The following is a 72,089-nucleotide window of genomic DNA, read 5'->3' on the forward strand; positions in this document are numbered from 1 at the left end:
CGGAAAAATGACTAAGTCCCAAAAACATTTTTTTTCAATTTTTTTCAATTTTACCCCCGTAGAATATATATTCTACCCACACACATTTGGAACTCTCCTGGGGTACCCTCACACATATTATTCCCTCATTTAGTGGATATTTTCACAAAAAAGTGAAATTTTCAAAAATCCAGAAAATTGGCTGAAAACGACGAAATATCAAGGACTCATTGGGCGAATTGCTCTGGAACTGAAATCGGAATGCTCACTAACATTTCCTCTATCTGAAAGTCTGATAAACTCCGGAAAAATGACTTAGTGCAAAAAAAAAAAATTTTTCAACTCTTTTCAATTTTAACCCCCGTGGGACATATATTCTACCCACACACATTTGGAACTCTCCTTGGGTACCCTCACACATATTATTATAGTAGATATCCATTATTATATTATTATTATATTATATTATTATATTATTATTATTATAGTTGATATCCATTTAGTGGATTTTTTCACAAAAAAGTGAAATTGTCAAAAATCCAGAAAATTGGCTGAAAATGACGAAATATCAAGGACTCATTGGGCGAATCGCTCTGGAACTAAAATCGGAATGCTCACTGAGATTTCCCCTATCTGAAAGTCTGATAAACGCCGAAAAAATGACTAAATCCCCAAAAAAATTTTTTTAACTTTTTTCAATTTTACCCCCGTGGGATATATATTCTACCCACACCCATTTGGAACTCTCCTGGGGTACCCTCACACATATTATTCCCTCATTTAGTGGATATTTTCACAAATAAGTGAAATTGTCAAAAATCCAGAAAATTGGCTGAAAACGACGAAATATCAAGGACTCATTGGGCGAATTGCTCTGGAACTGAAATCGGAATGCTCACTAACATTTCCTCTATCTGAAAGTCTGATAAACTCCGGAAAAATGACTTAGTGCAAAAAAAAAAAATTTTTCAACTCTTTTCAATTTTAACCCCCGTGGGACATATATTCTACCCACACACATTTGGAGCTCTCCTTGGGTACCCTCACACATATTATTATAGTAGATGTCCATTATTATATTATTATTATATTATATTATTATATTATTATTATAGTAGATATCCATTTAGTGGATATTTTCACAAAAAAGTGAAATTATCAAAAATCCAGAAAATTGACTGAAAACGACGAAATATCAAGGACTCATTGGACGAATCGCTCTGGATCTAAAATCAGAATGCTCACTGAGATTTTCCCTATCTGAAAGTCTGATAAACGCCGGAAAAATGACTAAATCCAAAAAAAAATTTTTTCAACTTTTTTCAATTTTACCCCCGTGGGATCTATATTCTACCCACACCCATTTGGAACTCTCCTGGGGTACCCTCACACATATTATTCCCTCATTTAGTGGATATTTCCACAAAAAAGTGAAATTTTCAAAAATCCAAAATATTGGCTGAAAACTACTAAATATCAAAGACTGATTGAGCGAATCGCTCTGGAACTGAAATCGGACTGCTCACTGACATTTCCCCTATCTGAAAGTCTGATAAACGCCGGAAAAATGACTAAGTCGAAAAAAAAAAAATTTTCAACTTTTTTCAATTTTACCCCTGTGGGATATATATTCTGCGCACACACATTTGGAACTCTCCTGGGGTACCATCACACATATTATTCCCTCATTTAGTGGATATTTTCACAAAAAAGTGAAATTGTCAAAAATCCAGAAAATTGGCTGAAAACGACGAAATATCAAGGAATCATTGGGCGAATCGCTCTGGAACTGAAATTGAAACTCTCACTGACATTTCCCCTATCTGAAAGTCTGATGAACGCCGGAAAAATGACTAAGTCCAAAAAAAAAATGTTTTCAACTTTTTTCAATTTTACCCCCGTGGGATATATATTCTACCCACACACATTTGGAACTCTCCTGGGGTACCCTCACACATATTATTCCCTCATTTAGTGGATATTTTCACAAAAAAGTGAAATTTTCAAAAATCCAGAAAATTGGCTGAAAACGACGAAATATCAAGCACTCATTGGGCGAATCGCTCTGGAACTGAAATCGGAACGCTCACTGACATTTCTTCTATCTGAAAGTCTGATAAACGCTGGAAAAATGACTAAGTGCAAAAAAAAAAATTTTCAACTTTTTTCAATTTTACCTCCGTGGGATATATATTCTACCCACACACATTTGGAACTCTCCTTGGGTACCCTCACACATATTATTATAGTAGATATCCATTATTATATTATTATTATATTATATTATTATTATTATAGTTGCTATCCATTTAGTGGATTTTTTCACAAAAAAGTGAAATTGTCAAAAATCCAGAAAATTGGCTGAAAATGACGAAATATCAAGGACTCATTGGGCGAATCGCTCTGGAACTAAAATCGGAATGCTCACTGAGATTTCCCCTATCTGAAAGTCTGATAAACGCCGAAAAAATGACTAAATCCCCAAAAAAAATTTTTTTACTTTTTTCAATTTTACCCCCGTGGGATATATATTCTACCCACACCCATTTGGAACTCTCCTGGGGTACCCTCACAGATATTATTCCCTCATTTAGTGGATATTTTCACAAAAAAGTGAAATTGTCAAAAATCCAGAAAATTGGCTGAAAACGACGAAATATCAAGGACTCATTGGGCGAATTGCTCTGGAACTGAAACGGAATGCTCACTGACATTTGCCCTATCTGAAAGTCTGATAAACGCCGGAAAAATGACTAAGTGCAAAAAAAAAAATTTTTCAACTCTTTTCAATTTTAACCCCCGTGGGAAATATATTCTACCCACACAAATTTGGAACTCTCCTGGGGTACCCTCACACATATTATTCCCTCATTTAGTGGATATTTTCGCAAAAAAGTGAAATTTTTAAAAATCCAGAAAATTGGCTGAAAACGACGAAATATCAAGGACTCATTGGGTGAATCACTCTGGAACGGAAATCGGAACAGTCACTGACATTTCCCCTATCTGAAAGTCTGATAAATGCCGGAACAATGACTAAGTGCAAAAAAAAAATTTTTTCAACTTTTTTCAATTTTACCCCCGTGGGATATATATTCTACCCACACCCATTTGGAACTCTCCTGGGGTACCCTCACACATATTATTCCCTCATTTAGTGGATATTTTCACAAAAAAGTGAAATTTTCAAAAATCCAGAAAATTGGCTGAAAACGACGAAATATTAAGGACTCATTGGAAGAATCGCTCTGGAACTGAAATCGGAACGCTCACTGACATTTCCCCTATCTGAAAGTCTGATAAACGCCGGAAAAATGACTAAGTGCAAAAAAAAAAAATTTTTCAACTCTTTTCAATTTTAACCCCCGTGGGAAATATATTCTACCCACACCCATTTGGAACTCTCCTGGGGTACCCTCACACATATTATTCCCTCATTTAGTGGATATTTTCACAAAAAAGTGAAATTATCAAAAATCCAGAAAATTGGCTGAAAACGATGAAATATCAAGGAATCATTGGGCGAATCGCTCTGGAGCTGAAATCAGAACGCTCACTGACATTTCCCCTATCTGAAAGTCTGATAAACTCCGGAAAAATGACTAAGTCCCAAAAAAAAATTTTTTCAACTTTTTTCAATTTTAGCCCCGTGGGATATATATTCTACCCATACCCATTTGGAACTCTCCTTGGGTACCCTCACACATATTATTATAGTAGATATCCATTATTATATTATTATTATATTATATTATTATATTATTATTATTATTATAGTAGATATCCATTTAGTGGATATTTTCCCAAAAAAGTGGAATTGTCAAAAATCCAGAAAAATGACTGAAAACGATGAAATATCAAGGACTCATTGGGCGAATCGCTCTGGAACTGAAGTCGGAACGCTCACTGACATTTCCTCTATCTGAAAGTCTGATAAATGCCGGAAAAATGACTAAGTGCAAAAAAAAATATTTTTTCAACTCTTTTCAATTTTAACCCCCGTGGGAAATATATTCTACCCACACACATTTGGAACTCTCCTGGGGTACCCTAACACATATTATTCCCTCATTTAGTGGATATTTTCACAAAAAAGTGAAATTTTCAAAAATCCAGTAAATTGTCTGAAAATTACAAAATATCAAGGACTCATTGGGCAAATCGCTCTGGAACTGAAATCGGAATGCTCACTGAGATTTCCCCTATCTGAAAGTCTGATAAACGCCGGAAAAATGACTAAGTCCAAAAAAAAATTTTTTTCAACTTTTTTCAATTTTACCCCCGTGGGATATATATTCTTCCCATACCCATTTGGAACTCTCCTGGGGTACCCTGACACATATTATTCCCTCATTTAGTGGATATATTCACAAAAAAGTGAAATTTTTAAAAATCCAGAAAATTGGCTGAAAACGACGAAATATCAAGGACTCATTGGAAGAATCGCTCTGGAACTGAAATCGGAACGCTCACTGACATTTCCCCTATCTGAAAGTCTGATAAACGCCGGAAAAATGACTAAGTGCAAAAAAAAAAATTTTTTCAACTCTTTTCAATTTTAACCCCCGTGGGAAATATATTCTACCCACACAAATTTGGAACTCTCCTGGGGTACCCTCACACATATTATTCCCTCATTTAGTGGATATTTTCACAAAAAAGTGAAATTTTCAAAAATCCAGAAAATTGGCCGAAAACGACTAAATATCAAGGACTCATTGGGCGAATCGCTCTGGAACTGAAATCGGAACGCTCACTGACATTTCCTCTATCTGAAAGTCTGGAAAAATGACTAAGTCCAAAAAAAATTTTTTTTCAACTTTTTTTCAATTTTACCCCCGTGGGATATATATTCTTCCCATACCCATTTGGAACTCTCCTTGGGTACCCTCACACATATTATTATAGTAGATATCCATTATTATATTATTATTATATTATATTATTATATTATTATTATAGTAGATATCCATTTAGTGGATATTTTCACAAAAAAGTGAAATTTTCAAAAATCCAGAAAATTGGCTGAAAACGACTAAATATCAAGGATTCATTGGGCAAATCGCTGTGGAACTGAAATCGGAAAGCTCACTGACATTTGCCCTATCTGAAAGTCTGATAAACGCCAGAAAAATGACTAAGTCCAAATAAACATTTTTTTCAACTTTTTTAAATTTTACCCCCGTGTGATATATATTTTACCCACACACATTTGGAACTCTCCTGGGGTACCCTCACACATATTATTCCCTCATTTAGTGGATATTTTCGCAAAAAAGTGAAATTTTTAAAAATCCAGAAAATTGGCTGAAAACGACGAAATATCAAGGACTCATTGGGTGAATCACTCTGGAACGGAAATCGGAACACTCACTGACATTTCCCCTATCTGAAAGTCTGATAAATGCCGGAAAAATGACTAAGTCCAAAAAAAAATTGTTTTCAACTTTTTTCAATTTTACCCCCGTGAGATATATATTCTACCCACACACATTTGGAACTCTCCTGGGGTACCCTCACACATATTATTTCCTAATTCAGTGGATATTTTCGCAATAAAGTGAAATTTTTAAAAATCCAGAAAATTGGCTGAAAACCACAAATTAACAAGGACTCATTGGGCGAATCGCTCTGGAACTCAAATCGGAACGCTCACTGACATTTCCACTATCTGAAAGTCTGATAAACGCCGGAAAAATGACTAAGTCCAAATAAACATTTTTTTCAACTTTTTTCAATTTTACCCCCGTGGGATATATATTCTACCCACACACATTTGGAACTCTCCTGGGGTACCCTCACACATATTATTCCCTCATTTAGTGGATATTTCCACAAAAAAGTGAAATTTTCAAAAATCCAAAATATTGGCTGAAAACTACTAAATATCAAAGACTGATAGAGCGAATCGCTCTGGAACTGAAATCGGACTGCTCACTGACATTTCCCCTATCTGAATGTCTGATAAACGCCGGAAAAATGACTAAGTCGAAAAAAAAAAATTTTTCAACTTTTTTCAATTTTACCCCTGTGGGATATATATTCTGCCCACACACATTTGGAACTCTCCTGGGGTACCCTCACACATATTATTCCCTCATTTAGTGGATATTTTCGCAAAAAAGTGAAATTTTTAAAAATCCAGAAAATTGGCTGAAAACCACAAATTATCAAGGACTCATTGGGCGAATCGCTCTGGAAATGAAATCGGAACGCTCACTGACATTTCCCCTATCTGAAAGTCTGATAAACGCCGGAAAAATGACTAAGTCGAAAAAAAAAAAATTTTCAACTTTTTTCAATTTTACCCCCGTGGGATATATATTTTACCCACACACATTTGGAACTCTCCTGGGGTACCCTCACACATATTATTCCCTCATTCAGTGGATATTTTCGCAATAAAGTGAAATTTTTAAAAATCCAGAAAATTGGCTGAAAACCACAAATTATCAAGGACTCATTGGGCGAATCGCTCTGGAACTGAAATCGGAACACTCTCTGACATTTCCCCTATCTGAAAATCTGATAAACGCCGGAAAAATGACTAAGTCCAAAAAAAATATATTTTTTCAACTTTTTTCAATTTTACCCCCGTGGGATATATATTCTACCCACACACATTTGGAACTCTCCTGGGGTACCCTCACACATATTATTCCCTCATTTAGTGGATATTTTTGCAAACAAGTGAAATTTTTAAAAATCCAGAAAATTGGCTGAAAAAAACAAATTATCAAGGACTCATTGGGCAATTCGCTCTGGAACTGAAATCGGAACGCTCACTGACATTTCCCCTATCTGAAAGTCTGATAAACGCCGGAAAAATGACTAAGTCGAAAAAAAAATTTTTTTCAACTTTTTTCAATTTTACCCCCGTGGGATATATATTCTACCCACACACATTTGGAACTCTCCTGGGGTACCCTCACAAATATTATTCCCTCATTTAGTGGATATTTTTGCAAAAAAGTGAAATTTTTAAAAATCCAGAAAATTGGCTGAAAACGACGAAAAATCAAGGACTCATTGGGTGAATCACTCTGGAACGGAAATCGGAACGCTCACTGACATTTCCCCTATCTGAAAGTCTGATAAATGCCGGAAAAATGACTAAGTCCAAATAAACATTTTTTTCAACTTTTTTCAATTTTACCCCCGTGGGATATATATTCTACCCACACACATTTGGAACTCTCCTGGGGTACCCTCACACATATTATTCCCTCATTTAGTGGATATTTCCACAAAAAAAGTGAAATTTTCAAAAATCCAAAATATTGGCTGAAAACTACTAAATATCAAAGACTGATTGAGCGAATCGCTCTGGAACTGAAATCGGACTGCTCACTGACATTTCCACTATCTTAAAGTCTGATAAACGCCGGAAAAATGACTAAGTCGAAAAAAAAAAAAATTTCAACTTTTTTCAATTTTACCCCTGTGGGATATATATTCTGCCCACACACATTTGGAACTCTCCTGGGGTACCCTCACACATATTATTCCCTCATTTAGTGGATCTTTTTGCAAAAAAGTGAAATTTTTAAAAATCCAGAAAATTGGCTGAAAACCACAAATTATCAAGGACTCATTGGGCGAATCGCTCTGGAACTGAAATCGGAACGCTCACTGACATTTCCCCTATCTGAAAGTCTGATAAACGCCGGAAAAATGACTAAGTCGAAAAAAAAATTTTTCAACTTTTTTCAATTTTACCCACGTGGGATATATATTCTACCCACACACACTTTTGGAACTCTCCTGGGGTACCCTCACACATATTATTCCCTCATTTAGTGGATATTTTTGCAAAAAAGTGAAATTTTTAAAAATCCAGAAAATTGGCTGAAAACCACAAATTATCAAGGACTCATTGGGCGAATCGCTCTGGAACTGAAATCGGAACACTCTCTGACATTTCCCCTATCTGAAAATCTGATAAACGCCGGAAAAATGACTAAGTCCAAAAAAAATATATTTTTTCAACTTTTTTCAATTTTACCCCCGTGGGATATATATTCTACCCACACACATTTGGAACTCTCCTGGGGTACCCTCACACATATTATTCCCTCATTTAGTGGATATTTTTGCAAACAAGTGAAATTTTTAAAAATCCAGAAAATTGGCTGAAAACCACAAATTATCAAGGACTCATTGGGCAATTCGCTCTGGAACTGAAATCGGAACGCTCACTGACATTTCCCCTATCTGAAAGTCTGATAAACGCCGGAAAAATGACTAAGTCGAAAAAAAAATTTTTTTCAACTTTTTTCAATTTTACCCCCGTGGGATATATATTCTACCCACACACATTTGGAACTCTCCTGGGGTACCCTCACAAATATTATTCCCTCATTTAGTGGATATTTTTGCAAAAAAGTGAAATTTTTAAAAATCCAGAAAATTGGCTGAAAACGACGAAAAATCAAGGACTCATTGGGTGAATCACTCTGGAACGGAAATCGGAACGCTCACTGACATTTCCCCTATCTGAAAGTCTGATAAATGCCGGAAAAATGACTAAGTCCAAATAAACATTTTTTTCAACTTTTTTCAATTTTACCCCCGTGGGATATATATTCTACCCACACACATTTGGAACTCTCCTGGGGTACCCTCACACATATTATTCCCTCATTTAGTGGATATTCCCACAAAAAAAGTGAAATTTTCAAAAATCCAAAATATTGGCTGAAAACTACTAAATATCAAAGACTGATTGAGCGAATCGCTCTGGAACTGAAATCGGACTGCTCACTGACATTTCCACTATCTTAAAGTCTGATAAACGCCGGAAAAATGACTAAGTCGAAAAAAAAAAAAATTTCAACTTTTTTCAATTTTACCCCTGTGGGATATATATTCTGCCCACACACATTTGGAACTCTCCTGGGGTACCCTCACACATATTATTCCCTCATTTAGTGGATCTTTTTGCAAAAAAGTGAAATTTTTAAAAATCCAGAAAATTGGCTGAAAACCACAAATTATCAAGGACTCATTGGGCGAATCGCTCTGGAACTGAAATCGGAACGCTCACTGACATTTCCCCTATCTGAAAGTCTGATAAACGCCGGAAAAATGACTAAGTCGAAAAAAAAAATTTTCAACTTTTTTCAATTTTACCCCCGTGGGATATATATTCTACCCACACACATTTGGAACTCTCCTGGGGTACCCTCACACATATTATTCCCTCATTTAGAGGATATTTTCACAAAAAAGTGAAATTTTCCAAAAATCTAAAATATTGGCTGAAAACGACTAAATATCAAGGACTCATTGAGCGAATCGCTCTGGAACTGAAATCGGAATGCTCACTGACATTTCCCCTATCTGAAAGTCTGATAAACGCCGGAAAAATGACTAAGTCGAAAAAAAAATTTTTTTCAACTTTTTTAAATTTTACCCCCGTGGGATATATATTCTACCCACACTCATTTGGATCTCTCCTGGGGTACCCTCACACATATTATTCCCTCATTTAGTGGATATTTTCACAAAAAAGTGAAATTTTTAAAAATCCAAAATATTGGCTGAAAACGACTAAATATCAAGGACTCATTGAGCGAATCGCTCTGGAACTGAAATCGAAATGCTCACTGGCATTTCCCCTATCTGAAAGTCTGATAAACGCCGGAAAAATGACTAAGTCGAAAAAAAAAAAAATTTCAACTTTTTTCAATTTTACCCCTTGGGATATATATTCTACCCACACACATTTGGAACTCTCCTGGGGTACCCTCACACATATTATTCCCTCATTTAGTGGATATTTTCGCAAAAAAGTGAAATTTTTAAAAATCCAGAAAATTGGCTGAAAACCACAAATTATCAAGGACTCATTGGGCGAATCGCTCTGGAACTGAAATCGTAACACTCACTGACATTTCCCCTATCTGAAAGTCTGATAAAAGAAGGAAAAATGACAGTCCAAAAAAAAATTTTTTTTTCAACTTTTTTCAATTTTACCCCCGTGGGATATATATTCTACCCACACACATTTGGAACTCTCCTGGGGTACCCTCACACATATTATTCCCTCATTTAGTGGATATTTTCGCAAAAAAGTGAAATTTTTAAAAATCCAGAAAATTGGCTGAAAACCACAAATTATCAAGGACTCATTGGTCGAATCGCTCTGGAACTGAAATCTGAATGCTCACTGACATTTCCCCTATCTGAAAGTCTGATAAATGCCGGAAAAATGACTAAGTCCAAAAAAAAATTTTTTTTAACTTTTTTCAATTTTACCCCCGTGGGATATATATTCTACCCACACACATTTGGAACTCTCCTGGGGTACCCTCACACATATTATTCCCTCATTTAGAGGATATTTTCACAAAAAAGTGAAATTTTCAAAAATCCAAAATATTGGCTGAAAACGACTAAATATCAAGGACTCATTGAGCGAATCGCTCTGGAACTGAAATCGGAATACTCACTGACATTTCCCCTATCTGAAAGTCTGATAAACGCCGGAAAAATTACTAAGTCCAAAAAAAAATTTTTTTTTCAACTTTTTTCAATGTTACCCCCGTGGGATATATATTCTACCCACACACATTTGGAACTCTCCTGGGGTACCCTCACACATATTATTCCCTCATTTAGAGGATATTTTCACAAAAAAGTGAAATTTTCAAAAATCCAAAATATTGGCTGAAAACTTCTAAATATCAAGGACTCATTGAGCGAATCGCTCTGGAACTGAAATCGGAATGCTCACTGACATTTCCCCTATCTGAAAGTCTGATAAACGCCGGAAAAATTACTAAGTCCAAAAAAACATTTTTTTTTCAATGTTACCCCCGTGGGATATATATTCTACCCACACACATTTGGAACTCTCCTGGGGTACCCTCACACATATTATTCCCTCATTTAGTGGATATTTTCACAAAAAAGTGAAATTTTCAAAAATCCAAAATATTGGCTGAAAACGACTAAATATCAAGGAATCATTGAGCGAATCGCTCTGGAACTGAAATCTGAATGCTCACTGACATTTCCCCTATCTGAAAGTCTGATAAACGCCGGAAAAATGACTAAGTCCAAAAAAACATTTTTTTCAACTTTTTTCAATTTTACCCCCGTGGGATATATATTCTACCCACACACATTTGGAACTCTCCTGGGGTACCTTTACACATATTATTCCCTCATTTAGTGGATATTTTCGCAAAAAACAAAAAAATGAAATTTTTAAAAATCCAGAAAATTGGCTGAAAACCACAAATTATCAAGGACTCATTGGGTGAATCGCTCTGGAACTGAAATCGGAACACTCTCTGACATTTCCCTTATCTGAAAGTCTGATAAACGCCGGAAAAATAACCAAGTCCAAAAAAAATATATTTTTTCAACTTTTTTCAATTTTACCCCTCGGGATATATATTCTACCCACACACATTTGGAACTCTCCTGGGGTACCCTCACACATATTATTCCCTCATTTAGTGGATATTTTCACAATAAAGTGAAATTTTTAAAAATCCAGAAAATTGGCTGAAAACGATTAAATATCAAGGACTCATTGGGCGAATCGCTCTGGAACTGAAATCGGAATGGTCACTGACATTTTCCCTATCTGAAAGTCTGATAAACGCCGGAAAAATGACTAAGTACAAAAAAAAAATATTTTTTCAACTTTTTTCAATTTTACCCCCGTGGGATATATATTCTACCCACACACATTTGGAACTCTCCTGGGGTACCCTCACACATATTATTCCCTCATTTAGTGGATATTTTCACAAAAAAGTGAAATTTTCAAAAATCCAAAATATTGGCTGAAAACGACTAAATATCAAGGACTCATTGAGCGAATCGCTCTGGAACTGAAATCGGAACACTCACTGACATTTCCCCTATCTGAAAGTCTGATAAAAGCCGGAAAAATGACTAAGTCCAAAAAAAATTTTTTTCAACTTTTTTCAATTTTACCCCCGTGGGATATATATTCTACCCACACACATTTGGAACTCTCCTGGTGTACACTCACACATATTATTCCCTCATTTAGTGGATATTTTTGCAAAAAAAGTGAAATCTTTAAAAATCCAGAAAATTGGCTGAAAACCACAAATTATCAAGTACTCATTGGGCGAATCGCTCTGGAACTGAAATCGGACGGCTCACTGACATTTCCCCTATCTGAAAGTCTGATAAAAGCCGGAAAAATGAGTAAGTCAAAAAAAAAATTTTTTCAACTTTTTTCAATTTTACCCCCGTGGGATATATATTCTACCCACACACATTTGGAACTCTCCTGGGGTACCCTCACACATATTATTCCCTCATTTAATGGATATTTTCACAAAAAAGTGAAATTTTCAAAAATCCAAAATATTGGCTGAAAACGACTAAATATCAAGGACTCATTGAGCGAATCGCTCTGGAACTGAAATCGGAACACTCACTGACATTTCCCCTATCTGAAAGTCTGATAAACGCCGGAAAAATGACTAAGTCCAAAAAAAATATATTTTTTCAACTTTTTTCAATTTTACCCCCGTGGGATATATATTCTACCCACACACATTTGGAACTCTCCTGGGGTACCCTCACACATATTATTCCCTCATTTAGTGGATATTTTCGCAAAAAAGTGAAATTTTTAAAAATCAAGAAAATTGGCTGAAAACCACAAATTATCAAGGACTCATTGGGCGAATCGCTCTGGAACTGAAATCGGAATGCTCACTGACATTTCCCCTATCTGAAAGTCTGATAAACGCCGGAAAAATGAGTAAGTCAAAAAAAAAATTTTTTCAACTTTTTTCAATTTTACCCCTGTGGGATATATATTCTACCCACACACATTTGGAACTCTCCTGGGGTACCCTCACACATATTATTCCCTCATTTAGTGGATATTTTCGCAAAAAAGTGAAATTTTTAAAAATCCAGAAAATTGGCTGAAAACGATTAAATATGAAGGACTCATTGGGCGAATCGCTCTGGAACTGAAATCGGAACGCTCACTGACATTTCCCCTATCTGAAAGTCTGATAAACGCCGGAAAAATGAAGAAGTCAAAAAAAAAATTTTTTCAACTTTTTTCAATTTTACCCCTGTGGGATATATATTCTACCCACACACATTTGGAACTCTCCTGGGGTACCCTCACACATATTATTCCCTCATTTAGTGGATATTTTCGCAAAAAAGTGAAATTTTTAAAAATCAAGAAAATTTTCTGAAAACCACAAATTATCAAGGACTCATTGATCGAATCGCTCTGGAACTGAAATCGGAATGCTCACTGACATTTCCCCTATTTGAAAGTCTGATAAACGCCGGAAAAATGAGTAAGTCAAAAAAAAAATTTTTTAAACTTTTTTCAATTTTACCCCCGTGGGATATATATTCTACCCACACACATTTGGAACTCTCCTGGGGTACACTCACACATATTATTCCCTCATTTAGTGGATATTTTTGCAAAAAAAGTGAAATCTTTAAAAATCCAGAAAATTGGCTGAAAACCACAAATTATCAAGTACTCATTGGGCGAATCGCTCTGGAACTGAAATCGGAACACTCACTGACATTTCCCCTATCTGAAAGTCTGATAAACGCCGGAAAAATGACTAAGTCGAAAAAAAAAAAATTTTCAACTTTTTTCAATTTTACCCCCGTGGGATATATATTCTACCCACACACATTTGGAACTCTCGTTGGGTACCCTCACACATATTATTCCCTCATTTAGTAGATATTTTCACAAAAAAGTGAAATTTTCAAAAATCCAAAATATTGGCTGAAAACGACTAAATATCAAGGACTCAGAGCGAATCGCTCTGGAACTGAAATCGGAACGCTCACTGACATTTCTCCTATCTGAAAGTCTGATAAACGCCGGAAAAATGACTAAGTGAAAAAAAATTTTTTTTCAACTTTTTTCAATTTTACCCCCGTGGGATATATATTCTACCCACACACATTTGGTACTCTCCTGGGGTACCCTCACACATATTATTCCCTCATTTAGTGGATATTTTCGCAAAAAAAGTGAAATTTTTAAAAATCCAGAAAATTGGCTGAAAACGATTAAATATGAAGGACTCATTGGGCGAATCGCTCTGGAACTGAAATCGGAATGCTCACTGACATTTCCCATATCTGAAAGTCTGATAAACGCCGGAAAAATGACTAAGTGAAAAAAAATTTTTTTTTCAACTTTTTTCAATTTTACCCCCGTGAGATATATATTCTACCCACACACATTTGGAACTCTCCTGGGGTACCCTCACAAATATTATTCCTTCATTTAGTGGATATTTTTGCAAAAAAGTGAAATTTTTAAAAATCCAGAAAATTGGCTGAAAACCACAAATTATCAAGGACTCATTGGGCGAATCGCTCTGGAACTGAAATCGGAACGCTCACTGACATTTCCCCTATCTGAAAGTCTGATAAACACCGGAAAAATGAGTAAGTCAAAAAAAAAAATTTTTAAACTTTTTTCAATTTTACCCCCGTGGGATATATATTCTACCCACACACATTTGGAACTCACCTGGGGTACCCTCACACATATTATTTCCTCATTTAGTGGATATTTTCATGAAAAAGTGAAATTTTCAAAAATCCAAAATATTGGCTGAAAACGACTAAATATCAAGGTCTCATTGAGCGAATCGCTCTGGAACTGAAATCGGAATGCTCACTGACAATTCCCCTATCTGAAAGTCTGATAAACGCCGGAAAAATGACGAAGTCCCAAAAAAAAAATTTTTCAACTTTTTTCAATTTTACCCCCGTTGGATATATATTCTACCCACACACATTTGGAACTCTTGTGGGGTACCCTCACACATATTATTCCCTCATTTAGTGGACATTTTCGCAAAAAAGTGAAATTTTTTAAAATCCAGAAAATTGGCTGAAAACCACAAATTATCAAGGACTCATTGGGCGAATCGCTCTGGAACTGAAATCGGAATGCTCACTGACATTTGCCCTATCTGATAGTCTGATAAACGCCGGAAAAATGACTAAGTCCAAAAAAAATTTTTTTTTCAACTTTTTTCAATTTTACCCCCGTGGGATATATATTCTACCCACACACATTTGGAACTCTCCTGGGGTACCCTCACACATATTATTCCCTCATTTAGTGGATATTTTCACAAAAAAGTGAAATTTTCAAAAATCCAGAAAATTGGCTGAAAACGACGAAATATCAAGGACTCATTGGGTGAATCACTCTGGAACGGAAATCGGAACGCTCACTGACATTTCCCCTATCTGAAAGTCTGATAAACGCCGGAAAAATGACTAAGTCGAAAAAAAAAAAATTTTCAACTTTTTTCAATTTTACCCCTTGGGATATATATTCTACCCACACACATTTGGAACTCTCCTGGGGTACCCTCACACATATTATTCCCTCATTTAGTATATATTTTCGCAAAAAAGTGAAATTTTTAAAAATCCATAAAATTGGCTGAAAACCACAAATTATCAAGGACTCATTGGTCGAATTGCTCTGGAACTGAAATCGGAACGCTCACTGACTTTTCCCCTATCTGAAAGTCTGATAAACGCCGGAAAAATGACTAAGTCGAAAAAAAAAATTTTTTCAACTTTTTTCAATTTTACCCCTTGGGATATATATTCTACCCACACACATTTGGTACTCTCCTGGGGTACCCTCACACATATTATTCCCTCATTTAGTGGATATTTTCGCAAAAAAGTGAAATTTTTAAAAATCCAGAAAATTGGCTGAAAACGATTAAATATGAAGGACTCATTGGGCGAATCGCTCTGGAACTGAAATCGGAATGCTCACTGACATTTCCCATATCTGAAAGTCTGATAAACGCCGGAAAAATGACTAAGTGAAAAAATTTTTTTTTTTCAACTTTTTTCAATTTTACCCCCGTGAGATATATATTCTACCCACACACATTTGGAACTCTCCTGGGGTACCCTCACAAATATTATTCCTTCATATTTAGTGGATATTTTTGCAAAAAAGTGAAATTTTTAAAAATCCAGAAAATTGGCTGAAAACCACAAATTATCAAGGACTCATTGGGCGAATCGCTCTGGAACTGAAATCGGAACGCTCACTGACATTTCCCCTATTTGAAAGTCTGATAAACGCCGGAAAAATGAGTAAGTCAAAAAAAAAATTTTTTAAACTTTTTTCAATTTTACCCCCGTGGCATATATATTCTACCCACACACATTTGGAACTCTTGTGGGGTACCCTCACACATATTATTCCCTCATTTAGTCGACATTTTCGCAAAAAAGTGAAATTTTTTAAAATCCAGAAAATTGGTTGAAAACCACAAATTATCAAGGACTCATTGGGCGAATCGCTCTGGAACTGAAATCGGACCGCTCACTGACATTTCCCCTATCTGAAAGTCTGATAAAAGCCGGAAAAATGACTAAGTCCAAAAAAAATTTTTTTTTCAACTTTTTTCAATTTTACCACTGTGGGATATATATTCTACCCACACACATTTGGAACTCTCCTGGGGTACCCTCACACATATTATTCCCTCATTTAGTGGACATTTTTACAAAAAAGTGAAATTTTCAAAAATCCAGAAAATTGGCTGAAAACGAAGAAATATCAAGGACTCATTGGGTGAATCACTCTGGAACGGAAATCGGAACGCTCACTGACATTTCCCCTATCTGAAAGTCTGATAAACGCCGGAAAAATGACTAAGTCGAAAAAAAAAATTTTTTCAACTTTTTTCAATTTTACCCCTTGGGATATATATTCTACCCACACACATTTGGAACTCTCGTTGGGTACCCTCACACATATTATTCCCTCATTTAGAGGATATTTTCACGAAAAAGTGAAATTTTCAAAAATCCAAAATATTGGCTGAAAACGACTAAATATCACGGACTCATTGGGCGAATCTCTCTGGAACTGAAATCGGAACGCTCACTGACATTTCCCCTATCTGAAAGTCTGATAAACGCCGGAAAAATGACTAAGTCCAAAAAAAAATTTTTTTCAACTTTTTTCAATTTTACCCCCGTGGGATATATATTCTACCCACACACATTTGGAACTCACCTGGGGAACCCTCTCACATATTATTCCCTCATTTAGTGGATATTTTCACGAAAAAGTGAAATTTTCAAAAATCCAAAATATTGGCTGAAAACGACTAAATATCAAGGACTCAATGAGCGAATCGCTCTGGAACTGAAATCGGAATGCTCACTGACATTTCCCCTATCTGAAAGTCTGATAAACGCCGGAAAAAAGACTAAGTCCCAAAAAAAAAAATTTTCAACTTTTTTCAATTTTACCCCCGTGGGATATATATTCTACCCAAACACATTTGGAACTCTCCTGGGGTACCCTCACACATATTATTCCCTCATTTAGTGGATATTTTCACAAAAAAGTGAAATTTTCAAAAATCCAGAAAATTGGCTGAAAACGACGAAATATCAAGGACTCATTGGGTGAATCACTCTGGAACGGAAATCGGAACGCTCACTGACATTTCCCCTATCTGAAAGTCTGATAAACGCCGGAAAAATGACTAAGTCCAAAAAAAAATTTTTTTTTACTTTTTTCAATTTTACCCCCGTGGGATATATATTCTACCCACACACATTTGGAACTCTCCTGGGGTACCCTCACAAATATTATTCCCTCATTTAGTGGATATTTTTGCAAAAAAGTGAAATTTTTAAAAATCCAGAAAATTGGCTGAAAACCTCAAATTATCAAGGACTCATTGGGCGAATCGCTCTGGAACTGAAATCGGAACACTCACTGACATTTCCCCTATCTGAAAGTCTGATAAACGCCGGAAAAATTAGAAAGTCAAAAAAAAATTTTTTTCAACTTTTTTCAATTTTACCCCCGTGGGATATATATTCTACCCACACACATTTGGAACTCTCCTGGGGTACCCTCACACATATTATTCCCTCATTAAGTGGATATTTTCACAAAAAAGTGAAATTTTCAAAAATCCAAAATATTGGCTGAAAACGACTAAATATCAAGGACTCATTGAGCGAATCGCTCTGGAACTGAAATCGAAATGCTCGCTGACATTTCCCCTATCTGAAAGTCTGATAAACGCCGGAAAAATGACTAAGTCGAAAAAAAAATTTTTTTCAACTTTTTTCAATTTTACCCCTTGGGATATATATTCTACCCACACACATTTGGAACTCTCATGGGGTACCCTCACATATATTATGCCCTCATTTAGTGGATATTTTCACGAAAAAGTGAAATTTTCAAAAATCCAAAATATTGGCTGAAAACGACTAAATATCACGGACTCATTGGGCGAATCTCTCTGGAACTGAAATCAGAACGCTCACTGACATTTCCTCTATCTGAAAGTCTGATAAACGCCAGAAAAATGACTAAGTCAAAAAAAAAATTTTTTTTCAACTTTTTTCAATTTTACCCCCGTGAGATATATATTCTACCCACACACATTTGGAAGTCTCCTGGGGTACCCTCACACTTATTATTCCCTCATTTAGAGGATATTTTCACAAAAAAGTGAAATTTTCAAAAATCCAAAATATTGGCTGAAAACGACTAAATATCAAGGACTCATTGAGCTAATCGCTCTGGAACTGAAATCGGAATGCTCACTGACATTTCCCCTATCTGAAAGTCTGATAAACGCCGGAAAAATGACTAAGTCCAAAAAAAAAATTTTTTCAACTCTTTTCAATTTTAACCCCCATGGGATATATATTCAACCCACACACATTTGGAACTCTCCTGGGGTACCCTCACACATATTCTTCCCTCATTTAGTGGATATTTTCACAAAAAAGTGAAATTTTCAAAAATCCATAAAATTGGCTGAAAACCACAAATTATCAAGGACTCATTGGGCGAATCGCTCTGGAACTGAAATCGGACCGCTCACTGACATTTCCCCTATCTGAAAGTCTGATAAAAGCCGGAAAAATGACTAAGTCCAAAAAAAATTTTTTTTCAACTTTTTTCAATTTTACCCCCGTGGGATATATATTCTACCCACACACATTTGGAACTCTCCTGGGGTACCCTCACACATATTATTCCCTCATTTAGTGGATATTTTCGCAATAAAGTGAAATTTTTAAAAATCCAGAAAATTGGCTGAAAACCACAAATTATCAAGGACTCATTGGTCGAATCGCTCTGGAACTGAAATCGGAATGCTCACTGACATTTCCCATATCTGAAAGTCTGATAAACACCGGAAAAATGACTAAGTCGAAAAAAAATTTTTTTTTAACTTTTTTCAATTTTACCCCCGTGGGATATATATTCTACCCACACACATTTGGAACTCTCCTGGGGTACCCTCACACATATTATTCCCTCATTTAGTGGATATTTTCGCAATAAAGTGAAATTTTTAAAATCCAGAAAATTGGCTGAAAACCACAAATTATCAAGGACTCATTGGGCGATTCGCTCTGGAACTAACATGAGAATGCTCACTGACATTTCCCTTATCTAAAAGTCTCATAAACGCCGGAAAAATGACTAAGTGAAAAAAATTTTTTTTTTCAACTTTTTTCAATTTTACCCCCGTGAGATATATATTCTACCCACACACATTTGGAACTCTCCTGGGGTACCCTCACAAATATTATTCCCTCATTTAGTGGATATTTTTGCAAAAAAGTGAAATTTTCAAAAATCCAAAATATTGGCTGAAAATGACTAAATATCAAGGACTCATTGAGCGAATCGCTCTGGAACTGAAATAGGAACGCTCACTGACATTTTCCCTATCTGAAAGTCTGATAAACGCCGGAAAAATGACTAAGTCCAAAAAAAATTTTTTTTCAACTTTTTTCAATTTTACCCCCGTGGGATATATATTCTACCCACACACATTTGGAACTCTCCTGGGGTACCCTCACACATATTATTCCCTCATTTAGTGGATATTTTCACAAAAAAGTGAAATTTTCAAAAATCCAAAATATTGGCTGAAAACGACTAAATATCAAGGACTCATTGAGCAAATCGCTCTGGAACTGAAATCTGAATGCTCACTGACATTTCCCCTATCTGAAAATCTGATAAACGCCGGAAAAATGACTAAGTCCAAAAAAACATTTTTTTCAACTTTTTTCAATTTTACCCCCGTGGGATATATATTCTACCCACACACATTTGGAACTCTCCTGGGGTACCTTCACACATATTATTCCCTCATTTAGTGGATATTTTCGCAAAAAAGTGAAATTTTTAAAAATCCAGAAAATTGGTTGAAAACCACAAATTATCAAGGACTCATTGGGTGAATCGCTCTGGAACTGAAATCGGAACACTCTCTGACATTTCCCCTATCTGAAAGTCTGATAAACGCCGGAAAAATGACTAAGTCCAAAAAAAATATATTTTTTCAACTTTTTTCAATTTTACCCCTTGGGATATATATTCTACCCACACCCATTTGGAACTCTCCTGGGGTACCCTCACACATATTTTCGCAAAAAAGTGACATTTTTAAAAATCCAGAAAATTGGCTGAAAACCACAAATTATCAAGGACTCATTGGTCGAATCGCTCTGGAACTGAAATCTGAATGCTCACTGACATTTCCCCTATCTGAAAGTCTGATAAATGCCGGAAAAATGACTAAGTCCAAAAAAACATTTTTTTCAACTTTTTTCAATTTTACCCCCGTGGGACATATATTCTACCCACACACATTTGGAACTCTCCTGGGGTACTCTCACACATATTATTCCCTCATTTAGTGGATATTTTCACAAAAAAGTGAAACTTTCAAAAATCCAGAAAATTGGCTGAAAACCACAAATTATCAAGGACTCATTGGGCGAATCGCTCTGGAACTGAAATCGCAACGCTCACTGACATTTCCCCTATCTGAAAGTCTGATAAACGCCGGAAAAATGACTAAGTCGAAAAAAAAAATGTTTTCAACTTTTTTCAATTTTACCCCTTGGGCTATATATTCTACCCACACACATCTGGAACTCTCCTGGGGTACCCTCACACATATTATTCCCTCATTTAGTGGATATTTTTGCAAAAAAGTGAAATTTTTAAAAATCCAGAAAATTGGCTGAAAACCACAAATTATCAAGGACTCATTGGTCGAATCACTCAGGAACTGAAATCGGAACCCTCACTGACATTTCCCCTATCTGAAAGTCTGATAAACGTCGGAAAAATGACTAAGTCGAAAAATAATTTTTTTTCAACTTTTTTCAATTTTACCCCCGTGGGATATATATTCTACCCACACACATTTGGAACTCTCCTGGGGTACCCTCACACCTAATATTCCCTCATTTAGTGGATATTTTCGCAAAAAAGTGAAATTTTTAAAAATCCAGAAAATTGGCTGAAAACCACAAATTATCAAGGACTCATTGGGCGAATCGCTCTGGAACTGAAATCGGAACGCTCACTGACATTTCCCCTATCTGAAAGTCTGATAAACGGCGGAAAAATGACTAAGTCCAAAATAAATTTTTTTTCAACTTTTTTCAATTTTACCCCCGTGGGATATATATTATACCCACACACATTTGGAACTCACCTGGGGTACCCTCACACATATTATTCCCTCATTTAGTGGATATTTTCACAAAAAAGTGAAATTTTCAAAAATCCAAAATATTGGCTGAAAACGACTAAATATCAAGGACTCATTGAGCGAATCGCTCTGGAACTGAAATCGGAATGCTCACTGACATTTCCCCTATCTGAAAGTCTGATAAACGCCGGGAAAATGACTAAGTCGAAAAAAAAAATTTTTTCAACTTTTTTCAATTTTACCCCTTGGGCTATATATTCTACCCACACACATTTGGAACTCTCCTGGGGTACCCTCACACCTAATATTCCCTCATTTAGTGGATATTTTTGCAAAAAAGTGAAATTTTTAAAAATCCAGAAAATTGGCTGAAAACCACAAATTATCAAGGACTCAATGGAAGAATCGCTCTGGAACTGAAATCGAACACTCACTGACATTTCCCCTATCTGAAAGTCTGATAAACGCCGGAAAAATTAATAAGTCCAAAAAAAAAATTATTTTTCAACTTTTTTCAATTTTACCCCCGTGGGATATATATTCTACCCACACACATTTGGAACTCTCCTGGGGTACCCTCACACATATTATTCCCTCATTTAGTGGATTTTTTTGCAAAAAAGTGAAATTTTTAAAAATCCAGAAAATTGGCTGAAAACCACAAATTATCAAGGACTCATTGGACGAATCGCTCTGGAACTGAAATCGGAACGCTCACTGACATTTCCCCTATCTGAAAGTCTGATAAACGCCGGAAAAATGACTAAGTCCAAAAAAAAATTTTTTTCAACTTTTTTCAATTTTACCCCCGTGGGATATATATTCCACCCACACACATTTGGAAGTCTCCTGGGGTACCCCCACACATATTATTCCCTCATTTAGAGGATGTTTTCACAAAAAAGTGAAATTTTCAAAAATCCTAAATATTGGCTGAAAACGACTAAATATCAAAGACTCATTGAGCGAATCGCTCTGGAACTGAAATCGGAACGCTCACTGACATTTCCCCTATCTGAAAGTCTGATAAACGCCGGAAAAATGACTAAGTCGAAAAAAAAATTTTTTTCAACTTTTTTCAATTTTACCCCCATGGGATATATATTCTACCCACACACATTTGGAACTCTCCTGGGGTACCCTCACACATATTATTCCCTCATTTAGTGGATATTTTCACAAAAAAGTGAAATTTTCAAAAATCCAAAATATTGGCTGAAAACGACAAAATATCAAAGACTCATTGAGCGAAACGCTCTGGAACTGAAATCGGAACGCTCACTGACATTTCCCCTATCTGAAAGTCTGATAAACGCCGGAAAAATGACTAAGTCGTAAAAAAAATTTTTTTCAACTTTTTTCAATTTTACCCCCGTGGGATATATATTCTACCTACAAACATTTGGAACTCTCCTGGGGTACCCTCACACATATTATTCCCTCATTTAGTGGATATTTTCGCAAAAAAGTGAAATTTTTAAAAATCCAGAAAATTGTCTGAAAACCACAAATTATCAAGGACTCATTGGGCGAATCGCTCTGGAACTGAAATCGGAACGCTCACTGACATTTCCCCTATCTGAAAGTCTGATAAACGCCGGAAAAATGACTAAGTCCAAAAAAAATTTTTTTTCAACTTTTTTCAATTTTACCCCCGTGGGATATATATTCTACCCACACACATTTGGAACTCTCGTAGGGTACCCTCACACATATTATTCCCTCATTTAGAGGATATTTTCACAAAAAAGTGAAATTTTCAAAAATCCAAAATATTGGCTGAAAACGACTAAATATCAAGGACTCATTGAGCGAATCGCTCTGGAACTGAAATCGGAATGCTCACTGACATTTCCCCTATCTGAAAGTCTGATAAACGCCGGAAAAATGACTAAGTCGAAAAAAAAAATTTTTTCAACTTTTTTCAATTTTACCCCTTGGGCTATATATTCTACCCACACACATTTGGAACTCTCCTGGGGTACCCTCACACATATTATTCCCTCATTTAGTGGATATTTTCGCAAAAAAGTGAAATTTTTAAAAATCCAGAAAATTGGCTGAAAACCACAAATTATCAAAGACTCATTGGGTGAATCGCTCTAGAACTGAAATCGGAACACTCACTGACATTTCCCCTATCTGAAAGGCTGATAAACGCCGGAAAAATGACTAAGTCCAAAAGAAATTTTTTTTCAACTTTTTTCAATTTTACCCCCGTGGGATATATATTCTACCCACACACATTTGGAAGTCTCCTGGGGTACCCTCACACATATTATTCCCTCATTTAGTGGATATTTTCGCAAAAACGTGAAATTTTTAAAAATCCAGAAAATTGGCTGAAAACCACAAATTATCAAGGACTCAATGGAAGAATCGCTCTGGAACTGAAATCGGAACGCTCACTGACATTTCCCCTATCTGAAAGTCTGATAAACTCCGGAAAAATGAGTAAGTCAAAAAAAATAATTTTTCAACTTTTTTCAATTTTACCCCCGTGGAATATATATTCTACCCAAACACATTTGGAACTCTCGTTTGGTACCCTCACACATATTATTCCCTCATTTAGAGGATATTTTCACAAAAAAGTGAAATTTTCAAAAATCCAAAATATTGGCTGAAAACGACTAAATATCAAGGACTCAGAGCGAATCGCTCTGGAACTGAAATCGGAACGCTCACTGACATTTCCCCTATCTGAAAGTCTGATAAACGCCGGAAAAATTAATAAGTCCAAAAAAAAAATTATTTTTCAACTTTTTTCAATTTTACCCCCGTGGGATATATATTCTACCCAAACACATTTGGAACTCTCCTGGGGTACCCTCACACATATTATTCCCTCATTTAGTGGATTTTTTTGCAAAAAAGTGAAATTTTTAAAAATCCAGAAAATTGGCTGAAAACCACAAATTATCAAGGACTCATTGGGCGAATCGCTCTGGAACTGAAATCGGAACGCTCACTGACATTTCCCCTATCTGAAAGTCTGATAAACGCCGGAAAAATGACTAAGTCGAAAAAAAAATTTTTTTTCAACTTTTTTCAATTTTACCCCCGTGGGATATATATTCTACCCACACACATTTGGAACTCTCCTGGGGTACCCTCACACATATTATTCCCTCATTTAGTGGATATTTTCACAAAAAAGTGAAATTTTCAAAAATCCAAAATATTGGCTGAAAACGACAAAATATCAAAGACTCATTGAGCGAAACGCTCTGGAACTGAAATCGGAACGCTCACTGACATTTCCCCTATCTGAAAGTCTGATAAACGCCGGAAAAATGACTAAGTCGTAAAAAAAATTTTTTTCAACTTTTTTCAATTTTACCCCCGTGGGATATATATTCTACCTACAAACATTTGGAACTCTCCTGGGGTACCCTCACACATATTATTCCCTCATTTAGTGGATATTTTCGCAAAAAAGTGAAATTTTTAAAAATCCAGAAAATTGTCTGAAAACCACAAATTATCAAGGACTCATTGGGCGAATCGCTCTGGAACTGAAATCGGAACGCTCACTGACATTTCCCCTATCTGAAAGTCTGATAAACGCTGGAAAAATGACTAAGTCGAAAAAAAAATTTTTTTTCAACTTTTTTCAATTTTACCAAGTGGGATATATATTCTACCGACACAAATTTGGAACTCTCCTGGGGTACCCTCACACATATTATTCCCTCATTTAGTGGATATTTTCACAAAAAAGTGAAATTGTCAAAAATCCAGAAAATTGGCTGAAAACGATTAAATATCAAGGACTCATTGGGCGAATCGCTCTGGAACTGAAATTGGAACGCTCACTGACATTTCCCCTATCTGAAAGTCTGATAAACGCTGGAAAAATGACTAAGTCGAAAAAAAAAAATTTTAAACTTTTTTCAATTTTCCCCCCGTGGGATATATATTCTACCCACACACATTTGGAACTCTCCTGGGGTACCCTCACACATATTATTCCCTCATTTAGTGGATATTTTCACAAAAAAGTGAAATTTTTAAAAATCTAGAAAATTGGCTGAAAACCACAAATTATCAAGGACTCATTGGGCGAATCGCTCTGGAACTGAAATCGGAACGCTCACTGACATTTCCCCTATCTGAAAGTCTGATAAACGCCGGAAAAATGACTAAGTACAAAAAAAAAATGTTTTTCTAATTTTTTCAATTTTAACCCTGTTGGATATATATTCTACCCACACACATTTGGAAGTCTCCTGGGGTACCCTCAAACATATTATTCCCTCATTTAGTGGATATTTTCACAAAAAAGTGAAATTTTCAAAAATCCAAAATATTGGCTGAAAACGACTAAATATCAAAGAATCATTGATTGAATCGCTCTGGAACTGAAATCGGAACGCTCACTGACATTTCCCCTATCTGAAAGTCTGATAAACGCCGGAAAAATGACTAAGTCGAAAAAAAAAAATTTTAAACTTTTTTCAATTTTACCCCCGTGGGATATATATTCTACCCACACACATTTGGAAGTCTCCTGGGGTACCCTCAAACATATTATTCCCTCATTTAGTGGATATTTTCACAAAAAAGTGAAATTTTCAAAAATCCAAAATATTGGCTGAAAACGACTAAATATCAAAGAATCATTGATTGAATAGCTCTGGAACTGAAATCGGAATGCTCACTGACATTTCCCCTATCTGAAAGTCTGCTAAACGCCGGAAAAATGACAGTCCAAAAAAAAATTTTTTTTTCAACTTTTTTCAATTTTACCCCCGTAGGATATATATTCTACCCACACACATTTGGAACTCTCCTGGGGTACCCTCACACATATTATTCCCTCATTTAGTGGATATTTTTGCAAAAAAAGTGAAATTTTTAAAAATCCAGAAAATTGTCTGAAAACCACAAATTATCAAGGACTCATTGGGCGAATCGCTCTGGAACTGAAATCGGAACGCTCACTGACATTTCCCCTATCTGAAAGTCTGATAAACGCCGGAAAAATGACTAAGTCCAAAAAAAATTTTTTTTCAACTTTTTTCAATTTTACCCCCGAGGGATATATATTCTACCCACACACATTTGGAACTCTCGTAGGGTACCCTCACACATATTATTCCCTCATTTAGAGGATATTTTCACAAAAAAGTGAAATTTTCAAAAATCCAAAATATTGGCTGAAAACGACTAAATATCAAGGACTCATTGAGCGAATCGCTCTGGAACTGAAATCGGAATGCTCACTGACATTTCCCCTATCTGAAAGTCTGATAAACGCCGGAAAAATGACTAAGTCCAAAAAAAATTTTTTTTCAACTTTTTTCAATTTTACCCCCGTGGGATATATATTCTACCCACACACATTTGGAAGTCTCCTGGGGTACCCTCACACATATTATTCCCTCATTTAGTGGATATTTTCGCAAAAACGTGAAATTTTTAAAAATCCAGAAAATTGGCTGAAAACCACAAATTATCAAGGACTCAATGGAAGAATCGCTCTGGAACTGAAATCGGAATGCTCACTGACATTTCCCCTATCTGAAAGTCTGATAAACTCCGGAAAAATGAGTAAGTCAAAAAAAATAATTTTTCAACTTTTTTCAATTTTACCCCCGTGGAATATATATTCTACCCAAACACATTTGGAACTCTCGTTGGGTACCCTCACACATATTATTCCCTCATTTAGAGGATATTTTCACAAAAAAGTGAAATTTTCAAAAATCCAAAATATTGGCTGAAAACGACTAAATATCAAGGACTCAGAGCGAATCGCTCTGGAACTGAAATCGGAACGCTCACTGACATTTCCCCTATCTGAAAGTCTGATAAACGCCGGAAAAATGACTAAGTCCAAAAAAAATTTTTTTTCAACTTTTTTCAATTTTACCCCCGTGGGATATATATTCTACCCACACACATTTGGAACTCTCGTAGGGTACCCTCACACATATTATTCCCTCATTTAGTGGATATTTTCGCAAAAAAGTGAAATTTTTAAAAATCCAGAAAATTGGCTGAAAACCACAAATTATCAAGGACTCATTGGAAGAATCGCTCTGGAACTGAAATCGGAACGCTCACTGACATTTCCCCTATCTGAAAGTCTGATAAACTCCGGAAAAATGAGTAAGTCAAAAAAAATAATTTTTCAACTTTTTTCAATTTTACCCCCGTGGAATATATATTCTACCCACACACATTTGGAACTCTCCTGGGGTACCCTCACACATATTATTCCCTCATTTAGTGGATATTTTTGCAAAAAAGTGAAATTTTTAAAAATCCAGAAAATTGGCTGAAAACCACAAATTATCAAGGACTCATTGGGCGAATCGCTCTGGAACTGAAATCGGAACGCTCACTGACATTTCCCCTATCTGAAAGTCTGATAAACGCCGGAAAAATGACTAAGTACAAAAAAAAAATGTTTTTCTAATTTTTTCAATTTTAACCCTGTTGGATATATATTCTACCCACACACATTTGGAAGTCTCCTGGGGTACCCTCAAACATATTATTCCCTCATTTAGTGGATATTTTCACAAAAAAGTGAAATTTTCAAAAATCCAAAATATTGGCTGAAAACGACTAAATATCAAAGAATCATTGATTGAATCGCTCTGGAACTGAAATCGGAATGCTCACTGACATTTCCCCTATCTGAAAGTCTGATAAACGCCGGAAAAATGAGTAAGTCCAAAAAAAATTTTTTTTCAACTTTTTTCAATTTTACCAAGTGGGATATATATTCTACCGACACAAATTTGGAACTCTCCTGGGGTACCCTCACACATATTATTCCCTCATTTAGTGGATATTTTCACAAAAAAGTGAAATTGTCAAAAATCCAGAAAATTGGCTGAAAACGATTAAATATCAAGGACTCATTGGGCGAATCGCTCTGGAACTGAAATTGGAACGCTCACTGACATTTCCCCTATCTGAAAGTCTGATAAACGCTGGAAAAATGACTAAGTCGAAAAAAAAAAATTTTAAACTTTTTTCAATTTTCCCCCCGTGGGATATATATTCTACCCACACACATTTGGAACTCTCCTGGGGTACCCTCACACATATTATTCCCTCATTTAGTGGATATTTTCACAAAAAAGTGAAATTTTTAAAAATCTAGAAAATTGGCTGAAAACCACAAATTATCAAGGACTCATTGGGCGAATCGCTCTGGAACTGAAATCGGAACGCTCACTGACATTTCCCCTATCTGAAAGTCTGATAAACGCCGGAAAAATGACTAAGTACAAAAAAAAAATGTTTTTCTAATTTTTTCAATTTTAACCCTGTTGGATATATATTCTACCCACACACATTTGGAAGTCTCCTGGGGTACCCTCAAACATATTATTCCCTCATTTAGTGGATATTTTCACAAAAAAGTGAAATTTTCAAAAATCCAAAATATTGGCTGAAAACGACTAAATATCAAAGAATCATTGATTGAATCGCTCTGGAACTGAAATCGGAACGCTCACTGACATTTCCCCTATCTGAAAGTCTGATAAACGCCGGAAAAATGACTAAGTCGAAAAAAAAAAATTTTAAACTTTTTTCAATTTTACCCCCGTGGGATATATATTCTACCCACACACATTTGGAACTCTCCTGGGGTACCCTCACACATATTATTCCCTCATTTAGTGGATATTTTCGCAAAAAAGTGAAATTTTTAAAAATCCAGAAAATTGGCTGAAAACCACAAATTATCAAGGACTCATTGGGCGAATCGCTCTGGAACTGAAATCGGAACACTCACTGACATTTCCCCTATCTGAAAGTCTGATAAACGCCGGAAAAATGACAGTCCAAAAAAAAATTTTTTTTTCAACTTTTTTCAATTTTACCCCCGTGGGATATATATTCTACCCACACACATTTGGAAGTCTCCTGGGGTACCCTCAAACATATTATTCCCTCATTTAGTGGATATTTTCACAAAAAAGTGAAATTTTCAAAAATCCAAAATATTGGCTGAAAACGACTAAATATCAAAGAATCATTGATTGAATCGCTCTGGAACTGAAATCGGAATGCTCACTGACATTTCCCCTATCTGAAAGTCTGCTAAACGCCGGAAAAATGACAGTCCAAAAAAAAATTTTTTTTTCAACTTTTTTCAATTTTACCCCCGTAGGATATATATTCTACCCACACACATTTGGAACTCTCCTGGGGTACCCTCACACATATTATTCCCTCATTTAGTGGATATTTTTGCAAAAAAAGTGAAATTTTTAAAAATCCAGATAATTGGCTGAAAACCACAAATTATCAAGGACTCATTGGTCGAATCGCTCTGGAACTGAAATCGGAATGCTCACTGACATTTCCCCTATCTGAAAGTCTGATAAACGCCGGAAAAATGAGTAAGTCAAAAAAAAAATTTTTTCAACTTTTTTCAATTTTACCCCCGTGGGATATATATTCTACCCACACACATTTGGAACTCTCCTGGGGTACCCTCACACATATTATTCCCTCATTTAGTGGATATTTTCACAAAAAAGTGAAATTTTCAGAAATCCAAAATATTGGCTGAAAACGACTAAATATCAAAGACTCATTGAGCGAATCGCTCTGGAACTCAAATCGGAACGCTCACTGACATTTCCCCTATCTGAAAGTCTGATAAACGGCGGAAAAATGACTAAGTCGAAAAAAAAAATTTTTTCAACTTTTTTCAATTTTACCCCCGTGGGATATATATTCTACCCACACACATTTGGAACTCTCCTGGGGTACCCTCACACATATTATTCCCTAATTTAGTGGATATTTTCGCAAAAAAGTGAAATTTTTAAAAATCCAGAAAATTGGCTGAAAACCACAAATTATCAAGGACTCATTGGGCGAATCGCTCTGGAACTGAAATCGGAACACTCACTGACATTTCCCCTATCTGAAAGTCTGATAAACGCCGGAAAAATGACAGTCCAAAAAAAAATTTTTTTTCAACTTTTTTCAATTTTACCCCCGTGGGATATATATTCTACCCACACACATTTGGAACTCTCCTGGGGTACCCTCACACATATTATTCCCTAATTTAGTGGATATTTTCGCAAAAAAGTGAAATTTTTAAAAATCCAGAAAATTGGCTGAAAACCACAAATTATCAAGGACTCATTGGGCGAATCGCTCTGGAACTGAAATCGGAACACTCACTGACATTTCCCCTATCTGAAAGTCTGATAAACGCCGGAAAAATGACAGTCCAAAAAAAAATTTTTTTTCAACTTTTTTCAATTTTACCCCCGTGGGATATATATTCTACCCACACACATTTGGAACTCTCCTGGGGTACCCTCACACATATTATTCCCTCATTTAGTGGATATTTTTGCAAAAAAAGTGAAATTTTTAAAAATCCAGATAATTGGCTGAAAACCACAAATTATCAAGGACTCATTGGTCGAATCGCTCTGGAACTGAAATCGGAATGCTCTCTGACATTTCCCCTATCTGAAACAATAATAAACGCCGGAAAAATTACTAAGTCCAAAAAAAATTTTTATTTTCAACTTTTTTCAATTTTACCCCCGTGGGATATATATTCTACCCAGAAACATTTGGAACTCTCCTGGGGTACCCTCACACATATTATTCCCTCATTTAGAGGATGTTTTCACAAAAAAGTGAAATTTTCAAAAATCTTAAATATTGGCTGAAAACGACTAAATATCAAAGACTCATTGAGCGAATCGCTCTGGAACTGAAATCGGAACGCTTAATGACATTTCCCCTATCTGAAAGTCTGATAAACGCCGGAAAAATGACTAAGTCGAAAAAAAAATTTTTTTCAACTTTTTTCAATTTTACCCCCGTGGGATATATATTCTACCCACACACATTTGGAACTCTCCTGGGGTACCCTCACACATATTATTCCCTCATTTAGAGGATGTTTTCACAAAAAAGTGAAATTTTCAAAAATCTTAAATATTGGCTGAAAACGACTAAATATCAAAGACTCATTGAGCGAATCGCTCTGGAACTGAAATCGGAACGCTTAATGACATTTCCCCTATCTGAAAGTCTGATAAACGCCGGAAAAATGACTAAGTCGAAAAAAAAAAATTTTTCAACTTTTTTCAATTTTACCCCCGTGGGATATATATTCTACCCACACACATTTGGAACTCTCCTGGGGTACCCTCACACATATTATTCCCTCATTTAGTGGATATTTTCACAAAAAAGTGAAATTTTCAAAAATCCAAAATATTGGCTGAAAACGACTAAATATCAAAGACTCATTGAGCGAATCGCTCTGGAACTGAAATCGGAACGCTCACTGACATTTCCCCTATCTGAAAGTCTGATAAACGCCGGAAAAATGACTAAGTCCAAAAAAAAATTTTTTTCAACTTTTTTCAATTTTACCCCCGTGGGATATATATTCTACCCACACACATTTGGAACTCTCCTGGGGTACCCTCACACATATTATTCCCTCATTTAGTGGATATTTTCGCAAAAAAGTGAAATTTTTAAAAATCCAGAAAATTGGCTGAAAACCACAAATTATCAAGGACTCATTGGGCGAATCGCTCTGGAACTGAAATCGGAACGCTCACTGACATTTCCCCTATCTGAAAGTCTGATAAACGCCGGAAAAATTACTAAGTCGAAAAAAAAATTTTTTCAACTTTTTTCAATTTTACCCCCGTGGGATATATATTCTACCCACACACATTTGGAACTCTCCTGGGGTACCCTCACACATATTATTCCCTCATTTAGTGGATATTTTCACAAAAAAGTGAAATTTTTAAAAATCCAGAAAATTGGCTGAAAACCACAAATTATCAAGGACTCATTGGGCGAATCGCTCTGGAACTGAAATCGGAATGCTCTCTGACATTTCCCCTATCTGAAACAATAATAAACGCCGGAAAAATTACTAAGTCCAAAAAAAATTTTTATTTTCAACTTTTTTCAATTTTACCCCCGTGGGATATATATTCTACCCAGAAACATTTGGAACTCTCCTGGGGTACCCTCACACATATTATTCCCTCATTTAGAGGATGTTTTCACAAAAAAGTGAAATTTTCAAAAATCTTAAATATTGGCTGAAAACGACTAAATATCAAAGACTCATTGGGCGAATCGCTCTGGAACTGAAATCGGAACGCTCACTGACATTTCCCCTATCTGAAAGTCTGATAAACGCCGGAAAAATTACTAAGTCGAAAAAAAAATTTTTTCAATTTTACCCCCGTGGGATATATATTCTACCCACACACATTTGGAACTCTCCTGGGGTACCCTCACACATATTATTCCCTCATTTAGTGGATATTTTCACAAAAAAGTGAAATTTTTAAAAATCCAGAAAATTGGCTGAAAACCACAAATTATCAAGGACTCATTGGGCGAATCGCTCTGGAACTGAAATCGGAACGCTCACTGACATTTCCCCTATCTGAAAGTCTGATAAACGCCGGAAAAATGACTAAGTCGAAAAAAAAATTTTTTCAACTTTTTTCAATTTTACCCCCGTGGGATATATATTCTACCCACACACATTTGGAAGTCTCCTGGGGTACCCTCACACATATTATTCCCTCATTTAGAGGATGTTTTCACAAAAAAGTGAAATTTTCAAAAATCCTAAATATTGGCTGAAAACGACTAAATATCAAAGACTCATTGAGCGAATCGCTCTGGAACTGAAATCGGAACGCTCACTGACATTTCCCCTATCTGAAAGTCTGATAAACGCCGGAAAAATGACTAAGTCGAAAAAAAAATTTTTTTCAACTTTTTTCAATTTTACCCCGGGGATATATATTCTACCCACACACATTTGGAACTCTCCTGGGGTACCCTCACACATATTATTCCCTCATTTAGTGGATATTTTCACAAAAAAGTGAAATTTTCAAAAATCCAAAATATTGGCTGAAAACGACTAAATATCAAAGACTCATTGAGCGAATCGCTCTGGAACTGAAATCGGAACGATCACTGACATTTCCCCTATCTGAAAGTCTGATAAACGCCGGAAAAATGACTAAGTCGTAAAAAAAAATTTTTTCAACTTTTTTCAATTTTACCCCCGTGGGATATATATTCTACCCACAAACATTTGGAACTCTCCTGGGGTACCCTCACACATATTATTCCCTCATTTAGTGGATATTTTCGCAAAAAAGTGAAATTTTTAAAAATCCAGAAAATTGGCTGAAAACCACAAATTATCAAGGACTCATTGGGCGAATCGCTCTGGAACTGAAATCGGAACGCTCACTGACATTTCCCCTATCTGAAAGTCTGATAAACGCCGGAAAAATGACTAAGTCCAAAAAAAATTTTTTTTCAACTTTTTTCAATTTTACCCCCGTGGGATATATATTCTACCCACACACATTTGGAACTCTCCTGGGGTACCCTCACACATATTATTCCCTCATTTAGTGGATATTTTCACAAAAAAGTGAAATTTTCAAAAATCCAAAATATTGGCTGAAAACGACTAAATATCAAAGACTCATTGAGCGAATCGCTCTGGAACTGAAATCGGAACGCTCACTGACATTTCCCCTATCTGAAAGTCTGATAAACGCCGGAAAAATGACTAAGTCCAAAAAAAAATTTTTTTCAACTTTTTTCAATTTTACCCCCGTGGGATATATATTCTACCCACACACATTTAGATCTCTCCTGGGGTACCCTCACACATATTATTCCCTCATTTAGTGGATATTTTCGCAAAAAAGTGAAATTTTTAAAAATCCAGAAAATTGGCTGAAAACCACAAATTATCAAGGACTCATTGGGCGAATCGCTCTGGAACTGAAATCGGAACGCTCACTGACATTTCCCCTATCTGAAAGTCTGATAAACGCCGGAAAAATTACTAAGTCGAAAAAAAAATTTTTTCAACTTTTTTCAATTTTACCCCCGTGGGATATATATTCTAACCACACACATTTGGAACTCTCCTGGGGTACCCTCACACATATTATTCCCTCATTTAGTGGATATTTTCACAAAAAAGTGAAATTTTTAAAAATCCAGAAAATTGGCTGAAAACCACAAATTATCAAGGACTCATTGGGCGAATCGCTCTGGAACTGAAATCGGAACGCTCACTGACATTTCCCCTATCTGAAAGTCTGATAAACGCCGGAAAAATGACTAAGTCCAAAAAAAATTTTTTTTCAACTTTTTTCAATTTTACCCCCGTGGGATATATATTCTAACCACACACATTTGGAAGTCTCCTGGGGTACCCTCACACATATTATTCCCTCATTTAGAGGATGTTTTCACAAAAAAGTGAAATTTTCAAAAATCTTAAATATTGGCTGAAAACGACTAAATATCAAAGACTCATTGAGCGAATTGCTCTGGAACTGAAATTGGAACGCTCACTGACATTTCCCCTATCTGAAAGTCTGATAAACGCCGGAAAAATGACTAAGTCCAAAAAAAAATTTTTTTCAACTTTTTTCAATTTTACCCCCGTGGGATATATATTCTACCCACACACATTTGGATCTCTCCTGGGGTACCCTCACACATATTATTCCCTCATTTAGTGGATATTTTCGCAAAAAAGTGAAATTTTTAAAAATCCAGAAAATTGGCTGAAAACCACAAATTATCAAGGTCTCATTGGGTGATTCGCTCTGGAACTGAAATCGGAACACTCACTGACATTTCCCCTATCTGAAAGTCTGATAAACGCCGGAAAAATGAGTAAGTCGAAAAAAAAATTTTTTCAACTTTTTTCAATTTTACCCCCGTGGGATATATATTCTACCCACACACATTTGGAAGTCTCCTGGGGTACCCTCACACATATTATTCCCTCATTTAGAGGATGTTTTCACAAAAAAGTGAAATTTTCAAAAATCCTAAATATTGGCTGAAAACGACTAAATATCAAAGACTCATTGAGCGAATCGCTCTGGAACTGAAATCGGAACGCTCACTGACATTTCCCCTATCTGAAAGTCTGATAAACGCCGGAAAAATGACTAAGTCGAAAAAAAAAATGTTTTCAACTTTTTTCAATTTTACCCCGGGGATATATATTCTACCCACACACATTTGGAACTCTCCTGGGGTACCCTCACACATATTATTCCCTCATTTAGTGGATATTTTCACAAAAAAGTGAAATTTTCAAAAATCCAAAATATTGGCTGAAAACGACTAAATATCAAAGACTCATTGAGCGAATCGCTCTGGAACTGAAATCGGAACGCTCACTGACATTTCCCCTATCTGAAAGTCTGATAAACGCCGGAAAAATGACTAAGTCCAAAAAAAAAATTTTTTCAACTTTTTTCAATTTTACCCCCGTGGGATATATATTCTACCCACACACATTTGGATCTCTCCTGGGGTACCCTCACACATATTATTCCCTCATTTAGTGGATATTTTCGCAAAAAAGTGAAATTTTTAAAAATCCAGAAAATTGGCTGAAAACCACAAATTATCAAGGACTCATTGGGCGAATCGCTCTGGAACTGAAATCGGAACGCTCACTGACATTTCCCCTATCTGAAAGTCTGATAAACGCCGGAAAAATGACTAAGTCGAAAAAAAAATTTTTTCACCTTTTTTCAATTTTACCCCCGTGGGATATATATTCTACCCACAAACATTTGGAACTCTCCTGGGGTACCCTCACACATATTATTCCCTCATTTAGTGGACATTTTCGCAAAAAAGTGAAATTTTTAAAAATCCAGAAAATTGGCTGAAAACCACAAATTATCAAGGTCTCATTGGGTGATTCGCTCTGGAACTGAAATCGGAACACTCACTGACATTTCCCCTATCTGAAAGTCTGATAAACGCCGGAAAAATTAATAAGTCGAAAAAAAAATTTTTTTCAACTTTTATCAATTTTACCCCCGTGGGATATATATTCTACCCACACACATTTGGAACTCTCCTGGGGTACCCTCACACATAATATTCCCTCATTTAGTGGATATTTTCGCAAAAAAGTGAAATTTTTAAAAATCCAGAAAATTGGCTGAAAACCACAAATTATCAAGGACTCATTGGGCGAATCGCTCTGGAACTGAAATCGGAACGCTCACTGACATTTCCCCTATCTGAAAGTCTGATAAACGCCGGAAAAATGACTAAGTCCAAAAAAAATTTTTTTTCAACTTTTTTCAATTTTACCCCCGTGGGATATATATTCTACCCACACACATTTGGAAGTCTCCTGGGGTACCCTCACACATATTATTCCCTCATTTAGTGGATATTTTCACAAAAAAAGTGAAATTTTCAAAAATCCAAAATATTGGCTGAAAACGACTAAATATCAAAGACTCATTGAGCGAATCGCTCTGGAACTGAAATCGGAACGCTCACTGACATTTCCCCTATCTGAAAGTCTGATAAACGCCGGAAAAATGACTAAGTCCAAAAAAAATTTTTTTTCAACTTTTTTCAATTTTAGCCCCGTGTGATATATATTCTACCCACACACATTTGGAAGTCTCCTGGGGTACCCTCACACATATTATTCCCTCATTTAGAGGATGTTTTCACAAAAAAGTGAAATTTTCAAAAATCTTAAATATTGGCTGAAAACGACTAAATATCAAAGACTCATTGAGCGAATCGCTCTGGAACTGAAATCGGAACGCTTACTGACATTTCCCCTATCTGAAAGTCTGATAAACGCCGGAAAAATGACTAAGTCGAAAAAAAAAATTTTTTCAACTTTTTTCAATTTTACCCCCGTGGGATATATATTCTACCCACACAAATTTGGAACTCTCCTGGGGTACCCTCACACATATTATTCCCTCATTTAGTGGATATTTTCACAAAAAAGTGAAATTTTCAAAAATCCAAAATATTGGCTGAAAACGACTAAATATCAAAGACTCATTGAGCGAATCGCTCTGGAACTGAAATCGGAACGCTCACTGACATTTCCCCTATCTGAAAGTCTGATAAACGCCAGAAAAATGACTAAGTCCAAAAAAAAATTTTTTTCAACTTTTTTCAATTTTACCCCCGTGGGATATATATTCTACCCACACACATTTGGATCTCTCCTGGGGTACCCTCACACATATTATTCCCTCATTTAGTGGATATTTTCGCAAAAAAGTGAAATTTTTAAAAATCCAGAAAATTGGCTGAAAACCACAAATTATCAAGGACTCATTGGGCGAATCGCTCTGGAACTGAAATCGGAACGCTCACTGACATTTCCCCTATCTGAAAGTCTGATAAACGCCGGAAAAATGACTAAGTCGAAAAAAAAAATTTTTCACCTTTTTTCAATTTTACCCCCGTGGGTTATCTATTCTACCCACAAACATTTGGAACTCTCCTGGGGTACCCTCACACATATTATTCCCTCATTTAGTGGACATTTTCGCAAAAAAGTGAAATTTTTAAAAATCCAGAAAATTGGCTGAAAACCACAAATTATCAAGGTCTCATTGGGTGATTCGCTCTGGAACTGAAATCGGAACACTCACTGACATTTCCCCTATCTGAAAGTCTGATAAACGCCGGAAAAATTAATAAGTCCAAAAAAAAATTAATTTTTCAACTTTTTTCAATTTTACCCCCGTGGGATATATATTCTACCCACACACATTTGGAACTCTCCTGGGGTACCCTCACACATAATATTCCCTCATTTAGTGGATATTTTCGCAAAAAAGTGAAATTTTTAAAAATCCAGAAAATTGGCTGAAAACCACAAATTATCAAGGACTCATTGGGCGAATCGCTCTGGAACTGAAATCGGAACGCTCACTGACATTTCCCCTATCTGAAAGTCTGATAAACGCCGGAAAAATGACTAAGTCGTAAAAAAAATTTTTTCAACTTTTTTCAATTTTACCCCCGTGGGATATATATTCTACCCACACACATTTGGAAGTCTCCTGGGGTACCCTCACACATATTATTCCCTCATTTAGAGGATGTTTTCACAAAAAAGTGAAATTTTCAAAAATCCTAAATATTGGCTGAAAACGACTAAATATCAAAGACTCATTGAGCGAATCGCTCTGGAACTGAAATCGGAACGCTCACTGACATTTCCCCTATCTGAAAGTCTGATAAACGCCGGAAAAATGACTAAGTCGAAAAAAAAAATTTTTTCAACTTTTTTCAATTTTACCCCGGGGATATATATTCTACCCACACACATTTGGAACTCTCCTGGGGTACCCTCACACATATTATTCCCTCATTTAGTGGATATTTTCACAAAAAAGTGAAATTTTCAAAAATCCAAAATATTGGCTGAAAATGACTAAATATCAAAGACTCATTGAGCGAATCGCTCTGGAACTGAAATCGGAACGATCACTGACATTTCCCCTATCTGAAAGTCTGATAAACGCCGGAAAAATGACTAAGTCGTAAAAAAAATTTTTTTCAACTTTTTTCAATTTTACCCCCGTGGGATATATATTCTACCCACAAACATTTGGAACTCTCCTGGGGTACCCTCACACATATTATTCCCTCATTTAGTGTATATTTTCGCAAAAAAGTGAAATTTTTAAAAATCCAGAAAATTGGCTGAAAACCACAAATTATCAAGGACTCATTGGGCGAATCGCTCTGGAACTGAAATCGGAACGCTCACTGACATTTCCCCTATCTGAAAGTCTGATAAACGCCGGAAAAATGACTAAGTCCAAAAAAAATTTTTTTTCAACTTTTTTCAATTTTACCCCCGTGGGATATATATTCTACCCACACACATTTGGAAGTCTCCTGGGGTACCCTCACACATATTATTCCCTCATTTAGAGGATGTTTTCACAAAAAAGTGAAATTTTCAAAAATCTTAAATATTGGCTGAAAACGACTAAATATCAAAGACTCATTGAGCGAATCGCTCTGGAACTGAAATCGGAACGCTCACTGACATTTCCCCTATCTGAAAGTCTGATAAACGCCGGAAAAATGACTAAGTCCAAAAAAATATTTTTTTCAACTTTTTTCAATTTTACCCCCGTGGGATATATATTCTACCCACACACATTTGGATCTCTCCTGGGGTACCCTCACACATATTATTCCCTCATTTAGTGGATATTTTCGCAAAAAAGTGAAATTTTTAAAAATCCAGAAAATTGGCTGAAAACCACAAATTATCAAGGACTCATTGGGCGAATCGCTCTGGAACTGAAATCGGAACGCTCACTGACATTTCCCCTATCTGAAAGTCTGATAAACGCCGGAAAAATGACTAAGTCGAAAAAAAAATTTTTTCAACTTTTTTCAATTTTACCCCCGTGGGATATATATTCTACCCAAACACATTTGGAACTCTCCTGGGGTACCCTCACACATATTATTCCCTCATTTAGTGGATATTTTCACAAAAAAGTGAAATTTTTAAAAATCCAGAAAATTGGCTGAAAACCACAAATTATCAAGGACTCATTGGGCGAATCACTCTGGAACTGAAATCGGAACGCTCACTGACATTTCCCCTATCTGAAAGTCTGATAAACGCCGGAAAAATGACTAAGTCGAAAAAAAATTTTTTTCAACTTTTTTCAATTTTACCCCCGTGGGATATATATTCTACCCACACACATTTGGAACTCTCCTGGGGTACCCTCACACATATTATTCCCTCATTTAGTGGATATTTTCACAAAAAAGTGAAATTTTTAAAAATCCAGAAAATTGGCTGAAAACCACAAATTATCAAGGACTCATTGGGCGAATCGCTCTGGAACTGAAATCGGAACGCTCACTGACATTTCCCCTATCTGAAAGTCTGATAAACGCCGGAAAAATGACTAAGTCCAAAAAAAAATTTTTTTCAACTTTTTTCAATTTTACCCCCGTGGGATATATATTCTACCCACACACATTTGGAAGTCTCCTGGGGTACCCTCACACATATTATTCCCTCATTTAGAGGATGTTTTCACAAAAAAGTGAAATTTTCAAAAATCCAAAATATTGGCTGAAAACGACTAAATATCAAAGACTTATTGGGCGAATCGCTCTGGAACTGAAATCGGAACGCTCACTGACATTTCCCCTATCTGAAAGTCTGATAAACGCCGGAAAAATGACTAAGTCTAAAAAAAATTTTTTTTCAACTTTTTTCAATTTTACCCCCGTGGGATATATATTCTACCCACACACATTTGGAAGTCTCCTGGGGTACCCTCACACATATTATTCCCTCATTTAGAGGATGTTTTCATAAAAAAGTGAAATTTTCAAAAATCCAAAATATTGGCTGAAAACGACTAAATATCAAAGACTCATTGAGCGAATCGCTCTGGAACTGAAATCGGAACGATCACTCACATTTCCCCTATCTGAAAGTCTGATAAACGCCGGAAAAATGACTAAGTCGTAAAAAAAAATTTTTTCAACTTTTTTCAATTTTACCCCCGTGGGATATATATTCTACCCACACACATTTGGAAGTCTCCTGGGGTACCCTCACACATATTATTCCCTCATTTAGAGGATGTTTTCACAAAAAAGTGAAATTTTCAAAAATCTTAAATATTGGCTGAAAACGACTAAATATCAAAGACTCATTGAGCGAATCGCTCTGGAACTGAAATCGGAACGCTTACTGACATTTCCCCTATCTGAAAGTCTGGTAAACGCCGGAAAAATGACTAAGTCGAAAAAAAAAAATTTTTCAACTTTTTTCAATTTTACCCCCGTGGGATATATATTCTACCCACACACATTTGGAACTCTCCTGGGGTACCCTCACACATATTATTCCCTCATTTAGTGGATATTTTCACAAAAAAGTGAAATTTTCAAAAATCCAAAATATTGGCTGAAAACGACTAAATATCAAAGACTCATTGAGCGAATCGCTCTGGAACTGAAATCGGAACGCTCACTGACATTTCCCCTATCTGAAAGTCTGATAAACGCCGGAAAAATGACTAAGTCCAAAAAAAAATTTTTTTCAACTTTTTTCAATTTTACCCCCGTGGGATATATATTCTACCCACACACATTTGGATCTCTCCTGGGGTACCCTCACACATATTATTCCCTCATTTAGTGGATATTTTCGCAAAAAAGTGAAATTTTTAAAAATCCAGAAAATTGGCTGAAAACCACAAATTATCAAGGACTCATTGGGCGAATTGCTCTGGAACTGAAATCGGAACGCTCACTGACATTTCCCCTATCTGAAAGTCTGATAAACGCCGGAAAAATGACTAAGTCGAAAAAAAAATTTTTTCAACTTTTTTCAATTTTACCCCCGTGGGATATATATTCTACCCAAACACATTTGGAACTCTCCTGGGGTACCCTCACACATATTATTCCCTCATTTAGTGGATATTTTCACAAAAAAGTGAAATTTTTAAAAATCCAGAAAATTGGCTGAAAACCACAAATTATCAAGGACTCATTGAGCGAATCGCTCTGGAACTGAAATCGGAACGCTCACTGACATTTCCCCTATCTGAAAGTCTGATAAACGCCGGAAAAATGACTAAGTCCAAAAAAAAATTTTTTTCAACTTTTTTCAATTTTACCCCCGTGGGATATATATTCTACCCACACACATTTGGATCTCTCCTGGGGTACCCTCACACATATTATTCCCTCATTTAGTGGATATTTTCGCAAAAAAGTGAAATTTTTAAAAATCCAGAAAATTGGCTGAAAACCACAAATTATCAAGGACTCATTGGGTGAATCGCTCTGGAACTGAAATCGGAACGCTCACTGACATTTCCCCTATCTGAAAGTCTGATAAACGCCGGAAAAATGACTAAGTCGAAAAAAAAATTTTTTCAACTTTTTTCAATTTTACCCCCGTGGGATATATATTCTACCCAAACACATTTGGAACTCTCCTGGGGTACCCTCACACATATTATTCCCTCATTTAGTGGATATTTTCACAAAAAAGTGAAATTTTTAAAAATCCAGAAAATTGGCTGAAAACCACAAATTATCAAGGACTCATTGGGCGAATCGCTCTGGAACTGAAATCGGAACGCTCACTGACATTTCCCCTATCTGAAAGTCTGATAAACGCCGGAAAAATGACTAAGTCCAAAAAAAAATTTTTTTCAACTTTTTTCAATTTTACCCCCGTGGGATATATATTCTACCCACACACATTTGGAAGTCTCCTGGGGTACCCTCACACATATTATTCCCTCATTTAGAGGATGTTTTCATAAAAAAGTGAAATTTTCAAAAATCCAAAATATTGGCTGAAAACGACTAAATATCAAAGACTCATTGAGCGAATCGCTCTGGAACTGAAATCGGAACGATCACTCACATTTCCCCTATCTGAAAGTCTGATAAACGCCGGAAAAATGACTAAGTCTAAAAAAAATTTTTTTTCAACTTTTTTCAATTTTACCCCCGTGGGATATATATTCTACCGACACACATTTGGAAGTCTCCTGGGGTACCCTCACACATATTATTCCCTCATTTAGAGGATGTTTTCATAAAAAAGTGAAATTTTCAAAAATCCAAAATATTGGCTGAAAACGACTAAATATCAAAGACTCATTGAGCGAATCGCTCTGGAACTGAAATCGGAACGATCACTCACATTTCCCCTATCTGAAAGTCTGATAAACGCCGGAAAAATGACTAAGTCGTAAAAAAAAAATTTTTCAACTTTTTTCAATTTTACCCCCGTGGGATATATATTCTACCCACACACATTTGGAAGTCTCCTGGGGTACCCTCACACATATTATTCCCTCATTTAGAGGATGTTTTCACAAAAAAGTGAAATTTTCAAAAATCTTAAATATTGGCTGAAAACGACTAAATATCAAAGACTCATTGAGCGAATCGCTCTGGAACTGAAATCGGAACGCTTACTGACATTTCCCCTATCTGAAAGTCTGGTAAACGCCGGAAAAATGACTAAGTCGAAAAAAAAATTTTTTTCAACTTTTTTCAATTTTACCCCCGTGGGATATATATTCTACCCACACACATTTGGAACTCTCCTGGGGTACCCTCACACATATTATTCCCTCATTTAGTGGATATTTTCACAAAAAAGTGAAATTTTCAAAAATCCAAAATATTGGCTGAAAACGACTAAATATCAAAGACTCATTGAGCGAATCGCTCTGGAACTGAAATCGGAACGCTCACTGACATTTCCCCTATCTGAAAGTCTGATAAACGCCGGAAAAATGACTAAGTCCAAAAAAAAATTTTTTTCAACTTTTTTCAATTTTACCCCCGTGGGATATATATTCTACACACACACATTTGGATCTCTCCTGGGGTACCCTCACACATATTATTCCCTCATTTAGTGGATATTTTCGCAAAAAAGTGAAATTTTTAAAAATCCAGAAAATTGGCTGAAAACCACAAATTATCAAGGACTCATTGGGCGAATCGCTCTGGAACTGAAATCGGAACGCTCACTGACATTTCCCCTATCTGAAAGTCTGATAAACGCCGGAAAAATGACTAAGTCGAAAAAAAAATTTTTTCAACTTTTTTCAATTTTACCCCCGTGGGATATATATTCTACCCAAACACATTTGGAACTCTCCTGGGGTACCCTCACACATATTATTCCCTCATTTAGTGGATATTTTCACAAAAAAGTGAAATTTTTAAAAATCCAGAAAATTGGCTGAAAACCACAAATTATCAAGGACTCATTGGGCGAATCGCTCTGGAACTGAAATCGGAACGCTCACTGACATTTCCCCTATCTGAAAGTCTGATAAACGCCGGAAAAATGACTAAGTCGAAAAAAAAAATTTTTCAACCTTTTTCAATTTTACCCCCGTGGGATATATATTCTACCCACACACATTTGGAACTCTCCTGGGGTACCCTCACACATATTATTCCCTCATTTAGTGGATATTTTCACAAAAAAGTGAAATTTTTAAAAATCCAGAAAATTGGCTGAAAACCACAAATTATCAAGGACTCATTGGGCGAATCGCTCTGGAACTGAAATCGGAACGCTCACTGACATTTCCCCTATCTGAAAGTCTGATAAACGCCGGAGAAATGACTAAGTCCAAAAAAAAATTTTTTTCAACTTTTTTCAATTTTACCACCGTGGGATATATATTCTACCCACACACATTTGGAAGTCTCCTGGGGTACCCTCACACATATTATTCCCTCATTTAGAGGATGTTTTCACAAAAAAGTGAAATTTTCAAAAATCCTAAATATTGGCTGAAAACGACTAAATATCAAAGACTCATTGAGCGAATCGCTCTGGAACTGAAATCGGAACGCTCACTGACATTTCCCCTATCTGAAAGTCTGATAAACGCCGGAAAAATGACTAAGTCGAAAAAAAAAATTTTTTCAACTTTTTTCAATTTTACCCCCGTGGGATATATATTCTACCCACACACATTTGGAACTCTCCTGGGGTACCCTCACACATATTATTCCCTCATTTAGTGGATATTTTCACAAAAAAGTGAAATTTTCAAAAATCCAAAATATTGGCTGAAAACGACTAAATATCAAAGACTCATTGAGCGAATTGCTCTGGAACTGAAATCGGAACGATCACTGACATTTCCCCTATCTGAAAGTCTGATAAACGCCGGAAAAATGACTAAGTCGTAAAAAAAATTTTTTTCAACTTTTTTCAATTTTACCCCCGTGGGATATATATTCTACCCACAAACATTTGGAACTCTCCTGGGGTACCCTCACACATATTATTCCCTCATTTAGTGGATATTTTCGCAAAAAAGTGAAATTTTTAAAAATCCAGAAAATTGGCTGAAAACCACAAATTATCAAGGACTCATTGGGCGAATCGCTCTGGAACTGAAATCGGAACGCTCACTGACATTTCCCCTATCTGAAAGTCTGATAAACGCCGGAAAAATGACTAAGTCGAAAAAAAATTTTTTTCAACCTTTTTCAATTTTACCCCCGTGGGATATATATTCTACCCACACACATTTGGAACTCTCCTGGGGTACCCTCACACATATTATTCCCTCATTTAGTGGATATTTTCACAAAAAAGTGAAATTTTTAAAAATCCAGAAAATTGGCTGAAAACCACAAATTATCAAGGACTCATTGGGCGAATCGCTCTGGAACTGAAATCGGAACGCTCACTGACATTTCCCCTATCTGAAAGTCTGATAAACGCCGGAAAAATGACTAAGTCCAAAAAAAAATTTTTTTCAACTTTTTTCAATTTTACCACCGTGGGATATATATTCTACCCACACACATTTGGAAGTCTCCTGGGGTACCCTCACACATATTATTCCCTCATTTAGAGGATGTTTTCACAAAAAAGTGAAATTTTCAAAAATCCTAAATATTGGCTGAAAACGACTAAATATCAAAGACTCATTGAGCGAATCGCTCTGGAACTGAAATCGGAACGCTCACTGACATTTCCCCTATCTGAAAGTCTGATAAACGCCGGAAAAATGACTAAGTCGAAAAAAAAAATTTTTTCAACTTTTTTCAATTTTACCCCCGTGGGATATATATTCTACCCACACACATTTGGAACTCTCCTGGGGTACCCTCACACATATTATTCCCTCATTTAGTGGATATTTTCACAAAAAAGTGAAATTTTCAAAAATCCAAAATATTGGCTGAAAACGACTAAATATCAAAGACTCATTGAGCGAATTGCTCTGGAACTGAAATCGGAACGATCACTGACATTTCCCCTATCTGAAAGTCTGATAAACGCCGGAAAAATGACTAAGTCGTAAAAAAAATTTTTTTCAACTTTTTTCAATTTTACCCCCGTGGGATATATATTCTACCCACAAACATTTGGAACTCTCCTGGGGTACCCTCACACATATTATTCCCTCATTTAGTGGATATTTTCGCAAAAAAGTGAAATTTTTAAAAATCCAGAAAATTGGCTGAAAACCACAAATTATCAAGGGCTCATTGGGCGAATCGCTCTGGAACTGAAATCGGAACGCTCACTGACATTTCCCCTATCTGAAAGTCTGATAAACGCCGGAAAAATGACTAAGTCTAAAAAAAATTTTTTTTCAACTTTTTTCAATTTTACCCCCGTGGGATATATATTCTACCCACACACATTTGAAAGTCTCCTGGGGTACCCTCACACATATTATTCCCTCATTTAGAGGATGTTTTCATAAAAAAGTGAAATTTTCAAAAATCCAAAATATTGGCTGAAAACGACTAAATATCAAAGACTCATTGAGCGAATCGCTCTGGAACTGAAATCGGAACGATCACTCACATTTCCCCTATCTGAAAGTCTGATAAACGCCGGAAAAATGACTAAGTCGTAAAAAAAATTTTTTTCAACTTTTTTCAATTTTACCCCCGTGGGATATATATTCTACCCACACACATTTGGAAGTCTCCTGGGGTACCCTCACACATATTATTCCCTCATTTAGAGGATGTTTTCACAAAAAAGTGAAATTTTCAAAAATCTTAAATATTGGCTGAAAACGACTAAATATCAAAGACTCATTGAGCGAATCGCTCTGGAACTGAAATCGGAACGCTTACTGACATTTCCCCTATCTGAAAGTCTGGTAAACGCCGGAAAAATGACTAAGTCGAAAAAAAAAATTTTTTCAACTTTTTTCAATTTTACCCCCGTGGGATATATATTCTACCTACACACATTTGGAACTCTCCTGGGGTACCCTCACACATATTATTCCCTCATTTAGTGGATATTTTCACAAAAAAGTGAAATTTTCAAAAATCCAAAATATTGGCTGAAAACGACTAAATATCAAAGACTCATTGAGCGAATCGCTCTGGAACTGAAATCGGAACGCTCACTGACATTTCCCCTATCTGAAAGTCTGATAAACGCCGGAAAAATGACTAAGTCGAAAAAAAAATTTTTTCAACTTTTTTCAATTTTACCCCCGTGGGATATATATTCTACCCAAACACATTTGGAACTCTCCTGGGGTACCCTCACACATATTATTCCCTCATTTAGTGGATATTTTCACAAAAAAGTGAAATTTTTAAAAATCCAGAAAATTGGCTGAAAACCACAAATTATCAAGGACTCATTGGGCGAATCGCTCTGGAACTGAAATCGGAACGCTCACTGACATTTCCCCTATCTGAAAGTCTGATAAACGCCGGAAAAATGACTAAGTCGAAAAAAAAATTTTTTCAACTTTTTTCAATTTTACCCCCGTGGGATATATATTCTACCCACACACATTTGGAACTCTCCTGGGGTACCCTCACACATATTATTCCCTCATTTAGTGGATATTTTCACAAAAAAGTGAAATTTTTAAAAATCCAGAAAATTGGCTGAAAACCACAAATTATCAAGGACTCATTGGGCGAATCGCTCTGGAACTGAAATCGGAACGCTCACTGACATTTCCCCTATCTGAAAGTCTGATAAACGCCGGAAAAATGACTAAGTCCAAAAAAAAATTTTTTTCAATTTTACCCCCGTGGGATATATATTCTACCCACACACATTTGGAAGTCTCCTGGGGTACCCTCACACATATTATTCCCTCATTTAGAGGATGTTTTCACAAAAAAGTGAAATTTTCAAAAATCCTAAATATTGGCTGAAAACGACTAAATATCAAAGACTCATTGAGCGAATCGCTCTGGAACTGAAATCGGAACGCTCACTGACATTTCCCCTATCTGAAAGTCTGATAAACGCCGGAAAAATGACTAAGTCGAAAAAAAAAATTTTTTCAACTTTTTTCAATTTTACCCCCGTGGGATATATATTCTACCCACACACATTTGGAACTCTCCTGGGGTACCCTCACACATATTATTCCCTCATTTAGTGGATATTTTCACAAAAAAGTGAAATTTTCAAAAATCCAAAATATTGGCTGAAAACGACTAAATATCAACGACTCATTGAGCAAATCGCTCTGGAACTGAAATCGGAACGCTCACTGACATTTCCCCTATCTGAAAGTCTGATAAACGCCGGAAAAATGACTAAGTCCAAAAAAAAATTTTTTTCAACTTTTTTCAATTTTACCCCCGTGGGATATATATTCTACCCACACACATTTGGAAGTCTCCTGGGGTACCCTCACACATATTATTCCCTCATTTGGTGGATATTTTCACAAAAAAGCGAAATTTTCAAAAATCTAAAATATTTTCTGAAAACGACTAAATATCAAGGACTCATTGAGCGAATCGCTCTGGAACTGAAATCGGAATGCTCACTGACATTTGCCCTATCTGAAAGTCTGATAAACGCCGGAAAAATAACTAAGTCGAAAAAAAAAATTTTTTCAACTTTTTTCAATTTTACCCCCGTGGGATATATATTCTACCCACACACATTTGGAACTCTCCTGGGGTACCCTCACACATATTATTCCCTCATTTAGTGGAAATTTTCGCAAAAAAGTGAAACTTTTAAAAATCCAGAAAATTGGCTGAAAACCACAAATTATCAAGGACTCATTGGGCGAATCGCTCTGGAACTGAAATCGGAACGCTCACTGACATTTCCCCTATCTGAAAGTCTGATAAACGCCTGAAAAATGACTAAGTACAAAAAAAAAATGTTTTTCTAATTTTTTCAATTTTAACCCTGTTGGATATATATTCTTCCCACACACATTTGGAAGTCTCCTGGGGTACCCTCAAACATATTATTCCCTCATTTAGTGGATATTTTCACAAAAAAGTGAAATTTTCAAAAATCCAAAATATTGGCTGAAAACGACTAAATATCAAAGAATCATTGATTGAATCGCTCTGGAACTGAAATCGGAACGCTCACTGACATTTCCCCTATCTGAAAGTCTGATAAACGCCGGAAAAATGACTAAGTCCAAAAAAAAAATTTTTTTCAACTTTTTTCAATTTTACCCCCGTGGGATATATATTCTACGCACACAAATTTGGAACTCTCCTGGGGTACCCTCACACATATTATTCCCTCATTTAGTGGATATTTTCACAAAAAAGTGAAATTGTCAAAAATCCAGAAAATTGGCTGAAAACGATTAAATATCAAGGACTCATTGGGCGAATCGCTCTGGAACTGAAATTGGAACGCTCACTGACATTTCCCCTATCTGAAAGTCTGATGAACGCCGGAAAAATGACTAAGTCGAAAAAAAAAATTTTTAAACTTTTTTCAATTTTACCCCCGTGGGATATATATTCTACCCACACACATTTGGAATTCTCCTGGGGTACCCTCACACATATTATTCCCTCATTTAGTGGATATTTTTGCAAAAAAGTGAAATTTTTAAAAATCCAGAAAATTGGCTGAAAACCACAAATTATCAAGGACTCATTGGGCGAATCGCTCTGGAACTGAAATCGGAACGCTCACTGACATTTCCCCTATCTGAAAGTCTGATAAACGCCGGAAAAATGACTAAGTACAAAAAAAAAATGTTTTTCTAATTTTTTCAATTTTAACCCTGTTGGATATATATTCTACCCACACACATTTGGAAGTCTCCTGGGGTACCCTCAAACATATTATTCCCTCATTTAGTGGATATTTTCACAAAAAAGTGAAGTTTTCAAAAATCCAAAATATTGGCTGAAAACGACTAAATATCAAAGAATCATTGATTGAATCACTCTGGAACTGAAATCGGAACGCTCACTGATATTTCCCCTATCTGAAAGTCTGATAAACGCCGGAAAAATGACTAAGTCCAAAAAAAATTTTTTTTCAACTTTTTTCAATTTTACCCCCGTGGGATATATATTCTACCCACACACATTTGGAAGTCTCCTGGGGTACCCTCACACATATTATTCCCTCATTTAGAGGATGTTTTCACAAAAAAGTGAAATTTTCAAAAATCCTAAATATTGGCTGAAAACGACTAAATATCAAAGACTCATTGAGCGAATCGCTCTGGAACTGAAATCGGAACGCTCACTGACATTTCCCCTATCTGAAAGTCTGATAAACGCCTGAAAAATGACTAAGTACAAAAAAAAAATGTTTTTCTAATTTTTTCAATTTTAACCCTGTTGGATATATATTCTTCCCAAACACATTTGGAAGTCTCCTGGGGTACCCTCAAACATATTATTCCCTCATTTAGTGGATATTTTCACAAAAAAGTGAAATTTTCAAAAATCCAAAATATTGGCTGAAAACGACTAAATATCAAAGAATCATTGATTGAATCGCTCTGGAACTGAAATCGGAACGCTCACTGACATTTCCCCTATCTGAAAGTCTGATAAACGCCGGAAAAATGACTAAGTCCAAAAAAAAAATTTTTTTCAACTTTTTTCAATTTTACCCCCGTGGGATATATATTCTACGCACACAAATTTGGAACTCTCCTGGGGTACCCTCACACATATTATTCCCTCATTTAGTGGATATTTTCACAAAAAAGTGAAATTGTCAAAAATCCAGAAAATTGGCTGAAAACGATTAAATATCAAGGACTCTTTGGGCGAATCGCTCTGGAACTGAAATTGGAACGCTCACTGACATTTCCCCTATCTGAAAGTCTGATGAACGCCGGAAAAATGACTAAGTCGAAAAAAAAAATTTTTAAACTTTTTTCAATTTTACCCCCGTGGGATATATATTCTACCCACACACATTTGGAATTCTCCTGGGGTACCCTCACACATATTATTCCCTCATTTAGTGGATATTTTCGCAAAAAAGTGAAATTTTTAAAAATCCAGAAAATTGGCTGAAAACCACAAATTATCAAGGACTCATTGGGCGAATCGCTCTGGAACTGAAATCGGAACGCTCACTGACATTTCCCCTATCTGAAAGTCTGATAAACGCCGGAAAAATGACTAAGTACAAAAAAAAAATGTTTTTCTAATTTTTTCAATTTTAACCCTGTTGGATATATATTCTACCCACACACATTTGGAAGTCTCCTGGGGTACCCTCAAACATATTATTCCCTCATTTAGTGGATATTTTCACAAAAAAGTGAAGTTTTCAAAAATCCAAAATATTGGCTGAAAACGACTAAATATCAAAGAATCATTGATTGAATCACTCTGGAACTGAAATCGGAACGCTCACTGATATTTCCCCTATCTGAAAGTCTGATAAACGCCGGAAAAATGACTAAGTCCAAAAAAAATTTTTTTTCAACTTTTTTCAATTTTACCCCCGTGGGATATATATTCTACCCACACACATTTGGAAGTCTCCTGGGGTACCCTCACACATATTATTCCCTCATTTAGAGGATGTTTTCACAAAAAAGTGAAATTTTCAAAAATCCTAAATATTGGCTGAAAACGACTAAATATCAAAGACTCATTGAGCGAATCGATCTGGAACTGAAATCGGAACGCTCACTGACATTTCCCCTATCTGAAAGTCTGATAAACGCCGGAAAAATGACTAAGTCGAAAAAAAAAATTTTTTCAACTTTTTTCAATTTTACCCCCGTGGGATATATATTCTACCCACACACATTTGGAACTCTCCTGGGGTACCCTCACACATATTATTCCCTCATTTAGTGGATATTTTCACAAAAAAGTGAAATTTTCAAAAATCCAAAATATTGGCTGAAAACGACTAAATATCAAATACTCATTGAGCGAATCGCTCTGGAACTGAAATCGGAACGATCACTGACATTTCCCCTATCTGAAAGTCTGATAAACGCCGGAAAAATGACTAAGTCGTAAAAAAAATTTTTTTCAACTTTTTTCAATTTTACCCCCGTGGGATATATATTCTACCCACACACATTTGGATCTCTCCTGGGGTACCCTCACACATATTATTCCCTCATTTAGTGGATATTTTCGCAAAAAAGTGAAATTTTTAAAAATCCAGAAAATTGGGTGAAAACCACAAATTATCAAGGACTCATTGGGCGAATCGCTCTGGAACTGAAATCGGAACGCTCACTGACATTTCCCCTATCTGAAAGTCTGATAAACGCCGGAAAAATGACTAAGTCGAAAAAAAAATTTTTTCAACTTTTTTCAATTTTACCCCCGTGGGATATATATTCTACCCAAACACATTTGGAACTCTCCTGGGGTACCCTCACACATATTATTCCCTCATTTAGTGGATATTTTCACAAAAAAGTGAAATTTTTAAAAATCCAGAAAATTGGCTGAAAACCACAAATTATCAAGGACTCATTGGGCGAATCGCTCTGGAACTGAAATCGGAACGCTCACTGACATTTCCCCTATCTGAAAGTGTGATAAACGCCGGAAAAATGACTAAGTCCAAAAAAAAATTTTTTTTCAACTTTTTTCAATTTTACCCCCGTGGGATATATATTCTACCCACACACATTTGGAAGTCTCCTGGGGTACCCTCACACATATTATTCCCTCATTTAGTGGAAATTTTCGCAAAAAAGTGAAACTTTTAAAAATCCAGAAAATTGGCTGAAAACCACAAATTATCAAGGACTCATTGGGCGAATCGCTCTGGAACTGAAATCGGAACGCTCACTGACATTTCCCCTATCTGAAAGTCTGATAAACGCCTGAAAAATGACTAAGTACAAAAAAAAAATGTTTTTCTAATTTTTTCAATTTTAACCCTGTTGGATATATATTCTTCCCACACACATTTGGAAGTCTCCTGGGGTACCCTCAAACATATTATTCCCTCATTTAGTGGATATTTTCACAAAAAAGTGAAATTTTCAAAAATCCAAAATATTGGCTGAAAACGACTAAATATCAAAGAATCATTGATTGAATCGCTCTGGAACTGAAATCGGAACGCTCACTGACATTTCCCCTATCTGAAAGTCTGATAAACGCCGGAAAAATGACTAAGTCCAAAAAAAAAATTTTTTTCAACTTTTTTCAATTTTACCCCCGTGGGATATATATTCTACGCACACAAATTTGGAACTCTCCTGGGGTACCCTCACACATATTATTCCCTCATTTAGTGGATATTTTCACAAAAAAGTGAAATTGTCAAAAATCCAGAAAATTGGCTGAAAACGATTAAATATCAAGGACTCATTGGGCGAATCGCTCTGGAACTGAAATTGGAACGCTCACTGACATTTCCCCTATCTGAAAGTCTGATGAACGCCGGAAAAATGACTAAGTCGAAAAAAAAAATTTTTAAACTTTTTTCAATTTTACCCCCGTGGGATATATATTCTACCCACACACATTTGGAATTCTCCTGGGGTACCCTCACACATATTATTCCCTCATTTAGTGGATATTTTTGCAAAAAAGTGAAATTTTTAAAAATCCAGAAAATTGGCTGAAAACCACAAATTATCAAGGACTCATTGGGCGAATCGCTCTGGAACTGAAATCGGAACGCTCACTGACATTTCCCCTATCTGAAAGTCTGATAAACGCCGGAAAAATGACTAAGTACAAAAAAAAAATGTTTTTCTAATTTTTTCAATTTTAACCCTGTTGGATATATATTCTACCCACACACATTTGGAAGTCTCCTGGGGTACCCTCAAACATATTATTCCCTCATTTAGTGGATATTTTCACAAAAAAGTGAAGTTTTCAAAAATCCAAAATATTGGCTGAAAACGACTAAATATCAAAGAATCATTGATTGAATCACTCTGGAACTGAAATCGGAACGCTCACTGATATTTCCCCTATCTGAAAGTCTGATAAACGCCGGAAAAATGACTAAGTCCAAAAAAAATTTTTTTTCAACTTTTTTCAATTTTACCCCCGTGGGATATATATTCTACCCACACACATTTGGAAGTCTCCTGGGGTACCCTCACACATATTATTCCCTCATTTAGAGGATGTTTTCACAAAAAAGTGAAATTTTCAAAAATCCTAAATATTGGCTGAAAACGACTAAATATCAAAGACTCATTGAGCGAATCGCTCTGGAACTGAAATCGGAACGCTCACTGACATTTCCCCTATCTGAAAGTCTGATAAACGCCTGAAAAATGACTAAGTACAAAAAAAAAATGTTTTTCTAATTTTTTCAATTTTAACCCTGTTGGATATATATTCTTCCCACACACATTTGGAAGTCTCCTGGGGTACCCTCAAACATATTATTCCCTCATTTAGTGGATATTTTCACAAAAAAGTGAAATTTTCAAAAATCCAAAATATTGGCTGAAAACGACTAAATATCAAAGAATCATTGATTGAATCGCTCTGGAACTGAAATCGGAACGCTCACTGACATTTCCCCTATCTGAAAGTCTGATAAACGCCGGAAAAATGACTAAGTCCAAAAAAAAAATTTTTTTCAACTTTTTTCAATTTTACCCCCGTGGGATATATATTCTACGCACACAAATTTGGAACTCTCCTGGGGTACCCTCACACATATTATTCCCTCATTTAGTGGATATTTTCACAAAAAAGTGAAATTGTCAAAAATCCAGAAAATTGGCTGAAAACGATTAAATATCAAGGACTCATTGGGCGAATCGCTCTGGAACTGAAATTGGAACGCTCACTGACATTTCCCCTATCTGAAAGTCTGATGAACGCCGGAAAAATGACTAAGTCGAAAAAAAAAATTTTTAAACTTTTTTCAATTTTACCCCCGTGGGATATATATTCTACCCACACACATTTGGAATTCTCCTGGGGTACCCTCACACATATTATTCCCTCATTTAGTGGATATTTTCGCAAAAAAGTGAAATTTTTAAAAATCCAGAAAATTGGCTGAAAACCACAAATTATCAAGGACTCATTGGGCGAATCGCTCTGGAACTGAAATCGGAACGCTCACTGACATTTCCCCTATCTGAAAGTCTGATAAACGCCGGAAAAATGACTAAGTACAAAAAAAAAATGTTTTTCTAATTTTTTCAATTTTAACCCTGTTGGATATATATTCTACCCACACACATTTGGAAGTCTCCTGGGGTACCCTCAAACATATTATTCCCTCATTTAGTGGATATTTTCACAAAAAAGTGAAGTTTTCAAAAATCCAAAATATTGGCTGAAAACGACTAAATATCAAAGAATCATTGATTGAATCACTCTGGAACTGAAATCGGAACGCTCACTGATATTTCCCCTATCTGAAAGTCTGATAAACGCCGGAAAAATGACTAAGTCCAAAAAAAATTTTTTTTCAACTTTTTTCAATTTTACCCCCGTGGGATATATATTCTACCCACACACATTTGGAAGTCTCCTGGGGTACCCTCACACATATTATTCCCTCATTTAGAGGATGTTTTCACAAAAAAGTGAAATTTTCAAAAATCCTAAATATTGGCTGAAAACGACTAAATATCAAAGACTCATTGAGCGAATCGATCTGGAACTGAAATCGGAACGCTCACTGACATTTCCCCTATCTGAAAGTCTGATAAACGCCGGAAAAATGACTAAGTCGAAAAAAAAAATTTTTTCAACTTTTTTCAATTTTACCCCCGTGGGATATATATTCTACCCACACACATTTGGAACTCTCCTGGGGTACCCTCACACATATTATTCCCTCATTTAGTGGATATTTTCACAAAAAAGTGAAATTTTCAAAAATCCAAAATATTGGCTGAAAACGACTAAATATCAAATACTCATTGAGCGAATCGCTCTGGAACTGAAATCGGAACGATCACTGACATTTCCCCTATCTGAAAGTCTGATAAACGCCGGAAAAATGACTAAGTCGTAAAAAAAATTTTTTTCAACTTTTTTCAATTTTACCCCCGTGGGATATATATTCTACCCACACACATTTGGATCTCTCCTGGGGTACCCTCACACATATTATTCCCTCATTTAGTGGATATTTTCGCAAAAAAGTGAAATTTTTAAAAATCCAGAAAATTGGGTGAAAACCACAAATTATCAAGGACTCATTGGGCGAATCGCTCTGGAACTGAAATCGGAACGCTCACTGACATTTCCCCTATCTGAAAGTCTGATAAACGCCGGAAAAATGACTAAGTCGAAAAAAAAATTTTTTCAACTTTTTTCAATTTTACCCCCGTGGGATATATATTCTACCCAAACACATTTGGAACTCTCCTGGGGTACCCTCACACATATTATTCCCTCATTTAGTGGATATTTTCACAAAAAAGTGAAATTTTTAAAAATCCAGAAAATTGGCTGAAAACCACAAATTATCAAGGACTCATTGGGCGAATCGCTCTGGAACTGAAATCGGAACGCTCACTGACATTTCCCCTATCTGAAAGTGTGATAAACGCCGGAAAAATGACTAAGTCCAAAAAAAAATTTTTTTTCAACTTTTTTCAATTTTACCCCCGTGGGATATATATTCTACCCACACACATTTGGAAGTCTCCTGGGGTACCCTCACACATATTATTCCCTCATTTAGTGGAAATTTTCGCAAAAAAGTGAAACTTTTAAAAATCCAGAAAATTGGCTGAAAACCACAAATTATCAAGGACTCATTGGGCGAATCGCTCTGGAACTGAAATCGGAACGCTCACTGACATTTCCCCTATCTGAAAGTCTGATAAACGCCTGAAAAATGACTAAGTACAAAAAAAAAATGTTTTTCTAATTTTTTCAATTTTAACCCTGTTGGATATATATTCTTCCCACACACATTTGGAAGTCTCCTGGGGTACCCTCAAACATATTATTCCCTCATTTAGTGGATATTTTCACAAAAAAGTGAAATTTTCAAAAATCCAAAATATTGGCTGAAAACGACTAAATATCAAAGAATCATTGATTGAATCGCTCTGGAACTGAAATCGGAACGCTCACTGACATTTCCCCTATCTGAAAGTCTGATAAACGCCGGAAAAATGACTAAGTCCAAAAAAAAAATTTTTTTCAACTTTTTTCAATTTTACCCCCGTGGGATATATATTCTACGCACACAAATTTGGAACTCTCCTGGGGTACCCTCACACATATTATTCCCTCATTTAGTGGATATTTTCACAAAAAAGTGAAATTGTCAAAAATCCAGAAAATTGGCTGAAAACGATTAAATATCAAGGACTCATTGGGCGAATCGCTCTGGAACTGAAATTGGAACGCTCACTGACATTTCCCCTATCTGAAAGTCTGATGAACGCCGGAAAAATGACTAAGTCGAAAAAAAAAATTTTTAAACTTTTTTCAATTTTACCCCCGTGGGATATATATTCTACCCACACACATTTGGAATTCTCCTGGGGTACCCTCACACATATTATTCCCTCATTTAGTGGATATTTTTGCAAAAAAGTGAAATTTTTAAAAATCCAGAAAATTGGCTGAAAACCACAAATTATCAAGGACTCATTGGGCGAATCGCTCTGGAACTGAAATCGGAACGCTCACTGACATTTCCCCTATCTGAAAGTCTGATAAACGCCGGAAAAATGACTAAGTACAAAAAAAAAATGTTTTTCTAATTTTTTCAATTTTAACCCTGTTGGATATATATTCTACCCACACACATTTGGAAGTCTCCTGGGGTACCCTCAAACATATTATTCCCTCATTTAGTGGATATTTTCACAAAAAAGTGAAGTTTTCAAAAATCCAAAATATTGGCTGAAAACGACTAAATATCAAAGAATCATTGATTGAATCACTCTGGAACTGAAATCGGAACGCTCACTGATATTTCCCCTATCTGAAAGTCTGATAAACGCCGGAAAAATGACTAAGTCCAAAAAAAATTTTTTTTCAACTTTTTTCAATTTTACCCCCGTGGGATATATATTCTACCCACACACATTTGGAAGTCTCCTGGGGTACCCTCACACATATTATTCCCTCATTTAGAGGATGTTTTCACAAAAAAGTGAAATTTTCAAAAATCCTAAATATTGGCTGAAAACGACTAAATATCAAAGACTCATTGAGCGAATCGCTCTGGAACTGAAATCGGAACGCTCACTGACATTTCCCCTATCTGAAAGTCTGATAAACGCCTGAAAAATGACTAAGTACAAAAAAAAAATGTTTTTCTAATTTTTTCAATTTTAACCCTGTTGGATATATATTCTTCCCACACACATTTGGAAGTCTCCTGGGGTACCCTCAAACATATTATTCCCTCATTTAGTGGATATTTTCACAAAAAAGTGAAATTTTCAAAAATCCAAAATATTGGCTGAAAACGACTAAATATCAAAGAATCATTGATTGAATCGCTCTGGAACTGAAATCGGAACGCTCACTGACATTTCCCCTATCTGAAAGTCTGATAAACGCCGGAAAAATGACTAAGTCGAAAAAAAAAATTTTTTCAACTTTTTTCAATTTTACCCCCGTGGGATATATATTCTACCCACACACATTTGGAACTCTCCTGGGGTACCCTCACACATATTATTCCCTCATTTAGTGGATATTTTCACAAAAAAGTGAAATTTTCAAAAATCCAAAATATTGGCTGAAAACGACTAAATATCAAATACTCATTGAGCGAATCGCTCTGGAACTGAAATCGGAACGATCACTGACATTTCCCCTATCTGAAAGTCTGATAAACGCCGGAAAAATGACTAAGTCGTAAAAAAAATTTTTTTCAACTTTTTTCAATTTTACCCCCGTGGGATATATATTCTACCCACACACATTTGGATCTCTCCTGGGGTACCCTCACACATATTATTCCCTCATTTAGTGGATATTTTCGCAAAAAAGTGAAATTTTTAAAAATCCAGAAAATTGGGTGAAAACCACAAATTATCAAGGACTCATTGGGCGAATCGCTCTGGAACTGAAATCGGAACGCTCACTGACATTTCCCCTATCTGAAAGTCTGATAAACGCCGGAAAAATGACTAAGTCGAAAAAAAAATTTTTTCAACTTTTTTCAATTTTACCCCCGTGGGATATATATTCTACCCAAACACATTTGGAACTCTCCTGGGGTACCCTCACACATATTATTCCCTCATTTAGTGGATATTTTCACAAAAAAGTGAAATTTTTAAAAATCCAGAAAATTGGCTGAAAACCACAAATTATCAAGGACTCATTGGGCGAATCGCTCTGGAACTGAAATCGGAACGCTCACTGACATTTCCCCTATCTGAAAGTGTGATAAACGCCGGAAAAATGACTAAGTCCAAAAAAAAATTTTTTTTCAACTTTTTTCAATTTTACCCCCGTGGGATATATATTCTACCCACACACATTTGGAAGTCTCCTGGGGTACCCTCACACATATTATTCCCTCATTTGGTGGATATTTTCACAAAAAAGCGAAATTTTCAAAAATCCAAAATATTGGCTGAAAACGACTAAATATCAAGGACTCATTGAGCGAATCGCTCTGGAACTGAAATCGGAATGCTCACTGACATTTGCCCTATCTGAAAGTCTGATAAACGCCGGAAAAATGACTAAGTCGAAAAAAAAAATTTTTTCAACTTTTTTCAATTTTACCCCCGTGGGATATATATTCTACCCACACACATTTGGAACTCTCCTGGGGTACCCTCACACATATTATTCCCTCATTTAGTGGAAATTTTCGCAAAAAAGTGAAACTTTTAAAAATCCAGAAAATTGGCTGAAAACCACAAATTATCAAGGACTCATTGGGCGAATCGCTCTGGAACTGAAATCGGAACGCTCACTGACATTTCCCCTATCTGAAAGTCTGATAAACGCCGGAAAAATGACTAAGTACAAAAAAAAAATGTTTTTCTAATTTTTTCAATTTTAACCCTGTTGGATATATATTCTTCCCACACACATTTGGAAGTCTCCTGGGGTACCCTCAAACATATTATTCCCTCATTTAGTGGATATTTTCACAAAAAAGTGAAATTTTCAAAAATCCAAAATATTGGCTGAAAACGACTAAATATCAAAGAATCATTGATTGAATCGCTCTGGAACTGAAATCGGAACGCTCACTGACATTTCCCCTATCTGAAAGTCTGATAAACGCCGGAAAAATGACTAAGTCCAAAAAAAAAATTTTTTTCAACTTTTTTCAATTTTACCCCCGTGGGATATATATTCTACGCACACAAATTTGGAACTCTCCTGGGGTACCCTCACACATATTATTCCCTCATTTAGTGGATATTTTCACAAAAAAGTGAAATTGTCAAAAATCCAGAAAATTGGCTGAAAACGATTAAATATCAAGGACTCATTGGGCGAATCGCTCTGGAACTGAAATTGGAACGCTCACTGACATTTCCCCTATCTGAAAGTCTGATAAACGCCGGAAAAATGACTAAGTCGAAAAAAAAAATTTTTAAACTTTTTTCAATTTTACCCCCGTGGGATATATATTCTACCCACACACATTTGGAATTCTCCTGGGGTACCCTCACACATATTATTCCCTCATTTAGTGGATATTTTCGCAAAAAAGTGAAATTTTTAAAAATCCAGAAAATTGGCTGAAAACCACAAATTATCAAGGACTCATTGGGCGAATCGCTCTGGAACTGAAATCGGAACGCTCACTGACATTTCCCCTATCTGAAAGTCTGATAAACGCCGGAAAAATGACTAAGTACAAAAAAAAAATGTTTTTCTAATTTTTTCAATTTTAACCCTGTTGGATATATATTCTACCTACACACATTTGGAAGTCTCCTGGGGTACCCTCAAACATATTATTCCCTCATTTAGTGGATATTTTCACAAAAAAGTGAAATTTTCAAAAATCCAAAATATTGGCTGAAAACGACTAAATATCAAAGAATCATTGATTGAATCACTCTGGAACTGAAATCGGAACGCTCACTGATATTTCCCCTATCTGAAAGTCTGATAAACGCCGGAAAAATGACTAAGTCCAAAAAAAATTTTTTTTCAACTTTTTTCAATTTTACCCCCGTGGGATATATATTCTACCCACACACATTTGGAAGTCTCCTGGGGTACCCTCACACATATTATTCCCTCATTTAGAGGATGTTTTCACAAAAAAGTGAAATTTTCAAAAATCCTAAATATTGGCTGAAAACGACTAAATATCAAAGACTCATTGAGCGAATCGCTCTGGAACTGAAATCGGAACGCTCACTGACATTTCCCCTATCTGAAAGTCTGATAAACGCTGGAAAAATGACTAAGTCGAAAAAAAAAATTTTTTCAACTTTTTTCAATTTTACCCCCGTGGGATATATATTCTACCCACACACATTTGGAACTCTCCTGGGGTACCCTCACACATATTATTCCCTCATTTAGTGGATATTTTCACAAAAAAGTGAAATTTTCAAAAATCCAAAATATTGGCTGAAAACGACTAAATATCAAATACTCATTGAGCGAATCACTCTGGAACTGAAATCGGAACGATCACTGACATTTCCCCTATCTGAAAGTCTGATAAACGCCGGAAAAATGACTAAGTCGTAAAAAAAATTTTTTTAAACTTTTTTCAATTTTACCCCCGTGGGATATATATTCTACCCACAAACATTTGGAACTCTCCTGGGGTACCCTCACACATATTATTCCCTCATTTAGTGGATATTTTCGCAAAAAAGTGAAATTTTTAAAAATCCAGAAAATTGGCTGAAAACCACAAATTATCAAGGACTCATTGGGCGAATCGCTCTGGAACTGAAATCGGAACGCTCACTGACATTTCCCCTATCTGAAAGTCTGATAAACGCCGGAAAAATGACTGAGTCCAAAAAAAATTTTTTTTCAACTTTTTTCAATTTTACCCCCGTGGGATATATATTCTACCCACACACATTTGTAAGTCTCCTGGGGTACCCTCACACATATTATTCCCTCATTTAGAGGATGTTTTCACAAAAAAGTGAAATTTTCAAAAATCTTAAATATTGGCTGAAAACGACAAAATATCAAAGACTCATTGAGCGAATCGCTCTGGAACTGAAATCGGAACGCTTACTGACATTTCCCCTATCTGAAAGTCTGATAAACGCCGGAAAAATGACTAAGTCGAAAAAAAAAATTTTTGCAACTTTTTTCAATTTTACCCCCGTGGGATATATATTCTACCCACACACATTTGGAACTCTCCTGGGGTACCCTCACACATATTATTCCCTCATTTATTGGATATTTTCACAAAAAAGTGAAATTTTCAAAAATCCAAAATATTGGCTGAAAACGACTAAATATCAAAGACTCATTGAGCGAAACGCTCTGGAACTGAAATCGGAACGCTCACTGACATTTCCCCTATCTGAAAGTCTGATAAACGCCGGAAAAATGACTAAGTCCAAAAAAAAATTTTTTTCAACTTTTTTCAATTTTACCCCCGTGGGATATATATTCTACCCACACACATTTGGATCTCTCCTGGGGTACCCTCACACATATTATTCCCTCATTTAGTGGATATTTTCGCAAAAAAGTGAAATTTTTAAAAATCCAGAAAATTGGCTGAAAACCACAAATTATCAAGGACTCATTGGGCGAATCGCTCTGGAACTGAAATCGGAACGCTCACTGACATTTCCCCTATCTGAAAGTCTGATAAACGCCGGAAAAATGACTAAGTCGAAAAAAAAATTTTTTCAACTTTTTTCAATTTTACCCCCGTGGGATATATATTCTACCCACACACATTTGGAACTCTCCTGGGGTATCCTCACACATATTATTCCCTCATTTAGTGGATATTTTCACAAAAAAGTGAAATTTTTAAAAATCCAGAAAATTGGCTGAAAACCACAAATTATCAAGGACTCATTGGGCGAATCGCTCTGGAACTGAAATCGGAACGCTCACTGACATTTCCCCTATCTGAAAGTGTGATAAACGCCGGAAAAATGACTAAGTCGAAAAAAAAAATTTTTTTTCAACTTTTTTCAATTTTACCCCCGTGGGATATATATTCTACCCACACACATTTGGAAGTCTCCTGGGGTACCCTCACACATATTATTCCCTCATTTGGTGGATATTTTCACAAAAAAGCGAAATTTTCAAAAATCCAAAATATTGGCTGAAAACGACTAAATATCAAGGACTCATTGAGCGAATCGCTCTGGAACTGAAATCGGAATGCTCACTGACATTTGCCCTATCTGAAAGTCTGATAAACGCCGGAAAAATGACTAAGTACAAAAAAAAAATGTTTTTCTAATTTTTTCAATTTTAACCCTGTTGGATATATATTCTACCCACACACATTTGGAAGTCTCCTGGGGTACCCTCACACATATTATTCCCTCATTTGGTGGATATTTTCACAAAAAAGTGAAATTTTCAAAAATCCAAAATATTGGCTGAAAACGACTAAATATCAAAGAATCATTGATTGAATCGCTCTGGAACTGAAATCGGAACGCTCACTGACATTTCCCCTATCTGAAAGTCTGATAAACGCCGGAAAAATGACTAAGTCCAAAAAAAAAATTTTTTTCAACTTTTTTCAATTTTACCCCCGTGGGATATATATTCTACGCACACAAATTTGGAACTCTCCTGGGGTACCCTCACTCATATTATTCCCTCATTTAGAGGATGTTTTCACAAAAAAGTGAAATTTTCAAAAATCTTAAATATTGGCTGAAAACGACTAAATATCAAAGACTCATTGAGCGAATCGCTCTGGAACTGAAATCGGAACGCTCACTGACATTTCCCCTATCTGAAAGTCTGATGAACGCCGGAAAAATGACTAAGTCCAAAAAAAAAATTTTTTTCAACTTTTTTCAATTTTACCCCCGTGGGATATATATTCTACGCACACAAATTTGGAACTCTCCTGGGGTACCCTCACACATATTATTCCCTCATTTAGTGGATATTTTCACAAAAAAGTGAAATTGTCAAAAATCCAGAAAATTGGCTGAAAACGATTAAATATCAAGGACTCATTGGGCGAATCGCTCTGGAACTGAAATTGGAACGCTCACTGACATTTCCCCTATCTGAAAGTCTGATAAACGCCGGAAAAATGACTAAGTCGAAAAAAAAAAATTTTAAACTTTTTTCAATTTTACCCCCGTGGGATATATATTCTACCCACACACATTTGGAATTCTCCTGGGGTACCCTCACACATATTATTCCCTCATTTAGTGGATATTTTCGCAAAAAAGTGAAATATTTAAAAATCCAGAAAATTGGCTGAAAACGACAAATTATCAAGGACTCATTGGGCGAATCGCTCTGGAACTGAAATCGGAACGCTCACTGACATTTCCCCTCTCTGAAAGTCTGATAAACGCCGGAAAAATGACTAAGTACAAAAAAAAAATGTTTTTCTAATTTTTTCAATTTTAACCCTGTTGGATATATATTCTACCCACACACATTTGGAAGTCTCCTGGGGTACCCTCAAACATATTATTCCCTCATTTAGTGGATATTTTCACAAAAAAGTGAAATTTTCAAAAATCCAAAATATTGGCTGAAAACGACTAAATATCAAAGAATCATTGATTGAATCGCTCTGGAACTGAAATCGGAATGCTCACTGATATTTCCCCTATCTGAAAGTCTGATAAACGCCGGAAAAATGACTAAGTCCAAAAAAAATTGTTTTTCAACTTTTTTCAATTTTACCCCCGTGGGATATATATTCTACCCACACACATTTGGAAGTCTCCTGGGGTACCCTCACACATATTATTCCCTCATTTAGAGGATGTTTTCACAAAAAAGTGAAATTTTCAAAAATCCTAAATATTGGCTGAAAACGACTAAATATCAAAGACTCATTGAGCGAATCGCTCTGGAACTGAAATCGGAACGCTCACTGACATTTCCCCTATCTGAAAGTCTGATAAACGCCGGAAAAATGACTAAGTCGAAAAAAAAAATTTTTTCAACTTTTTTCAATTTTACCCCCGTGGGATATATATTCTACCCACACACATTTGGAACTCTCCTGGGGTACCCTCACACATATTATTCCCTCATTTAGTGGATATTTTCATAAAAAAGTGAAATTTTCAAAAATCCAAAATATTGGCTGAAAACGACTAAATATCAAATACTCATTGAGCGAATCGCTCTGGAACTGAAATCGGAACGATCACTGACATTTCCCCTATCTGAAAGTCTGATAAACGCCGGAAAAATGACTAAGTCGTAAAAAAAAATTTTTTAAACTTTTTTCAATTTTACCCCCGTGGGATATATATTCTACCCACAAACATTTGGAACTCTCCTGGGGTACCCTCACACATATTATTCCCTCATTTAGTGGATATTTTCGCAAAAAAGTGAAATTTTTAAAAATCCAGAAAATTGGCTGAAAACCACAAATTATCAAGGACTCATTGGGCGAATCGCTCTGGAACTGAAATCGGAACGCTCACTGACATTTCCCCTATCTGAAAGTCTGATAAACGCCGGAAAAATGACTGAGTCCAAAAAAAATTTTTTTTCAACTTTTTTCAATTTTACCCCCGTGGGATATATATTCTACCCACACACATTTGGAAGTCTCCTGGGGTACCCTCACACATATTATTCCCTCATTTAGAGGATGTTTTCACAAAAAAGTGAAATTTTCAAAAATCTTAAATATTGGCTGAAAACGACAAAATATCAAAGACTCATTGAGCGAATCGCTCTGGAACTGAAATCGGAACGCTTACTGACATTTCCCCTATCTGAAAGTCTGATAAACGCCGGAAAAATGACTAAGTCGAAAAAAAAAATTTTTGCAACTTTTTTCAATTTTACCCCCGTGGGATATATATTCTACCCACACACATTTGGAACTCTCCTGGGGTACCCTCACACATATTATTCCCTCATTTAGTGGATATTTTCACAAAAAAGTGAAATTTTCAAAAATCCAAAATATTGGCTGAAAACGACTAAATATCAAAGACTCATTGAGCGAATCGCTCTGGAACTGAAATCGGAACGCTCACTGACATTTCCCCTATCTGAAAGTCTGATAAACGCCGGAAAAATGACTAAGTCCAAAAAAAAATTTTTTTCAACTTTTTTCAATTTTACCCCTGTGGGATATATATTCTACCCACACACATTTGGATCTCTCCTGGGGTACCCTCACACATATTATTCCCTCATTTAGTGGATATTTTCGCAAAAAAGTGAAATTTTTAAAAATCCAAAATATTGGCTGAAAACGACTAAATATCAAAGAATCATTGATTGAATCGCTCTGGAACTGAAATCGGAACGCTCACTGACATTTCCCCTATCTGAAAGTCTGATAAACGCCGGAAAAATGACTAAGTCCAAAAAAAAAATTTTTTTCAACTTTTTTCAATTTTACCCCCGTGGGATATATATTCTACGCACACAAATTTGGAACTCTCCTGGGGTACCCTCACTCATATTATTCCCTCATTTAGAGGATGTTTTCACAAAAAAGTGAAATTTTCAAAAATCTTAAATATTGGCTGAAAACGACTAAATATCAAAGACTCATTGAGCGAATCGCTCTGGAACTGAAATCGGAACGCTCACTGACATTTCCCCTATCTGAAAGTCTGATGAACGCCGGAAAAATGACTAAGTCCAAAAAAAAAATTTTTTTCAACTTTTTTCAATTTTACCCCCGTGGGATATATATTCTACGCACACAAATTTGGAACTCTCCTGGGGTACCCTCACACATATTATTCCCTCATTTAGTGGATATTTTCACAAAAAAGTGAAATTGTCAAAAATCCAGAAAATTGGCTGAAAACGATTAAATATCAAGGACTCATTGGGCGAATCGCTCTGGAACTGAAATTGGAACGCTCACTGACATTTCCCCTATCTGAAAGTCTGATAAACGCCGGAAAAATGACTAAGTCGAAAAAAAAATTTTTTTCAGCTTTTTTCAATTTTACCTCCGTGGGATATATATTCTACCACAAACATTTGGAACTCTCCTGGGGTACCCTCACACATATTATTCCCTCATTTAGTGGATATTTTCACAAAAAAGTGAAATTGTCAAAAATCCAGAAATTTGGCTGAAAACAATTAAATATCAAGGACTCATTGGGCGAATCGCTCTGGAACTGAAATCGGAATGCTCACTGACATTTCCCCTATCTGAAAGTCTGATAAACGCCGGAAAAATGACTAAGTCGAAAAAAAAGAATTTTCAACTTTTTTCAATTTTACCCCCGTGGGATATATATTCTACCCACACACATTTGGAACTCTCCTGGGGTACCCTCACACATATTATTCCCTCATTTAGTGGATATTTTCACAAAAAAGTGAGATTTTTAAAAATCCAGAAAATTGGCTGAAAACCACAAATTATCAAGGACTCATTGGGCGAAGCGCTCTGGAACTGAAATCGGAACCCTCACTGACATTTCCCCTATCTGAAAGTCAGATAAACGCCAGAAAAATGACTATGTCGAAAAAAAAAATTTTTCAACTATTTTCAATTTTACCACCGTGGGATATATATTCTACCCACACACATTTGGAACTCTCCTGGGGTACCCTCACACATATTATTCCCTCATTTAGTGGACATTTTTGCAAAAAAAGTGAAATTTTTAAAAATCCAGATAATTGGCTGAAAACCACAAATTATCAAGGACTCATTGGTCGAATCGCTCTGGAACTGAAATCGGAACGCTCACTGACATTTCCCCTATCTGAAAGTCTGATAAACGCCGGAAAAATGACTAAGTCGAAAAAAAAAATTTTTCAACTTTTTTCAATTTTACCCCCGTGGGATATATATTCTACCCACACACATTTGGAACTCTCCTGGGGTACCCTCATACATATTATTCCCTCATTTAGTGGATATTTTCACAAAAAAGTGAAATTTTCAAAAATCCAAAATATTGGCTGAAAACGACTAAATATCAAAGACTCATTGAGCGAATGGCTCTGGAACTGAAATCGGAACGCTCACTGACATTTCCCCTATCTGAAAGTCTGATAAACGCCGGAAAAATGACTAAGTCGAAAAAAAAGAATTTTCAACTTTTTTCAATTTTACCCCCGTGGGATATATATTCTACCCACACCCATTTGGAACTCTCCTGTGGTACCCTCACACATATTATTCCCTCATATAGTGGATATTTTCACAAAAAAGTGAAATTTTTAAAAATCCAGAAAATTGGCTGAAAACCACAAATTATCAAGGACTCATTGGGCGAATCGCTCTGGAACTGAAATCGGAACGCTCACTGACATTTTCCCTATCTGAAAGTCTGATAAACGGCGGAAAAATGACTAAGTCCAAAAAAAAATTTTTTTCAACTTTTTTCAATTTTACCCCCGTGGGATATATATTCTACCCACACACATTTGGAACTCTCCTGGGGTACCCTCACACATATTATTCCCTCATTTAGTGGATATTTTCACAAAAAAGTGAAATTGTGAAAAATACAGAAATTTGGCTGAAAACAATTAAATATCAAGGACTCATTGGGCGAATCGCTCTGGAACTGAAATCGGAACGCTCACTGACATTTCCCCTATCTGAAAGTCTGATAAACGCCGGAAAAATGACTAAGTCCAAAAAAAAATTTTTTTCAACTTTTTTCAATTTTACCCCTGTGGGATATATATTCTACCCACACACATTTGGATCTCTCCTGGGGTACCCTCACACATATTATTCCCTCATTTAGTGGATATTTTCGCAAAAAAGTGAAATTTTTAAAAATCCAAAATATTGGCTGAAAACGACTAAATATCAAAGAATCATTGATTGAATCGCTCTGGAACTGAAATCGGAACGCTCACTGACATTTCCCCTATCTGAAAGTCTGATAAACGCCGGAAAAATGACTAAGTCCAAAAAAAAAATTTTTTTCAACTTTTTTCAATTTTACCCCCGTGGGATATATATTCTACGCACACAAATTTGGAACTCTCCTGGGGTACCCTCACTCATATTATTCCCTCATTTAGAGGATGTTTTCACAAAAAAGTGAAATTTTCAAAAATCTTAAATATTGGCTGAAAACGACTAAATATCAAAGACTCATTGAGCGAATCGCTCTGGAACTGAAATCGGAACGCTCACTGACATTTCCCCTATCTGAAAGTCTGATGAACGCCGGAAAAATGACTAAGTCCAAAAAAAAAATTTTTTTCAACTTTTTTCAATTTTACCCCCGTGGGATATATATTCTACGCACACAAATTTGGAACTCTCCTGGGGTACCCTCACACATATTATTCCCTCATTTAGTGGATATTTTCACAAAAAAGTGAAATTGTCAAAAATCCAGAAAATTGGCTGAAAACGATTAAATATCAAGGACTCATTGGGCGAATCGCTCTGGAACTGAAATTGGAACGCTCACTGACATTTCCCCTATCTGAAAGTCTGATAAACGCCGGAAAAATGACTAAGTCGAAAAAAAAATTTTTTTCAGCTTTTTTCAATTTTACCTCCGTGGGATATATATTCTACCACAAACATTTGGAACTCTCCTGGGGTACCCTCACACATATTATTCCCTCATTTAGTGGATATTTTCACAAAAAAGTGAAATTGTCAAAAATCCAGAAATTTGGCTGAAAACAATTAAATATCAAGGACTCATTGGGCGAATCGCTCTGGAACTGAAATCGGAATGCTCACTGACATTTCCCCTATCTGAAAGTCTGATAAACGCCGGAAAAATGACTAAGTCGAAAAAAAAGAATTTTCAACTTTTTTCAATTTTACCCCCGTGGGATATATATTCTACCCACACACATTTGGAACTCTCCTGGGGTACCCTCACACATATTATTCCCTCATTTAGTGGATATTTTCACAAAAAAGTGAGATTTTTAAAAATCCAGAAAATTGGCTGAAAACCACAAATTATCAAGGACTCATTGGGCGAAGCGCTCTGGAACTGAAATCGGAACCCTCACTGACATTTCCCCTATCTGAAAGTCAGATAAACGCCAGAAAAATGACTATGTCGAAAAAAAAAATTTTTCAACTATTTTCAATTTTACCACCGTGGGATATATATTCTACCCACACACATTTGGAACTCTCCTGGGGTACCCTCACACATATTATTCCCTCATTTAGTGGACATTTTTGCAAAAAAAGTGAAATTTTTAAAAATCCAGATAATTGGCTGAAAACCACAAATTATCAAGGACTCATTGGTCGAATCGCTCTGGAACTGAAATCGGAACGCTCACTGACATTTCCCCTATCTGAAAGTCTGATAAACGCCGGAAAAATGACTAAGTCGAAAAAAAAAATTTTTCAACTTTTTTCAATTTTACCCCCGTGGGATATATATTCTACCCACACACATTTGGAACTCTCCTGGGGTACCCTCATACATATTATTCCCTCATTTAGTGGATATTTTCACAAAAAAGTGAAATTTTCAAAAATCCAAAATATTGGCTGAAAACGACTAAATATCAAAGACTCATTGAGCGAATGGCTCTGGAACTGAAATCGGAACGCTCACTGACATTTCCCCTATCTGAAAGTCTGATAAACGCCGGAAAAATGACTAAGTCGAAAAAAAAGAATTTTCAACTTTTTTCAATTTTACCCCCGTGGGATATATATTCTACCCACACCCATTTGGAACTCTCCTGTGGTACCCTCACACATATTATTCCCTCATATAGTGGATATTTTCACAAAAAAGTGAAATTTTTAAAAATCCAGAAAATTGGCTGAAAACCACAAATTATCAAGGACTCATTGGGCGAATCGCTCTGGAACTGAAATCGGAACGCTCACTGACATTTTCCCTATCTGAAAGTCTGATAAACGGCGGAAAAATGACTAAGTCCAAAAAAAAATTTTTTTCAACTTTTTTCAATTTTACCCCCGTGGGATATATATTCTACCCACACACATTTGGAACTCTCCTGGGGTACCCTCACACATATTATTCCCTCATTTAGTGGATATTTTCACAAAAAAGTGAAATTGTGAAAAATACAGAAATTTGGCTGAAAACAATTAAATATCAAGGACTCATTGGGCGAATCGCTCTGGAACTGAAATCGGAACGCTCACTGACATTTCCCCTATCTGAAAGTCTGATAAACGCCGGAAAAATGACTAAGTCGAAAAAAAATTTTTTTCAACTTTTTTCAATTTTACCCCCGTGGGATATATATTCTACCCACACACATTTGGAACTCTCCTGGGGTACCCTCACACATATTATTCCCTCATTTAATGGATATTTACGCAAAAAAGTGAAATTTTTAAAAATCCAGAAAATTGGCTGAAAACCACAAATTATCAAGGACTCATAGGGTGAATCGCTCTGGAACTGAAATCGGAACGCTCACTGACATTTCCCCTATCTGAAAGTCTGATAAACGGCGGAAAAATGACTAAGTCCAAAAAAAAATTTTTTTCAACTTTTTTCAATTTTACCCCCGTGGGATATATATTCTACCCACACACATTTGGAACTCTCCTGGGGTACCCTCACACATATTATTCCCTCATTTAGTGGATATTTTCACAAAAAAGTGAAATTTTCAAAAATTCAGAAATTTGGCTGAAAACCAAAAATTATCAAGGACTCATTGGGCGAATCGCTCTGGAACTGAAATCGGAACGCTCACTGACATTTCCCCTATCTGAAAGTCTGATAAACGCCGGAAAAATGACTAAGTCGAAAAAAAAAATTTTTTCAACTTTGTTCAATTTTACCACCGTGGGATATATATTCTACCCACACACATTTGGAACTCTCCTGGGGTACCCTCACACATATTATTCCCTCATTTAGTGGATATTTTTGCAAAAAAAGTGAAATTTTTAAAAATCCAGATAATTGGCTGAAAACCACAAATTAT

Source organism: Phyllobates terribilis, unplaced genomic scaffold (genome assembly GCF_046119375.1).
Source record: "Phyllobates terribilis strain yellow unplaced genomic scaffold, ASM4611937v1 Scaffold_24__1_contigs__length_18792416, whole genome shotgun sequence".
In the NCBI taxonomy this organism is placed as follows: Eukaryota; Metazoa; Chordata; class Amphibia; order Anura; family Dendrobatidae; genus Phyllobates; species Phyllobates terribilis.